The sequence below is a fragment of the Anomaloglossus baeobatrachus genome, chromosome 6, assembly GCF_048569485.1.
Source record: "Anomaloglossus baeobatrachus isolate aAnoBae1 chromosome 6, aAnoBae1.hap1, whole genome shotgun sequence".
Classification (NCBI taxonomy): Eukaryota; Metazoa; Chordata; class Amphibia; order Anura; family Aromobatidae; genus Anomaloglossus; species Anomaloglossus baeobatrachus.
The window spans coordinates 544,334,842-544,406,930 of NC_134358.1; the positions used below are offsets into that span (position 1 = coordinate 544,334,842).

General features: G+C 48.6%; 1 long non-coding RNA gene across 1 annotated transcript; it reads left to right on the forward strand.

Annotated features, from left to right (window-relative positions):
• The first annotated feature begins 11,695 nt into the window (after window positions 1–11,695).
• Window positions 11,696–38,619, forward strand: LOC142244584 (uncharacterized). The gene is made up of 3 exons (XR_012724594.1): window positions 11,696–11,965; window positions 28,169–28,303; window positions 33,474–38,619. It is a non-coding gene; the product is annotated as an uncharacterized LOC142244584 (long non-coding RNA).
• The last annotated feature ends 33,470 nt before the right edge of the window (window positions 38,620–72,089 follow it).

Consider the following 72,089-nt stretch of genomic DNA (forward strand, 5'->3'; position numbering starts at 1 on the left):
ATGATGCACACCAGGGGGTGGGCCAGGCGGTTGGCTCCGCCCACCAAGGAGCTCACAACTCTGGAGGCAGGAAGAAACCAGGCAGATAGAGAGAGATGAGTCCAGGAGGAGGAAGTGGAAGGAGTAACAGCAGATTAGCCCAGGCAGGGCAAGAGTGCAGTTCTGTCAGGGAGGAGGAAGTGGAAGGAGTGAAGTGAAGCCCAGGCAGGGCAAGTGTGAGGAGTTAAGAAAGTGAGAGTAGAGAAGTGGAAAAGGAGGAAAAGCAAGTAAAGTAACAGAAGAGAAAGACAGCCTGAAGGGTCCAGCTTTGTGAGGGCCAGAACAGCAAGGTCAGCAACGGCGGTGACTGTCTGGAGGGGGACCGTTTGGAAGTTCCTGGAAGGACCCCGTTGGCTGTGTGCCCGGTGGTCTGGAGCAGTGTTCCGAAGGACAGTCAGCACCAGGGCAGGGGCCTCTCGGACCCCGGCAAGGCTAGGAGTCGCCAGATTTGCCAAATCCGTCAGTGACGGGGACGCAGATCCCCCAACAACCAAGTCCCGATTGAAGGCAACAGCCCAACCCATATTGGAGAGACACTGCCACCGCCACGGCACAAGTTTCTCAGGGCCAGCGCCTGCGGGCAAAGTGTAGAGCTCCTCCGGCCCAGATTGCAGCCGGGGAGCGGGTAACCGGAGGGAATCCACCGCTACCATCAGTCAACACAGGTGCAAGGAAGAGAGACATCACCGTCACCTACCGGGAGTGCAGGTGCAGCCGTCTGTGGGACCGTCCTACCAGCCGTTGGTTTACCGTACAAACTGTGTCCGTGTGTCAGGCTGAGTGAGTACCATAGTGCCGCAAGGCACAGCGCTGCCCCCGCGTCCCTGCGCCCTCCAGGTCCTACACTCTACATCTCATCACCGGGCCCCGGGATCACCAGCCCCTACCCACGGAGGGGCAACACAACACCTGGCTGCTCCGCATCACCATCCCCGGGACCCCCATACTGAGCAGCGGTGGTGCAATCACCACAACCGTGGGTGGCGTCACGAACTATAACAATTCCCACACCCAACAAACACCCCCTTTCACTCACGGGCGAGGAGTGTCGCTCGAGAAACCCCGGGATCCGGCCCACAGCTCGAGCCACCAGGAGCAGCTGCCGGACCCGAGCAGAAGGGGTGAGCGCGGTGTGCCGACACCCTCCTCCCCGCCCGCGACAACTTGGCGTCACGAACAGGATCCTACCGCTCTGCCGTCAGGTAGAGGTGCGCCTTGTTACCGCCGGAGGCATCCGGCAGAAAAATTTCAGAAGCCGCCATCTTTGGCGCGAAAAGTTCCCGCTCGAGCGTCTTCTCGAGCAGTAGAAGCGCGAAGGCCAAAACTCCGCCCCGAGAGAGGAGGGGCCGGAAAGAGCTAAGGGGGACGCGATGGCGGCTGGACGCATGTAGCTGCGGCTATAAAAGCAGGGACGCCAGGACTCTGCAGCGACATTGGGTTCCTGGAAGACCTCGTTATCGAGATGCAAAACCCTGCTCACAACGAGGAAGCCCCCGCGCCTGGCACGGCGACGTGGTTGAGGGACCGGACCGTCCCGCTGAGTAACCGTCTTCAGGCTCATATGCAACTCCTCCTGGAGGAGTGGGAGACCGACATGGCGGACGTGGTGGCTGCTATGTGGAGACGCGAGGCAGAAGAGGATTTGGAGGAGTGGGTAAGCGACCCACGCCCCTGTATTCCTGAGGGATCGGCCGTTGGAGCTGAGGGGCCCGGCCGGCTTCCGCTCACCCTGCCTCTCTCCCTGCTACCCGTAATAGCTGCTGCCGCACCGCCATTAGGCCCGCTACCTGCCCAACCGGTAGCGATACCCTGCCCAGCCGCTTCGGCGGACCAGCCGGCTGCAGACGTCCAAGACGGTCCTGAAGTGTACCAAGGGGAACCGCTGGAACCGCGACCCCTTAACAACATGGTGCCGGAAGTCCCAGTAGAGACTGTGCCAGACCCTGAGCCCGAGACCGTGGCCTGGATGAAGGCCCGGGTGATGCAGTTCCACCAGCGTCAACAGGATCAGATCTTTCGGATGATGGAGCAGTGGACCAACGAGGTGGAGGAGCTCCTTACAACTGCCCCGAGGTATGGAGGGGGAATGGATGTAGCAGAGCCGACTGGTGACCCACGTCCCTATGTCCTACCAGGACCGGCCGCTGCGGCTGAGGGGCCCGGTCTAGTCTCGGCCTATGCATCACCCTTGCCGTTACTTATGAGGCGCCTTAATGTCAGCTCGCCTAATCTGCTGCTCCGTGCTACCGAGAAGGGGCTGCAGTTCTGGATGTTGGAGGCCAGGAGGCTGCGACAGCTGGCGGCAACCCGCCTGACGCAGAAACAAGAGATGACGACTCCTGCCCCAGCTCCGGGTCCCCCTGTTGCAGTTGAAGGAGCAAGTGAGCGTTCCCACTATGTAGGAGCCCCAGTGGTCGTCCATGCCCCGTGTACCGGTGGAAATGGGTACCGGGTGCCCCTGTCACCGCAGGCATGTCAGTGCATGTTGGATATGCTGGTGGAGGGGGATGGAGCTGCGTTAGCTGAATATCCGGAGTAGGGCAGCGGATGCCCGTTGCACCGTCCCCGTTGGGACCACCACTGAGTTAAGTTGTTGAAAAGTTTTGAAAGATGCAGATGATAAAAATGAAAATTACCGAACAGTTACCTGATTTGCTTCTGTGATTGCAACCGGCTGGAGCCGGCACCGTTGTCCCCGTGGGGACCGTTTAAAGTTTTGCATGGGAACTATCCATGGACAAGCCCGTGAACTTGCAGGGCACCACAAACGTTAAGTGGCTTGTAAATATGTTGGGTACCGTTACCGTTTCCGCAATGCCGCCTCCGGAGAGGCAGGTTGGAGGGAGGGCCCTGAGCAGAGCAGGCTAGGGCCCAGCCACCAAAGGAACCGGTGGCCCGCTCGGGTGACTTGTGCTGGACTGTGGGTCAAGGGGTGCTGCCTGGGTTTTAGGGGCAGCATCAGGGCCAGGTTGCTTGGGTGGGAGAGAGCGGAAACCGTGACCGTATACCGTTGCAACGTTTAAGTAAATGTGCCTCCCGTCTTGGGAAGAGTTTTGATTAAAAATGTATTTATGGTTTGTTTAACCCTGTTATCCCCTTTTTACAGGAAAATAAAACCGGTGTAGGACGGCAGCCCGCGGACGGTCTGCATTTTGCTAAGGGGGAATGTGTCGCCCTGGGCAAGCCAGGGGACACAGGTCACAACACCACCACACCCCACACTCCAGGTAGGCACATCACAGCTAACCTACAAATCCTTGTTGCCTTCCTCCAGGAGTCTGATGATGCACACCAGGGGGTGGGCCAGGCGGTTGGCTCCGCCCACCAAGGAGCTCACAACTCTGGAGGCAGGAAGAAACCAGGCAGATAGAGAGAGATGAGTCCAGGAGGAGGAAGTGGAAGGAGTAACAGCAGATTAGCCCAGGCAGGGCAAGAGTGCAGTTCTGTCAGGGAGGAGGAAGTGGAAGGAGTGAAGTGAAGCCCAGGCAGGGCAAGCGTGAGGAGTTAAGAAAGTGAGAGTAGAGAAGTGGAAAAGGAGGAAAAGCAAGTAAAGTGACAGAAGAGAAAGACAGCCTGAAGGGTCCAGCTTTGTGAGGGCCAGAACAGCAAGGTCAGCAACGGCGGTGACTGTCTGGAGGGGGACCGTTTGGAAGTTCCTGGAAGGACCCCGTTGGCTGTGTGCCCGGTGGTCTGGAGCAGTGTTCCGAAGGACAGTCAGCACCAGGGCAGGGGCCTCTCGGACCCCGGCAAGGCTAGGAGTCGCCAGATTTGCCAAATCCGTCAGTGACGGGGACGCAGATCCCCCAACAACCAAGTCCCGATTGAAGGCAACAGCCCAACCCATATTGTAGAGACACCGCCAACCGCCACGGCACAAGTTTCTCAGGGCCAGCGCCTGCGGGCAAAGTGTAGAGCTCCTCCGGCCCAGATTGCAGCCGGGGAGCGGGTAACCGGAGGGAATCCACCGCTACCATCAGTCAACACAGGTGCAAGGAAGAGAGACATCACCGTCACCTACCGGGAGTGCAGGTGCAGCCGTCTGTGGGACCGTCCTACCAGCCGTTGGTTTACCGTACAAACTGTGTCCGTGTGTCAGGCTGAGTGAGTACCATAGTGCCGCAAGGCACAGCGCTGCCCCCGCGTCCCTGCGCCCTCCAGGCCCTACACTCTACATCTCATCACCGGGCCCCGGGATCACCAGCCCCTACCCACGGAGGGGCAACACAACACCTGGCTGCTCCGCATCACCATCCCCGGGACCCCCATACTGAGCAGCGGTGGTGCAATCACCACAACCGTGGGTGGCGTCACGAACTATAACAATTCCCACACCCAACAAACACCCCCTTTCACTCACGGGCGAGGAGTGTCGCTCGAGAAACCCCGGGATCCGGCCCACAGCTCGAGCCACCAGGAGCAGCTGCCGGACCCGAGCAGAAGGGGTGAGCGCGGTGTGCCGACACCCTCCTCCCCGCCCGCGACACTACATCTCCCATGCTGCGCACCACATCGTGCTCCATCCCCCATGCTGCGCAATCCCCATCGTGCTCCATCCCCCATGCTATAATAGTTCTCCTATTATACTCAGAGAGGAGTATAATAGGAGGACTATAATAGGAGGAGTAGTCCTGGGGGGAGAGGAGTATAATGCCGACTCCCTGCACATGTGTACCGGGAGCCGGTGAACGCTGGTAACTATGATACACATCGGGTAACTAAGGGACCTTAGTTACCCGATGTGTATAATGGTTACCAGCGTTCACCGGCTCCGTCACGATCCCAGCATCGCAAGGGTATGTGTGGCGCTTCTGGGATCGTGACGGAGCCGGTGTACACTGGTAACTATGATACACATCGGGTAACTAAGGGACCTTAGTTACCCGATGTGTATAATGGTTACCAGCGTTCACCGGCTCCGTCACGATCCCAGCATCGCAAGGGTATGTGTGGCGCTTCTGGGATCGTGACGGAGCCGGTGTACACTGGTAACTATGATACACATCGGGTAACTAAGGGACCTTAGTTACCCGATGTGTATAATGGTTACCAGCGTTCACCGGCTCCGTCACGATCCCAGCAGCGCAAGGTTATGTCTGGCGATGCGTGCAGAGGGCCGGGGCGAGCGGCCAAACCATGCGGGGGGTGGGGCCAGGCCGAGGCGAGCGACCAATCCGTGGGGGGGGCGGGGCCAGGCCGAGCTAGCGGCCAATCAGACCGTTGTCACCGTAAGGACACAATTTTGGAGCAAGACAGACAGACAGACAGAATAAGGCAATTATATATATACTAGAAGGTGGCCCGATTCTACGCATCGGGTATTCTAGAATTTACGTATTGTGTAGTTCATGTATGATTTTTGTTATATATATAGATGTTGTTGTGTGTAGTTACCAAGTGTTTGTGTAGGGCGCTGTACATGTTCTGAGTGTCGCGGGGGGTGAGAGCGGTGTTGTATGTGTGTTGCGTGTGTTGCGTTGTTTGTGGAGCGCTGTGTGTCTGTAGCGTTGTGTGTGTGTGTGTGTTGTGCGGTTTGTGTGGGTGTGGTGTGTTTTGGGGGGAGGTATGTTTTGAGCAATGTGTGTGTTGTGCAGTATGTGCGTATATTTGTGTGTGCAGCGTTGTCTGTGTGTGTGGGTGTCTGTGTAGGGCGTTGTTTGTGATTCCTAGTGTGTGTGTGTTGTGCAGTGCGCGTGTGTGTGTGTGTTGGGGGGAGGTGTGCACCTCCCATCGTGCTCCATCCCCCATGCTGCGCACCCCCCATCGTGCTGCATCCCCCATGCTGCGCACTCCCAAACGTGCTCCATCCGCCATGCTGCGCACTCCCAAACGTGGTCCATCCGCCATGCTGCGCACTCCCAAACGTGCTCCATCCGCCATACTGCGCACTCCCCATCGTGCTGCATCCCCCATGCTGCGCACTCCCAAACGTGCTCCATCCGCCATGCTGCGCACTCCCCATCGTGCTCTATCCGCCATGCTGCACACTCCCAAACGTGCTCCATCCGCCATGCTGCGCACTCCCAAACGTGCTCCATCCACCATGCTGCGCACCCCCTATCATGCTCCATCCGCCATGCTGCGCACTCCCAAACGTGCTCCACCCGCCATGCTGCGCACTCCCAAACGTGCTCCATCCGCCATGCTGCGCACTCCCAAACGTGCTCCATCCGCCATGCTGCGCACTCCCAAACGTGGTCCATCCGCCATGCTGCGCACTCCCAAACGTGCTCCATCCGCCATGCTGCGCACTCCCAAACGTGCTCCATCCGCCATACTGCGCACTCCCCATCGTGCACCATCCGGCATGCTGCGCACTCCCAAACGTGCTCCATCCGCCATGCTGCGCACTCCCAAACGTGCTCCATCCGCCATGCTGCGCACTTCCAAACGTGCTCCATCCGCCATGCTGCGCACTCCCAAACGTGCTCCATCCGCCATGCTGCGCGCTCCCAAACGTGGTCCATCCGCCATGCTGCGCACTCCCAAACGTGCTCCATCCGCCATGCTGTGCACTCCGAAACGTGCTCCATCCGCCATACTGCGCACTCCCAAACGTGCTCCATCCGCCATACTGCGCACTCCCCCATCGTGCTCTATCCGCCATGCTGCACACTCCCAAACGTGCTCCATCCGCCATGCTGCGCACTCCCAAACGTGCTCCATCCGCCATGCTGCGCACCCCCTATCATGCTCCATCCGCCATGCTGCGCACTCCCAAACGTGCTCCACCCGCCATGCTGCGCACTCCCAAACGTGCTCCATCCGCCATGCTGCGCACCTCCCAAACGTGCTCCATCCGCCATGCTGCGCACACTCCCAAACGTGGTCCATCCGCCATGCTGCGCACTCCCAACGTGCTCCATCCGCCATGCTGCGCACTCCCAAACGTGCTCCATCCGCCATACTGCGCACTCCCCATCGTGCACCATCCGGCATGCTGCGCACTCCCAAACGTGCTCCATCCGCCATGCTGCGCACTCCCAAACGTGCTCCATCCGCCATGCTGCGCACTTCCAAACGTGCTCCATCCGCCATGCTGCGCACTCCCAAACGTGCTCCAATCCGCCATGCTGCGCGCTCCCAAACGTGGTCCATCCGCCATGCTGCGCACTCCCAAACGTGCTCCATCCGCCATGCTGCGCACTTCCGAAACGTGCTCCATCCGCCATACTGCGCACTCCCAAACGTGCTCCATCCGCCATACTGCGCACTCCCCATCGTGCACCATCCGGCATGCTGCGCACTCCCAAACATGCTCCATCCGTCATGCTGCGCACTCCCAAACGTGCTCCATCCGTCATGCTGCGCACTCCCAAACGTGCTCCATCCGCCATGCTGCGCACTCCCAAACGTGCTCCATCCGCCATGCTGCGCACCCCCCATCATGCTCCATCCGCTTAGGAGTGCGCAGCATGCCGGATGGTGCACGATGGGGAGTGCGCAGTATGGCGGATGGAGCACGTTTTGGGAAGTGCGCAGCATGGCGGATGGAGCACGTTTGGGAGTGCGCAGCATGGCGGATGGAGCACGTTTGGGAGTGCGCAGCATGGCGGATGGACCACGTTTGGGAGTGCGCAGCATGGCGGATGGACCACGTTTGGGAGTGCGCAGCATGGGGGATGCAGCACGATGGGGATGTGCGCAGTATGGCGGATGGAGCACGTTTGCTCAGCCTCTCTCCTTCCAGCCTCCCTCAGCATCAGCCCCCCCCTCCCAGCCTTCCCCAAGATCAGCCTCTCTGCTCCCAGCCTCCTCCAGCACGCCGTGCTCCTCTGCCGACACTCACCCACACCGATCGCATCCACTCACCCACACAACCGATCGCATCCACTCACCCACACAACCGATCGCATCCACTCACACACACAACCGATCGCATCCACTCACACACACACCCGATCGCATACACTCACACACACACCCGATCGCATACACTCACACACACACCCGATCGCATACACTCACACACCACACCCGATCGCATCCACTCACACACACACACCCGATCGCATACACTCACACACACACACCCGATCGCATACACTCACACACACCCGATCGCATCCACTCACACACACACACCCGATCGCATACACTCACACACACACCCGATCGCATACACTCACACACACCCGATCGCATACACTCACAACACATAGACACTGACGATATTGCACATACGCGCTGATACTCACAACATCCGGGGATATCACATGCTTCTGGCCATGTGATCCTCCGTCAGGTCCTGGAAGCTCACAGCACAATATCGCCGCCGAGAAGCAAGCGATATCCCAGGATGTTGTGAGTATGTGGATGCGATGTGATGTGTGTATGTGAGTGAGTGTGATCTGATTTGTGTGTGTGTGTGTGTGCTGTTATGTTATGTATGTTCTGCAGCTGCAGGACCTTGATGTGTGGATGCGATGTGATGTGTGTGTGAGTGTGAGCCGGTGTACACTGGTAACTATGATACACATCGGGTAACTAAGGGACCTTAGTTACCCGATGTGTATAATGGTTACCAGCTTTCACGGCCTCCGTTAAGATCCCAGCATCGCAAGGTTATGTCTGGCGCTGCCGGATCCTGACGGAGCCGGTGTAGAAGCAAGCGATATCCCAGCATGTTGTGAGTGTGTGGATGTGATGTGTGAGAGTGAGTGTGAGAGTGAGTGTGATCTGATGTGTGTGTACTCACCTGGGAATCGGAGCTCCGTGTCAGTTGGGCCACAGCGAGCGTGCATTGCGTGAGGGGGCGGGGCCTGCAGAGAGCCGGGGCGAGAGGCCAATCCGTGTGGGGGGGCGGGGCCATGGCGAGCCCAGCGGCCAATCAGCTTTGTGTCACCGTAAGGACACAATTTCGGAGCATGACAGACAGACAGACAGATAGACAGACAGACAGACAGACAGACAGACAGAATAAGGCAATTATAAGGCAATTATATATATACTAGAAGGTGGCCCGATTCTACGCATCGGGTATTCTAGAATTTACGTATTGTGTAGTTCATGTATGATTTTTGTTATATATATAGATGTTGTTGTGTGTAGTTACCAAGTGTTTGTGTAGGGCGCTGTACATGTTCTGAGTGTCGCGGGGGGTGAGAGCGGTGTTGTATGTGTGTTGCGTGTGTTGCGTTGTTTGTGGAGCGCTGTGTGTCTGTAGCGTTGTGTGTGTGTGTGTGTTGTGCGGTTTGTGTGGGTGTGGTGTGTTTTGGGGGGAGGTATGTTTTGAGCAATGTGTGTGTTGTGCAGTATGTGCGTATATTTGTGTGTGCAGCGTTGTCTGTGTGTGTGGGTGTCTGTGTAGGGCGTTGTTTGTGATTCCTAGTGTGTGTGTGTTGTGCAGTGCGCGTGTGTGTGTGTGTTGGGGGGAGGTGTGCACCTCCCATCGTGCTCCATCCCCCATGCTGCGCACCCCCCATCGTGCTGCATCCCCCATGCTGCGCACTCCCAAACGTGCTCCATCCGCCATGCTGCGCACTCCCAAACGTGGTCCATCCGCCATGCTGCGCACTCCCAAACGTGCTCCATCCGCCATACTGCGCACTCCCCATCGTGCTGCATCCCCCATGCTGCGCACTCCCAAACGTGCTCCATCCGCCATGCTGCGCACTCCCCATCGTGCTCTATCCGCCATGCTGCACACTCCCAAACGTGCTCCATCCGCCATGCTGCGCACTCCCAAACGTGCTCCATCCACCATGCTGCGCACCCCCTATCATGCTCCATCCGCCATGCTGCGCACTCCCAAACGTGCTCCACCCGCCATGCTGCGCACTCCCAAACGTGCTCCATCCGCCATGCTGCGCACTCCCAAACGTGCTCCATCCGCCATGCTGCGCACTCCCAAACGTGGTCCATCCGCCATGCTGCGCACTCCCAAACGTGCTCCATCCGCCATGCTGCGCACTCCCAAACGTGCTCCATCCGCCATACTGCGCACTCCCCATCGTGCACCATCCGGCATGCTGCGCACTCCCAAACGTGCTCCATCCGCCATGCTGCGCACTCCCAAACGTGCTCCATCCGCCATGCTGCGCACTTCCAAACGTGCTCCATCCGCCATGCTGCGCACTCCCAAACGTGCTCCATCCGCCATGCTGCGCGCTCCCAAACGTGGTCCATCCGCCATGCTGCGCACTCCCAAACGTGCTCCATCCGCCATGCTGTGCACTCCGAAACGTGCTCCATCCGCCATACTGCGCACTCCCAAACGTGCTCCATCCGCCATACTGCGCACTCCCCATCGTGCTCTATCCGCCATGCTGCACACTCCCAAACGTGCTCCATCCGCCATGCTGCGCACTCCCAAACGTGCTCCATCCGCCATGCTGCGCACCCCCTATCATGCTCCATCCGCCATGCTGCGCACTCCCAAACGTGCTCCACCCGCCATGCTGCGCACTCCCAAACGTGCTCCATCCGCCATGCTGCGCACTCCCAAACGTGCTCCATCCGCCATGCTGCGCACTCCCAAACGTGGTCCATCCGCCATGCTGCGCACTCCCAAACGTGCTCCATCCGCCATGCTGCGCACTCCCAAACGTGCTCCATCCGCCATACTGCGCACTCCCCATCGTGCACCATCCGGCATGCTGCGCACTCCCAAACGTGCTCCATCCGCCATGCTGCGCACTCCCAAACGTGCTCCATCCGCCATGCTGCGCACTTCCAAACGTGCTCCATCCGCCATGCTGCGCACTCCCAAACGTGCTCCATCCGCCATGCTGCGCGCTCCCAAACGTGGTCCATCCGCCATGCTGCGCACTCCCAAACGTGCTCCATCCGCCATGCTGCGCACTCCGAAACGTGCTCCATCCGCCATACTGCGCACTCCCAAACGTGCTCCATCCGCCATACTGCGCACTCCCCATCGTGCACCATCCGGCATGCTGCGCACTCCCAAACATGCTCCATCCGTCATGCTGCGCACTCCCAAACGTGCTCCATCCGTCATGCTGCGCACTCCCAAACGTGCTCCATCCGCCATGCTGCGCACTCCCAAACGTGCTCCATCCGCCATGCTGCGCACCCCCCATCATGCTCCATCCGCTTAGGAGTGCGCAGCATGCCGGATGGTGCACGATGGGGAGTGCGCAGTATGGCGGATGGAGCACGTTTGGGAGTGCGCAGCATGGCGGATGGAGCACGTTTGGGAGTGCGCAGCATGGCGGATGGAGCACGTTTGGGAGTGCGCAGCATGGCGGATGGACCACGTTTGGGAGTGCGCAGCATGGCGGATGGACCACGTTTGGGAGTGCGCAGCATGGCGGATGGACCACGTTTGGGAGTGCGCAGCATGGGGGATGCAGCACGATGGGGAGTGCGCAGTATGGCGGATGGAGCACGTTTGCTCAGCCTCTCTCCTTCCAGCCTCCCTCAGCATCAGCCCCCCCCTCCCAGCCTTCCCCAAGATCAGCCTCTCTGCTCCCAGCCTCCTCCAGCACGCCGTGCTCCTCTGCCGACACTCACCCACACCCGATCGCATCCACTCACCCACACAACCGATCGCATCCACTCACCCACACAACCGATCGCATCCACTCACACACACAACCGATCGCATCCACTCACACACACACCCGATCGCATACACTCACACACACACCCGATCGCATACACTCACACACACACCCGATCGCATCCACTCACACACACCCGATCGCATCCACTCACACACACACCCGATCGCATACACTCACACACACACCCGATCGCATACACTCACACACACCCGATCGCATACACTCACACACACCCGATCGCATACACTCACACACATAGACACTGACGATATTGCACATACGCGCTGATACTCACAACATCCGGGGATATCACATGCTTCTGGCCATGTGATCCTCCGTCAGGTCCTGGAAGCTCACAGCACAATATCGCCGCCGAGAAGCAAGCGATATCCCAGGATGTTGTGAGTATTTGGATGCGATGTGATGTGTGTATGTGAGTGAGTGTGATCTGATTTGTGTGTGTGTGCTGTTATGTTATGTATGTTCTGCAGCTGCAGGACCTTGATGTGTGGATGCGATGTGATGTGTGTGTGAGTGTGAGCCGGTGTACACTGGTAACTATGATACACATCGGGTAACTAAGGGACCTTAGTTACCCGATGTGTATAATGGTTACCAGCTTTCACGGCCTCCGTTAAGATCCCAGCATCGCAAGGTTATGTCTGGCGCTGCCGGGATCCTGACGGAGCCGGTGTAGAAGCAAGCGATATCCCAGCATGTTGTGATGTGTGGATGTGATGTGTGAGAGTGATCTGATGTGTGTGTACTCACCTGGGAATCGGAGCTCCGTGTCAGTTGGGCCACAGCGAGCGTGCATTGCGTGAGGGGGCGGGGCCTGCAGAGAGCCGGGGCGAGAGGCCAATCCGTGTGGGGGGGCGGGGCCATGGCGAGCCCAGCGGCCAATCAGCTTTGTGTCACCGTAAGGACACAATTTCGGAGCATGACAGACAGACAGACAGATAGACAGACAGACAGACAGACAGACAGACAGACAGAATAAGGCAATTATATATATAGACTAGAAGGTGGCCCGATTCTACGCATCGGGTATTCTAGAATTTACGTATTGTGTAGTTCATGTATGATTTTTGTTATATATATGTGCGGTATGTGCGTATATTTGTGTGTGCAGCGTTGTCTGTGTGTGGGTGTCTGTGTAGGGCAGTTGTTTGTGGTTTCCAGTGTGTGTGTGTGGTGTGTTGTGCAGTGCGCGCGCCGCGCGTGTGTGTGTGTTGGGGGGAGGTGTGCACTCTCCATCGTGCTCCATCCCCTATGCTGCGCACCCCTCATCGTGCTACATCTCCCATCCTGCGCACTCCCAAACGTGCTCCATCCGCCATGCTGCGCACTCCCAAACGTGCTCCATCCGCCATGCTGCGCACTCCCCATCGTGCTCCAGTCCCCATGCTGCGCACTCCCCATCGTGCTCCATCCGCCACGCTGCGCACTCCCCATCGTGCTCCATCTCCCATGCTGCGCACTCCTAAACGTGCTCCATCCGCCATGCTGCGCACTCCCAAATGTGCTCCATCCACCATGCTGCGCACTCCCAAACGTGCTCCATCCGCCATACTCCACACTCCCCATCGTGCTCCATGCCCCATGCAGCGCACTCCCCATCGTGCTCTATTCCCTATGCTGCGCACCCCCCATCGTGCTCCATCATCTATGCTGCGCACTCCCAAACGTGCTCCATCCGCCATGCCGCGCACTCCCAAACGTGCTCCATCCGCCATGCTGCGCACTCCTAAACGTGCTCCATCCGCCATGCTGGGCACTCCTCATCGTGCTCCATCCCCCATGCAGTGCACTCCCTATCGTGCTCCATCCCCTATGCTGCGCACCCCCCATCGTGCTCCATCTCCTATGCTGCGCACTCTCAAACGTGCTCCATCCGCCATGCTGCGCACTCCCAAACGTGGTCCATCCGCCATGCTGCGCACTCCCAAACATGCTCCATCCGCCATACTCCGCACTCGCCATCGTGCTGCATCCGCCATGCTGCGCACTCCCAAACGTGCTCCATCCGCCATGCTGCGCACTCCTAAACGTGCTCCATCCGCCATGCTGCGCACTCCCAAACGTACTCCATCCGCCATGCTGCGCACTCCCAAACGTGCTCCATCCGCCATGCTGCGCATTACCAAACGTGCTCCATCCGCCATGCTGCGCCAGCATCAGCCTCTCTACCCGCATCATCAGCCTCTCTGCCCGCAGCATCAGCCTCTCTCCTCCCAGCATCAGCGTCTCTGTCCCTAGCATCAGGCTCTCTCCTTCCAGCCTCCCTCAGCATCAGCCTCCCTTTCCCAGCCTTCCCAAGGATCAGCCTCTCTCCTCCCAGCCTCCTTCCTCCCAGCCTCCCTCTCCCAGCCTCCCTCAGCATCAGCCTTCCTGTCCCAGTCTCTCCCAGCATCAGCCTCCCCAAGCATCAGCCTCCACCAGCATCAGCCTCTGTTCTTCCAGCCTCCTCCAGCATCAGCTTCCCTAAGCATCAGCCTCCCTCGTCCCAGCCTCCCTCAGCATCAGCCTCTCTCCTTCCAGCCTCCCTCAGCATCAGCCTCCTTTCCCCAGCCTTCCCTAGGATCAGCCTCTCTCCTCCCAGCCTCCTTCTTCCCAGCTTTCCCATCCCAGCCTCCTTCAGCATCAGCATTTCCCTCTTCCCCATTATCAGCCTCTCTGCTCCCAGCCTCCTCCAGCACGCCCTGCTCCTCTGCCGACACTCACACACCCGATCGCATGCACTCACACACACACCCGATCGCATCCACTCACACACACACCCGATCGCATCCACTCACACACACACCCGATCGCATCCACTCACACACACACCCGATCGCATCCACTCACACACACACCCGATCGCATCCACTCACACACACACCCGATCGCATCCACTCACACACACCCGATCGCATCCACTCACACACACAGACACTGACGATATCGCACTTACGCGCTCATACTCACAACATCCGGGGATATCACATGCTTCTGGCCATGTGATCCTCCGTCAGGTCCTGGAAGATCACAACAGCACATTTTCGCCGCCGAGAAGCAAGCGATATCCCAGGATGTCGTGAGTATGTGGATGCGATGTGAGGTGTGTGTGAGGTGTGTATGAGAGTGAGTGTGAGTGTGATCTGATGTGTGTGTATGTTTGTGTGTGTGCGTGTGGACCTTCCGGCGCAGCAGGACCTTGATGGGCTTGTAACCATGCGAGCATGGTTACCAACGTATCCACACCACTCCCACCACTGCCGTGGGAGCGGGGGCCGGGGGAGGGGGAGGGAGTACAGTACTCACCTCCGTGACAGCGCTTGTAACCATGCGAGTATCCACACCACCCCTTTGGGAGCGGGGGCCGGGGGGGGGGGGGGGGGGGGGGTTGGGGGGGGGATAGGGAGTACCGTACTCACCTCCGTGACAGCCGTGTCAGTTAGAGAAATGCGCGGGGGGAGGGAGGGGGTGGGGCCAGAGCTAACGTGCATTGCGTGAGGGGGGCGGGGGCGTGGCGTGGCTGAATTGCCAATGCCTGCAGGGTGCCGGGGCGAGAGGCCAATCTGTGGGGGGGGCGGAGCCTGGGCGAGCGGCTGGCCAATCCGTGTGGGGGCGCAGCCTGGGTGAGCGGCCAATCCGTGTGGGGGGGCGGGGCCATGGCGAGCCCAGCGGCCAATCAGCTTTGTGTCACCGTAAGGACACAATTTTGGAGCATGACAGACAGACAGACAGATAGACAGACAGACAGACAGACAGACAGACAGAATAAGGCAATTATATATATAGACTAGAAGGTGGCCCGATTCTACGCATCGGGTATTCTAGAATTTACGTATTGTGTAGTTCATGTATGATTTTTGTTATATATATGTGCGGTATGTGCGTATATTTGTGTGTGCAGCGTTGTCTGTGTGTGGGTGTCTGTGTAGGGCAGTTGTTTGTGGTTTCCAGTGTGTGTGTGTGGTGTGTTGTGCAGTGCGCGCGCGCGCGTGTGTGTGTGTTGGGGGGAGGTGTGCACTCTCCATCGTGCTCCATCCCCTATGCTGCGCACCCCTCATCGTGCTACATCTCCCATCCTGCGCACTCCCAAACGTGCTCCATCCGCCATGCTGCGCACTCCCAAACGTGCTCCATCCGCCATGCTGCGCACTGCCCATCGTGCTCCATTCCCTATGCTGCGCACTCCCCATCGTGCTCCATCCGCCACGCTGCGCACTCCCCATCGTGCTCCATCTCCTATGCTGCGCACTCCTAAACGTGCTCCATCCGCCATGCTGCGCACTCCCAAATGTGCTCCATCCACCATGCTGCGCACTCCCAAACGTGCTCCATCCGCCATACTCCACACTCCCCATCGTGCTCCATGCCCCATGCAGCGTACTCCTCATCGTGCTCTATCCCCTATGCTGCGCACCCCCCATCGTGCTCCATCATCCATGCTGCGCACTCCCAAACGTGCTCCATCCGCCATGCCGCGCACTCCCAAACGTGCTCCATCCGCCATGCTGCGCACTTCCAAACGTGCTCCATCCGCCATGCTGGGCACTCCCCATCGTGCTCCATCCCTCATGCAGTGCACTCCCTATCGTGCTCCATCCCCTATGCTGCGCACCCCCCATCGTGCTCCATCTCCCATGCTGCGCACTCTCAAACGTGCTCCATCCGCCATGCTGCGCACTCCCAAACGTGGTCCATCCGCCATGCTGCGCACTCCCAAACATGCTCCATCCGCCATACTCCGCACTCGCCATCGTGCTGCATCCGCCATGCTGCGCACTCCCAAACGTGCTCCATCCGCCATGCTGCGCACTCCCAAACGTGCTCCATCCGCCATGCTGCGCACTCCCAAACGTACTCCATCCGCCATGCTGCGCACTCCCAAACGTGCTCCATCCGCCATGCTGCGCATTACCAAACGTGCTCCATCCGCCATGCTGCGCCAGCATCAGCCTCTCTACCCGCATCATCAGCCTCTCTGCCCGCAGCATCAGCCTCTCTCCTCCCAGCATCAGCGTCTCTGTCTCTAGCATCAGGCTTTTTCCTTCCAGCCTCCCTCAGCATCAGCCTCCCTTTCCCAGCCTTCCCAAGGATCAGCCTCTCTCTTCCCAGCCTCCTTCCTCCCAGCCTCCCTCTCCCAGCCTCCCTCAGCATCAGCCTTCCTCTCCCAGTCTCCCCCAGCATCAGCCTCCCAAAGCATCAGCCTCCACCAGCATCAGCCTCTGTTCTTCCAGCCTCCTCCAGCATCAGCTTCCCTAAGCATCAGCCTCCCTCGTCCCAGCCTCCCTCAGCATCAGCCTCTCTCCTTCCAGCCTCCCTCAGCATCAGCCTCCTCTCCCCAGCCTTCCCTAGGATCAGCCTCTCTCCTCCCAGCCTCCTTCTTCCCAGCCTTCCCATCCCAGCCTCCTTCAGCATCAGCATTTCCCTCTTCTCCATGATCAGCCTCTCTGCTCCCAGCCTTCTCCAGCACGCCCTGCTCCTCTGCCGACACTCACACACCCGATCGCATGCACTCACACACACACCCGATCGCATCCACTCACACACACACCCGATCGCATTCACTCACACACACACCCGATCGCATCCACTCACACACACAGCCGATCGCATCCACTCACACACACACCCGATCGCATCCACTCACACACACCCGATCGCATCCACTCACACACACCCGATCGCATCCACTCACACACACCCGATCGCATCCACTCACACACACCCGATCGCATACACTCACACACACAGACACTGACGATATCGCACTTACGCGCTCATACTCACAACATCCGGGGATATCACATGCTTCTGGCCATGTGATCCTCCGTCAGGTCCTGGAAGATCACAACCGCACATTTTCGCCGCCGAGAAGCAAGCGATATCCCAGGATGTCGTGAGTATGTGGATGCGATGTGAGGTGTGTGTGAGGTGTGTATGAGAGTGAGTGTGAGTGTGATCTGATGTGTGTGTATGTTTGTGTGTGTGCGTGTGGACCTTCCGGCGCAGCAGGACCTTGATGGGCTTGTAACCATGCGAGCATGGTTACCAACGTATCCACACCACTCCCACCACTGCCGTGGGAGCGGGGGCCGGGGGAGGGGGAGGGAGTACAGTACTCACCTCCGTGACAGCGCTTGTAACCATGCGAGTATCCACACCACCCCTTTGGGAGCGGGGGCCGGGGGGGGGGGGGGGTTGGGGGGGATAGGGAGTACCGTACTCACCTCCGTGACAGCCGTGTCAGTTAGAGAAATGCGCGGGGGGAGGGAGGGGGTGGGGCCAGAGCTAACGTGCATTGCGTGAGGGGGGCGGGGCGTGGCGTGGCTGAATTGCCAATGCCTGCAGGGTGCCGGGGCGAGAGGCCAATCTGTGGGGGGGGCGGAGCCTGGGCGAGCGGCTGGCCAATCCGTGTGGGGGCGCAGCCTGGGCGAGCGGCCAATCCGTGTGGGGGGGCGGGGCCATGGCGAGCCCAGCGGCCAATCAGCTTTGTGTCACCGTAAGGACACAATTTTGGAGCATGACAGACAGACAGACAGATAGACAGACAGACAGACAGACAGACAGAATAAGGCAATTATATATATAGATAGATATATATTATATATATATGTATATATATATATATATATATATAGTATATAAATAAATATATATATATACTGTATAATATAGGCATAGTTGTCATTTTTACATCCATAAAAGTCTGACCCATGATAGTTTTAATGTTTTTTTCAATACAGTGCCTTGCGGAAGTATTCACCCCCCTTGTTGTTTTTTTTTACCCTTTTCCTACATTTCAGGCTTCAAACATAAAGATAAAAATGTTAATGTTCTGGTGAAGCATCAACAAGTGGGACACAATTGTGAAGTTGAACGATATTTATTGCTTATTTTAAACTTTTTTTTAAAAGATAAACTGAAAATTGGGGCGTGCAATATTATTCATCCCCTGTAAGTTAATACTCTGTAGCGCCCCCTTTTGCTGCGGTTACAGCTGCAGTCGCTCGGGGTATGTGTCTATCAGTTTTGCACATCGAGAGACTGAAATTCTCGCCCATTCTTCCTTTGTACACAGCTGGAGCTGAGTGAGGTTGGATGGAGAGCGTTTGTGAACAGCAGTTTTCAGCTCTTTCCACAGATACTCGATTGGATTCAGGTCTGGACTGTAACTTGGCCATTCTAACACCTGGATGCGTTTATTTGTGAACCACTCCATTGTAGATTTTCCTTTATGTTTGCGATCATTGTCTTGTTGGAAGACAAATCTCCGTCCCAGTCTCAGGTCTTTTGCAGACTCCAACAGGTTTTCTTCAACCTGGTCCTGTATTTGGCTCCATCCATCTTCTCATCAATTTTAACCATCTTCCCTGTCCCTGCTGAAGAAAAGCAGGCCCAAACCATAATGCTGCCACCACCATGTTTGACAGTGGGGATGGTGTGTTCATGGTGATGAGCTGTGTTGCTTTTACACCAAACATATTGTTTGGCATTGTGCCCAAATAGTTTGATTTTGGTTCCATCTGACGAGAGCCCCTTCTTCCACATGTTTGGTGTCTCCCAGGTGGCTTGTGGCAAACTTTAAACAACACTTTTTATGGATATCTTTGAGAAATGGCTTTCTTCTTGCCACTCTTTCATAAAGGCCAGATTTGTGCAGTGTACGACTGATTGTTGTCCTATGGACAGACTCTCCCACCTCAGCTGTAGATCTCTGCAGATCATCCAGAGCGATCATGGGCCTCTTGGCTGCATCTCTTGTTTGAGATGAAAGTTTGGATGGACGGCCGGGTCTTGGTAGATTTGCAGTAGTATGATATTGTGAAGCCCACTGCGCCGCTCACCTGCATCAGTCGCCTCCGGACCTCAGGGACTTCACGTGCTGGGAATCTTCTGGCGACAGATCAGTCAGGTTGACTTCTATGGGAATCGTGACGCCACTCTCGGTATTGCGGTCAATGGGTGACCGCCACTGCAGTTTGGGGAGCGCCTGGGGCTGATGGTAGATGCAGTTAGATGATATGGCCTCCCGAGAGTGAGGCTGGCATCGGGGCTCAGGTGTAGGTGTGTAGTACTACAGGTCGTAGAGTAATTCACACACAGTCCAAGAATGTCTTTCAGGGTTTTTACTCACTTTTTCTGCTGGCACAGTGAGACAACCGGGGCAATGCTGTGATCAACCAGGGTGGAACCAGGTATCTTCAGGCTGACATAGGGGTAGCTGCTGACTCGCCTTCCTAGCCCTTCTTGTTTTGAGGTGACCCCGACTTGGAGTACTCCGGGATCACCCAGGGAAGTTGCTTCTGCCTCTTCTCCCCTTTCTGGCCCGTTTGCGTGGACCAAATAATTCTGGCTGCTTGCCTTCTGTTACTTATGGGCCCCCTTGTTGCTGCGATAATGCGGACTCTGTGTTGTTTGGTGAGGTGCATACAGTACCCTCACCAGCAGGTTTATCAGGCCGAATAAATGGGTTCCTGCTCTGGGGACCTGTTTCCCCGAGCGGGCCTGGTCTACCGGTGGTCTCCTTACTCAGCCATTTCCTCACTACGTCTCTAGGTGGTTTTCAGGCGGCACTACTGGGTAGCCGTTCTCCCCCGCCAGCAGCCACTACAGGTGCAGGGTCTGGCTAGTGTCCTGCTCTTCAGCCCTACACTCCAGACTCTGCTGCTCCACTCCTACTCCTCTGACTGCCACTGCACAACTCCTGTCTCCAGTCTCCACCACCCACCACTAGCTGAGACATGGGGGCTCCGTCCCCACCTGGGTCTGCCCAGGGGTCCCCTCTAAGCTGTGTGTGTGTTCCTGGTTACTTCGAGTTTGTGTGTCCACACATTAGTCAGCCTTTGGGATTACCTGTTTGTACCCACCCAGATGTGGGTGCAGTACTCAGTGGCGCCTGACCAGGTCAGGGGCGCCACAATACTCCATCCATTTCAATATGATCGCTTGCACAGTGCTTCTTGGGATGTTTAAAGTTGTGGAAATCTTTTTGTAACCAAATCCGGCTTTAAACTTCTCCACAACAGTATCACGGACCTTTCTGTTGTGTTCCTTGGTCTTCATGATGCTCTCTGTGCTTTATACAGAACACAGACTATCACAGAGCAGGGGCATTTATACGGAGACTTGATTACACACAGGGGATTATATTTATCATCATCAGTCATTTAGGACAACATTGGATCATTCAGAGATCCTCAATGAGCTTCTGGAGAGAGTTTGCTGCACTGAAAGTAAAGGGGATGAATAATATTGCACTCCCCGATTTTCAGTTATTTATTTTTTAAAAAAGTGTAAAATAAGCAATAAATTTTGTTCAACTTCACAATTGTGTCTCACTTGTTGTTGTTTCTTCTCCATAAAATTACAATTTTTATCTTTATGTTGGAAGCCTGAAATGTGGGAAAAGCTTGAAAAATTCAAAGGGGCCAAATACTTTTGCAAGGCACTGTATATACAATAAACAAAAAAAAATAATCATTAATCCAAAATTGACTTTTTTTTTGGGGGGGGGGGGGAGACCACATCTCACAAAGATGCAACATAAAATGATAAAAATTTTGTATATGCTCCAAAATAGTACCAATAAAAACTACACTTCACCATTAAAAAAAAAAAAAAAAATCAAAACTTCATACTGCTCCTTCAACAGAAATCTAAAAAAAAAAGTCACAGGTCTTGGAAAAATGTAAAATTAAGATAAAAACTAAACAAGTTTGGTATCATCATAATCATACTGACCTGAAGAATTGTGTTACCAGATCATTTTTACATTAACAGGTCAGCGGCTAATGCACCATTTTACTTCAATGGGATTTTATCCCATTTTTCCACACATTATATCATATGGTAAAGTGAATGGTTTCACTGAACAATGAAGATTTTGCTTCGTGAACACCTTTGGGTGCATCTTATGTAATGGCCGCAGCATTGAGCCTGAGGCTCTGATGAGAGTTGTAGTCAGTCACTACCCAGCGCCTGTGAATAGCCGTACTTTCCTGCTATTAACAGTTGCCAAAGCTGCATTCGGGGATCGTGGACTACGCTGGATCTTCATGAGAACCTTTTTGATAATAAATTGCTGAACGAAGGGTAGTGTGGGGAAGTTTTTAATCGAATAAAGTATTTTTTTATTTATATTATTTAAAAAAAATAATGATAACAATTAAATAATATTAATAATAATAAATTAAGAACATAATAATAATAATAATACTAATAGTAATAATAATGCACACAACAATAATACTATTAAAATATTTTTAAAGCACCACTCCAGCTCAATCATTACTAGAAATAACCATTATAAATAAGTAATATAAGTAATAACTTAAAAATACATTAATAATTATAACAATAATGATAGTAATCACCATTTTTTTAAATAATAATAATAATTAGTGATTATAAAAATAACAATAAATATAAATATTAATGATAGTCACAATAAAAACTAAAATGATGTATTTTTTTTAAAAAATAATAATAATTAAAATAATACTAATAATAATCAATTAAAAAATAATAATAACAAAACAATAAAAACATAATAATAATAATAATAATAATAATAATAATAATAATAATAATAATAATAAAAAACAATAATAATAAAATAATAATACAATCTTTAAAGCACCGCTCCAGCTCGCTCATTACTAGAAATAACCATTATAAATAAATAATATAAGTAATAACTTAAAAATACATTAATAATTATAACAATAATGATAGTGATCACCTTTTTATAAATAATAATAATTAGTAATTATAAAAAATAACAATAAACATAAATATTAATGATAGTCACAATAAAAACTAAAATGATGTATTTTTTAAAAAAAATAATAATAATTAAAATAATACTAATAATAATCAATTAAAAAAATAATAATAACAAAACAATAAAAACATAATAATAACAATAATAATAATAATAGTAATAATAATATAAAACAATAATAATAATAATAATAATAATACAATTTTTAAAGCACCGCTCCAGCTTGCTTGTTACTAGATATAACCATTATAAATAAATAATAATAGTAATAAGTAATAAATTAAAAAAATAAATTAATAGTAATAACAAAATTAATAGTAATCACCTTTTAAAAAAAATAAATAAAAGGGTCATTAAAAGATTAAAATACAAAATAAACATTAATAATAATGATAGTTAGAATAACAATTACAATTATTATTAAATATTATTTTTAAAAATAATAATACCAATTTAAATCATCCTGATAATAATACTAATTATTATTAATAATAATAACAATAATAATAATACACACAATAATACAATTAAAATAATTGTTAAGGCACCACTCCAGCTTTTTTTTTCCCCATCACTGTAGTGGCACCTTAACTCTAATTCCCCTGCCCCCGTTATATATTCACCGCTGGCGGCTTCATCTTTTACTTAGTCTGCTCCGGTCCCACGGCACCATCTTGTGCCCTTATCTTCTATCTGGCCAGAAATCAGAAATTACATCACAAGCTCTCAATACAAGTCTATCAGAGCCTCATTTTGGCTCCCATAGACTTGTACTGAGTTGTGACCTCCAGTGTGCTCCATGAAACAGTGCAGCTACTGGCAGGTCACAAATTGCCAGAGTCAGATGGAGTGGCGACGATAGGTGAAGATGTCAGAAGGTGAATATAAGATTTAAAGTACCAATCCAGCGGTGCATTAAAATAAATAACGCTGGAGTGGTGCTATAATGTAAAAGCAGTAGTAGCCATGGTTCTCTGGGGCCCTTTCCATGTTTAGTTATTGGTCCGTACTAAGTGCATGAATATATTAATAAATGATTTTCGAGCACACCCATCCCATTCTATCCCTGTATGTTCTGATTTCCGCCGTCGCTGCTCATCGCGTTCTCTTCCAGGATCCCTCGTCACAGCAGAGCGATGGCAGCTCCGGCTCCGCCTCTAATCAGCGCTTATTCATGTTTCTCTTCAGACTTGATACAAGTCATTTTTCCCTGTCTGGCTTTCCTATAATAATTCACTTTATAATCAATCAATCTAATATTATAATTACTCTGTCACAGTGATGGAGCTCGTCTCACTGCCAGGGTATATTATATAGGGAAAAAACAGAGCTGAATAAATAATTGGACAATTATAAGACAGGAAATAGAAACATAGAAAACGGTAAATAAAGCCAAAAATACGAACAATGGCAAAGTACATCAAATAGCAAAAATATAATATTAAACATATAATTAAAGACACATCACTTCTCGCTCAGGATCCTACAGTGAAGGATTTCTACTACCTGGAAAGCAGAGGGGGAGATTTACTTAAATAAAGGGGTATTCCCATCTGCAAGATCCTATCCCAATATGTACTAGGTGTAATAATAATAATAATAATATTAGCAAATACCTCCAATTAGAAATGTAGTATAGTTCTCCTGATTAGCCATGTCTCTTACCTCATGTGCAGGGCATTACAGTAGCTTAGGTATTCATGGTTGTGACCACAAGCAACTAGTTCTCACTATAATCAAGGCCGTAAGCATGGATACCTAAGCTACTGTAATGCCCTGCACATGAGGTAAGAGTCATAGAAATGTAGACTAGTTCTCCTGATTAGCCATGTCTCTTACCTCATGTGCATGACCTTAACTATCTATGGTTATGACCACACATATAGTCACAGTTAGTTGTTAGAGTTGAAAACCATGGTTACCTAAAGTTCTGCAATGCCCTGCACATGAGGTAAGAGACATGGCTAATCAGAACTATACTATATTTCTATCTCTCTTACCTCATGTGCAGGGCATTGCAGTAGCTTAGTTATCCATGGGTTATGACCACGAGCAACTAACTGTCACAATATGCAAGGCCATAAGCATGGATACTTAAGCTACTGTAATGTCCTGCGCATGAGGTAAGAGACATAGGAATGTAGTATAGTTCTCCTGATTAGCTATGTCTCTTACCTCGTGTGCAGGACATTGCAGGATTTTAGGTATCCAAGGTTTGACCACTTGCAACTAACTATGTGATCATATGCATAGTCATAACCATGGATACTTAAGGTCCTGCAATGCCCTGCACATGAGGTAAGAGATGTCTATATCAGGAGAACTATACTACATTTCTAATTGGAGGTATTTGCTAATATTATTATTAATAGTATTATAATAATTGTATTATGGATAATCACAGCAAGGTGAAATTCTAAAATTCTGGCAACTCGTCATAGATGTGGTATATTTTATTATGTGAGACTGCGGCATAAAAAAAATCAGTTTAAAGGGGTATTCCCATCTCCAAGATCCTATCCCAATATGTAGTAGGTGTAACAATAATATTAGCAAATACCTCCAATTAGAAATGTAATATAGTTCTCCTGATATAGCCATGTCTCTTACCTCATGTGCAGGGCATTGCAGAACCTTAAGTATCCATGGTTATGACTATGCATATAGTCATAGTTAGTTGCATGTGATCAAATCATAGATACCTAAGGTCCTCCGATGCCCTGCACATGAGGTAAGAGACATAGCTAATCAGGAGAACTATACTACATTTCTATGTCTCTTACCTCATGTGCAGGGCATTACAGTAGCTTAGGTATCCATGCGTACGGCCTTGCATATAGTGACAGTTAGTTGCTCATGGTCGTAACCAAGGATAGCTAAGCTACAATGCCCTGCACATGAGGTAAGAGACATGTCTATATCAGGAGAACTATACTACATTTCTAATTGGAGGTATCTGCTAATATTCTTATTATTACACCTACTACATATTATGAGAGGCTCTTGGAGATGGGAATACCCCTTTAAACCGATCTTTTATGCCACAGTTTAGCATAATAAAATATACCACATCTATTACAAGTTGCCAGAATTAAGAATTTCACCTTGCTATGATCATTGATCAACCAATTTCTGCCGTTTTGATTTGTGGGGCACCGGTTGGTCATTTCTTTACCAGTTTTTATGTCATAAAATTCGAAAAAAGTCCTCCTAAAAAGTAAAAGTCTACAGTTTTTATTTCTGCCACCAGAGGGTGCTCACTATATATGAATCTCTATGCAGTGAGCTCCCCCTAGTGGTGACAAAATGAATTGTATAATTTCAAATCAAATTAACAACTCAGGGGCGGGTTTCTAGTTGCAGTACCCGCCCCCGATTACTCTACACATATCCACCTATATATCCTAGTTTCAAAAAATGGACATATACTTCAATCTAACATTTTTTATCATCCGCCTGACAAATTTATTCCTCAGTCTTATTTCCGGCGCTCGGCTCTATTAGACCAAACCTTAAAAAACAAGTTTCAGGACACTCCAAAGGACAAAAAACATGGAATAAATTGCAGTCTCTAATGGCTGAAAGATACAAGCCGGGTAATTTCTAGGAACTTATGGAAGATGAAAGAAGCCGTTCTGTGATAAAGTGCCCTGATAAAAATGAATTTGCTTTTTGTACAATGCAAAATAGCTCTGTGAACAGCAAAAAAGGGGAAAAAAAAAAGCAAGCGCTCCTTGTTTGTATTCTGATGGCGATCGCGAGGATTTGTGTGAGATTATTCTAAAACTTGTTTTTAATTTTGCAGAAAAATAAAAGATGGTGAGAGGAGAGGTAGAAAGAAGCAAGAAATAAATAAAAACTGAATAAATATTGATTAATGAAAACAAAAAAAATATATTATTTAATAAAAACTAAATAAATATTAATGAATAAAAACAAAATAAATATTAATAAATAAAAACTAAATAAGTAAAAAAATATTAATGAATAAAAACAAAATAAATATTAATGAATAAAAACAAAATAAATAAAAATGAAATAAATATTACTGAATACAAACAAAATAAATATTAATAAATAAAAACTAAATAAAAACGAAATAAATATTATTTAATCAAAACTAAATAAATATTAATGAATAAAAACAAAATAAATATTAATAAATAAAAACGAAATAAATAAAAACTAAATAAATATTACTGAATACAAACAAAATAAATAATTAATAATAAAAAAATATTTAATAAAACTGAAATAAATATTAATGATTACAAACAAAATAAATATTAATAAATAAAAACTAAATAAATATTATTTAATAAAAATGAAATAAATATTAATTAATAAAAATAATATAAATTTAAAAAAAATAATTAATATAAACTTAATCAATATTAATTAACAAAAAATAATAAATATTAACTAATAAAAACTTTATATTACTACAAACATAATAAATATTAAAGTGCAATTTTAGATTATATAAATATTATTGTTTATAATAATAACACTGGGGAACAAATGAAAAAAAATGTTTTCGTGCAAGCATTAGACTTGATCCTAGGTATATTCAGTCCTCTGAATCAGAATATGTCATTAATTTTTTTGTAATAGCTCTACTTTTTGAGATAATATGTAGGCAACTGTACATTAATTATATAAAATCAAAAAAGGTATGTGACAAATACTTGTATACTTATTAAATGCAATGGACATTTAAATGAGTATTAACCCCTTAACAACAGAAGTCTGTACTGGTACCTCCTAAGCCATCAAGGTGTAATCACATGTGACTGTTGCGGGCAGCCGGTGGCGATCCCCACACGTCTGCTGATTTGTACAGCAGACATTTGTGCTTTGCAGGCACAGGTGGATCCACGATCCACCCACGCCTGTTAACCCCTTAAATTGCTCTGTCAAAATGTGACAGCATGATTTAAATGCCTGCCGTGGTAAATGCGCACTTACCCGGGCTCCATCGGCGGCGCTGTGACATGATCACTATGAGTCAATGGTTGCCATGGTAGCACAGGGTCATGATATGACTTCTGTGCTATTATAACTTAGTTCCTGTTTCACCTGGCCGAGTGCTGCCTGTTACAAGACAGGAGCATTTCTCGTGATCTCAGCTGTGTAACTGTGATCAACAGAAATGAATGTGTGATCAGACTGCTGATCCTTATAATACCTTAGGGGGACTAATAAAATAATAAAAAAGGGAAAATAAAAAGCTTTAAAAGATTAAAAAAATAAATAAACTTAAAAGTTCAAAATCCCCCCCTTTCTCCCCACTGAAAATTAAAGGGTTTAAAAAAAATAAAAAATACACACACATTTGGTATGGCCGCGTTCAGAAATTCCCGCTCTATCAAAATATAAAATTAATCAGATCGGTAAGCAGAGGCAAATTTTGGGCAAAATGCAATAACAGGCGATCAAAATGTAGCATCTGTGCAAAAATAGTATCGTTAAAAACATCAGCTCGAGATGCAAAAAATAAGCCATTACTGTCCCCATCTCCTGAAATTTGAGAACGCTACGGGTCGCAGAAAATGGTGCAAAAAGACACTCCTTTTGGACAAACATCTGCTTTTTTTTTTAACCCCTTAGATAAAAGAAAACCTATACATGTTTGGTGTCTACAAACTTGTACTGACCTAACGCATCACACTCACACATCAGTTTTACCATATAGTAAACACAGTGAGTAAAATATCCCAAAAACAATCGTGCAATCACACTTTTTTGCAATTTTTCACCACTTGAAATTTTTTTTCTATTTTACAGTAAACTATATTTTAAAACTCATGGTTGCATTTAAAAGTACAGGTTGCCCTGCAAAAAACAAGCCCTCCTATGGCAAGATTGATGGATAAATGAAAAAGTTACAGCTCTCGGAAGAAGAGGAGGAAAAAACGAAAAATGGAAAATCGCTCGGGGGTGAAGGGGAAGTATCTTAGTAAGTGAACAGTGTATCAATCACAACTGTATATGCATGTTTAATTTCTATTATGTGATTTAAATTCTTTATAAATAAATCTACATGTATGAATTTGCTTTAATAACCAAGAAGGCAAAAATCATAATGTTTAGTAGACTTCCGTCTTAGGGTTCGATCGATCATATGGATATACATAAGGTAGATCACATCTCATTAACTAGAGCTGATGGAAGAACAATAAGGGCAGATTAAAGAATCGTAGACACACACTGACCTAAAAACACGTTAAATAACTCAGGCATCAATTTTCTAATTTTCTTCTTCCCCAGCGTAATCTGTCCTATTTTGCTGGATTCACATGTAGCAAATTCTCACTTATTTGGATCCAGTGGAATCTTGGAATTTTTGAAATTTTAAACTAATTTGATTCATTTGGAAACAATTAACTCTTCCTTAGTTATTAAGGATACAATAATATTTTTTTTTTCCTAAAAGTCAGAGAGAGCCATAGAAAATAAAATAAATCAGTATTCATACATGATTGAAAAATGGTCTATTTCGTGAGCACGCTGTAATACTTCATCTACCCTGTGGGGGCACTGTGGAGAAGTTTAAAGGGGTTGTCCAGCTTTGGGCCATTTTTTTTTTCTTTTTTAGTTAAGTCCATGTATTTGGAGCTTAAAATAAATTTTTTCATCATTTGGTTTTTAGAGACTATTTATTTCTTTGCACATTCGACCTTGACATTGTCTGTGACCATAAATCAGATAAGAAGAGATTAGAAAAAGTCAGTTGAAAAGTTACAGACTCTCCTGTCAGAGCTCCCTGATGCTGTAATCTAAAAAAAAGACTGATGGTACATCCTACTTTTCTAATGTGAACAGGTGCAAACTGAACATGAAACATAGTAACAAAAAGGCGACAGTTGCACTCTGTAGAGCTAAGATATCTGTAACTTTGTATATGGGAATATAGACATGCATTATTGCTATGAAAAACATGTAAACAATGAGATACTTAGCACACAAAATGGCCAGTTTTATGTGAGCCCAACAGCCAATGGCAAGGCGACCTCTTTTTGTTGGGTACCTACCTATTCTAATGCCTCTAATGCCTCTCTTTGGGTTAAAAACATCCAATTTAACGTCCACTACAAAATACAATTGTCTCCTTTTTGTTACTAGAGCTCACTGATGGAATCTCAGTTAACTCATTCTGCAGCCAGCAAGAGGCAGTAAAAGGAAAACGGTGCAAAATTTTTAATGAAACCCAATTATAAAAAATATTTTTTAACACCAAACACCCTAATAGTGAACAACCTTTTTAAGCCTCAATACTGGATTGCTTCACAGATTCCAGCTAATCATTAAAGTGCACCAATGACCAGGATTTTCCTATATAACCTAAAGCCAGTGCTATACTGGTGCTATAAGGCCATGTGCGCACTAGAAAGTGACTTTTTCTTAAGGAAAATCCGAATCCCCTGAAAGAATCCCGCACCCGCGGTAAAAAACGCACCAAAACCGCAACTAAATCCGTATGCAGTTTGGTGCAGTTTGGTGCGAATTTGATGTGGATTTGACGTGGATTTTCCACTTCCATTTGCATTATCTATGGCAAAAAACGCAGGTACCTGCGGAAAGGAAGTGACATGCTCATTAATTCTGCAGCGGAAAATCCGAGGGTAAATCTGCAGGTATAAAAAAAATGCAGTGTGTGCACAGCATTTTTTAAAACCCATAGGTTTTGCTGGGGAATGACTGCAGCAATGTTAAACACATTTTCTGCAGCAACTCCGCGGTAAATCCACAGCGTGCGCACATAGCCTAGTGCTGATTCTATACATACCTTTAGTTGTCAGCTCGGATGTATACTGTAGGTTTTGAAACACAAGCAAGTAAAGATTGTAAAATAAGCAGCTTTTGGAATGACAGCAGGTGCTGATCAGATGATTGCTGGGGGGGGGTATTCATAGGGATTCCTGCCCCCCTGCCTGGCTATCCTCCCCATGTTAATTATGCTAATTCTATTATAGAATCGTTTTACTAAGTGACTAGAAGGACCTGTGCTGATGTCATACCCATGTGATCAGAAGGGGCGGGGCCTCAGCCAACAGAAAGATAACGTTGCTTCCTGATATCAGCTATGTTGGCTGAGGCCTCGCCCCTTCTGGTCACATGGGTATGACATCACAGGTCAGGACATCTAGTCACTTAGTAAAATGATTATATAATAGAATTAGAATAAATAACAGGGGGAGGATAGACAGGCAGGGGGGCAGGAATCATTATTCATACCCACCCCAGCTATCAGCTGCTGTCAATCCAAAAGCTGCTCATTTTACATACTTTACTTGCTTGTGTTTCAAAACCTATACATCCGAGCTGACAACTAAAGGTATGTATAGAATCAGCCTGATAGTGCCAGTATAGCACTAGCTTTAGGTTATATAGGAAAATCCTGGTGATTGGTGCGCTTTAAAGTTCCAAACAGCAATCAGCCTATTGTGGATGAAACTTTGTAACAAAAAAGTGGTCAAACCATTAAAAATGCTGTTGTAAATAAGGGTAAAACAATTATAATACTTGTCCATAAAAACATACATATTTTATTCGTCTTTCTCCTAAATATTATATGCTATGACTTTCCATTGTAGACAAAATTAAATAATATGAACTAATTATTTATACAAAATAGAGATGATAACATGATATAAAAGATGTAAGTTTTGTAAGTCAAAGTCTTCTGACTTTATATATAGGCGCTGAGTAATTGTCAGCATTACATAATATAGCAGCAGTCCCTCTACACAATATAACAGGGTGACTAATAATCACAATTAGCTGCCTCTTAATTAATCCTTCGCGGCGAATGAACATAATAAACAGTAAAGAATCAGTCAATTAAAAATAAGGTATTTTTAGAAAGTGACAAAAAAAAGGTAAGTGAGGGAAAAATCATTAACTATAGGTGTGCTAAGTGCACATACATTCATTTAGGGTGTAGGGTTTCTGTAAAAAGAGAAAGTTACATTACTTTGTCCAAATAAAATGGATAAAATAAACTGTAAAAGTAACAAAAAAGAACTTGCAAATGAAGCGATAATGATGTTTTTCAATCCACATCTCCACCTATTGGTTACCAGTGGTACTGCTATTCTCTGCTTTACTGCTCTATCTATATACGGTATATACTCTGAGGTTCCCCATGGAGCCTGGTAATTTTTTGCTTTACAGGAGAGCGCAGTCAGATTGCATTCTGCTAAAATCGGATGCTTCTACTTTTCCGGACGGCCTTGTTGTAGAACTTTCAGCACTAAGCATGATAAGGATGGGTGAAGGGGATTTCGGCAGCAAAGATATCCACAGTATCCGTTGAGGCGTTGAATGTGCACCTGTAAAATGCACAGAATGTGACCGGTAGGACTCAACCCAAGTGTGACTTACAGGACGGCTCTGGCTGGAGATTGCGCTATTGGAGTGCCGCGAAGCATGAACACAGCATTGTATCTTTTTCCAGTGTTAACCAATAACTTTGCCTAAATTTCCTAAAATGTTACAGCATCAACATATTTATATCCCATCAAATTCTCCTCCAAAACTCAAGGTAACACCCCATGTTTCTCCACTTGTCTACTTTTCACTACCTCATTTCCTGACAGATTCTTCTTTTGGTGTCTTCACCAAGTTTTCTAAGGCTAGTTTCATACTTGCGTTGAACGGCATCCGTTGCATTGCATTGTGTGACGGATGCAACGGATGTGTTGCATATAGTGGCACAACAGATGCAACGGATACTGCAAAACAACGGAATCCGTTTTGATTTTTTTTTTCTTACAGTTTTACCGGCTGCAGACTATATCGCTCCCAGCAGCCGGTTGCCGGGTGATCAGCTGATCGCTCCCAGCAGCCAGTCGCCGGGTGATCAGCTGATCGCTCCCAGCAGCCAGTCGCCGGGTGATCAGCTGATCGCTCCCAGCAGCCAGTCGCCGGGTGATCAGCTGATCGCTCCCAGCAGCCAGTCGCCGGGTGATCAGCTGATCGCTCACAGCAGCCAGTCGCCGGGTGATCAGCTGATCGCTCACAGCAGCCAGTCGCCGGGTGATCAGCTGATCGCTCACAGCAGCCAGTCGCCGGGTGATCAGCTGATCGCTCCCAGCAGCCAGTCGCCGGGTGATCAGCTGATCGCTCCCAGCAGCCAGTCGCCGGGTGATCAGCTGATCGCTCACAGCAGCCAGTCGCCGGGTGATCAGCTGATCGCTCACAGCAGCCAGTCGCCGGGTGATCAGCTGATCGCTCACAGCAGCCAGTCGCCGGGTGATCAGCTGATCGCTCACAGCAGCCAGTCGCCGGGTGATCAGCTGATCGCTCACAGCAGCCAGTCGCCGGGTGATCAGCTGATCGCTCACAGCAGCCAGTCGCCGGGTGATCAGCTGATCGCTCCCAGCAGCCGGTCGCCGGGTTATCAGCTGATCGCTCCCAGCAGCCGGTTGCCGGGTGATCAGCTGATCGCTCACAGCAGCCGATTGCCGGGTGATCAGCTGATCGCTCGGCCGCCGATAATGTGTGCGGGGGGCGGAGTGCGGACTGGGTGGAGTCGAGCGGGGCCATGGCGCTGAGGACAGGTGAGTGCGCATGTGTGTGTGTGTGTATACATGCGGAGTGGAGTGCGGGAGGGGGCGGAGCCAAACGGGGAAGTGTCGGGCTCCCTGCACAAGTAGCCAGGGTAAATATCGGGTATAACTAGGCAAAGCACTTTGCTTGGTTACCCGATATTTACCTTGGTTACGGGTGCAGGGAGCCAGAGAGAGCATGCGCAGTGAAATCCTAAGGATTCCGCTGCTCAAAAAAAGATACATGCTGCGCTCCTCCCGCTGGGCGGAAGCAACGGAGCGTTGCCCAGCGGAAGCAACGCAGGTCCTTTTGGCACAATCCGTCATCCATACAAGTCTATGGGAAACAGCGGAATCCATTAATGGATTCCAATGTTTTCCAAAAGGGCGGATTGTGACGGAAGGAAAAAAACGCAAGTGTGAAAGTACCGTCACTCATATATATATATATATATATATATATATATATATATAACAACCTTCACGATCATAGTGACCCCCTCCCCACCACTTACAATCCAAATATTTCTCAATCTCAGTTGCAATGCCTCATTTCCACTGCCTTTAATCTTGCAGGATGGTGCCTGAGGAGAATCTGATAAGCATGGAGTGGGAAGATATACGTTGCCAGCTGCGAGACTTCCGTGAGTTGGACTGTGAGAGAACCCAGACTTTTGCCAGGTTAAGAAAGAAAGACGTCTCCCGGAGGAGCTCAGTCGTCAACTGCCAGAAGAGGAAAAAAGTTCCCTCTTGCCTCATCTGGAGAAGTGCGCACCAACGAACCCTGCTGTCCCCACAGAGAGACGGATTTTCACAACGATGCCGCAAGTCTGGATTTGTGCACCTTGGTTAGGGCATAGTGTAGGTGGCAGTAGTTAGAGTATGGTAGCCACGTGGCCCCAGTAGTGGAGGTCACTCAGACTGTTGCGTAGTACAACTAAGTGTATTTTTGATGATCTGTACTGTTCACACTTTGCTTTGCAATTCCTCATGTACTGCCCCGCGGTCGGCCGCAGCCGAGCCGCTCGGATCCGGGCTCGTTTGGTGGGTGGCTCGAGTGCCTCCGGACCCGGGGGTCACGTCGCTCTGAAAGGGGTTTGGCGCTACGTGTAGGGACTTCGGTGGGGAGATTCACAGCCGGGGCCGTGGAGTCTTTAGGGATTAAAGTTCGTGACGCCACCCACGGGTTGTAGTGAATGTGGACACCACCACTGCCATTAACTAGGCTTCCGGGGACGGTGTTATGCAGCCTGGTGTTGAGTCGACCCCTCCGTGGGTTTCTTCTCCGTTTCTCCTGCACCTTTTTAGTAGACTTTGACTGCCTATGCTTCGGCAATGGTAGTCCGCTCCCCGGCTTGATGTGTGTCGGGGAACCCGTTTGCCCGCAGGCGCTGGCCCGTAGGATCTCTCTGCCTGGGCAGTGGCTTTCTATCCCCCTCGGTGGGCTGTTGCCATCTTTCGGGTCTTGGGACGGGAAAGGACCTAAGGTCCAGACCTCAATCAGTAAATTCGACGTGGTCCAGTGGCTTCTGGACCTCATTCTGGGTCTGAGTACCCCTCCTGTCGATCCGGTTTCCAGTTGGCTCCCCGGTTCGGTTCCGGCGGGCCACTATCCTTTCCCGGTCCCTTACGGTTCCACCAGCCGTCTTCCCGGCTCCTGCAGGCGGCAACCACCGTCTGCCTCCTTGCCAGAGGTGACTGGGCTCTAACCCAGACACCTGGTGTCAAACTGTGGCAGACCTGGACACAGGTCTGCATTTGAACTTCACTCCACTTCACTGTCAACACTCAACTCCAACTGCACTGTTTTCCTGCCTCATGGCCTGTGAACTCCTCGGTGGGCGTGGCCAACCGCTTGGCTCCGCCCCCTGTGTGAACATCAAACCCGGAGGGAGGTGACAAGGGTTTTGTAGTTTGGCTGCTGTCACCTTATTAGGGGCTGGTGTTTGTGCAGGGGGTCTACCTGTGACTACCTGGCTAGTCCAGGGCGTCCCATTCATAGCCCCTTCTCAAAGCCTCGAAGCAGTTGCGTGTCCCTGCCTGTAAATACGCGTCTTTCTCATATCTTTCTACTGGAGCTTTATCATGGACCTTAGACACAGATGGATTTTTTTATTATGTATTGAATACATTTTTTGTTTATACTATGATTAGGACGAGTCTGCTGGAATTCTCCTTTTCCTGAGCATTCCAGAATACTGTAGATAAGAGCCCAGGCCGCTCTGTAAAACATAAAAAATACCTTTAGGATAAGTTCACACCGGGCATCTTTTGGTGCGTTTTTGGTGCGTTTTTGAGGTCACAAAGATACACCAACATGCAGCATTTCCTTCCTCCAGCAAAGTCTGAGATTTCTATTTTGCTGTCCACACTGGGCATCTTTTTTTGTCTGCATCTTGGCTGCGTTTTTGAAGATGCAGCATGTCAATTATTTTTGTATTTTTCCTGCCTTTTTGAGCCCTTCCAGTCAATAGATTTAGCTGAAAAAACACATTGGGTAAAATGCGGTAAAAACTTGGCAAAAACGCAACAAAAACGCATGGCTTTTTGATGCGTTTTTGCCGTGGGTGCATTTTTCGGGGCCAAAAATGCTGCATTTTTGTGGTTAGCAAAGATGCACTGTGTGAACATAGCCTTGTACTACTCACCTAGGAGGCGGTCTGGTCCGATGGGTGTTACTGCGTCATTCACAGACAGGTCTCCATTGTGCTCCTGAGGGCAAAACAAAGTACTGTAATGTGCAGGCATGAGGAATAGTCAAAGCAAGGCAGATAAAAGTGCGCATGCGCAGGAGCATAATGGAGGCTTCTGTCTGAATGATGCAAGATGCGTCACGCACACAGGGCTGGGCAGGAGGACGGCAATCGCACAAGATGGAGCAAGTGTCGTAGCGAGATCAGCAACACCCATCGGACCGGACCACCCCCTAGGCGAGTATAATAAAGGTCTTTTTTTATTTTATACAGAGCTGCCTCGGATCTTATATACAGTATTCTAGAATGCTATAGATAAGGGATCACTGGTGGTGGCCACAGCTTATAAGGGAAAAACCGATGATAGGTTCCCTTTAAGTTCACCTCAAAAGGTTAGAGGGCATTTTAGGATCATCTGGAAATTAAACCCAAAAGCCAAACATCCCTAACGTTTTGTGGGTAGCGTATATACTGTCACCTGAACCCATTAGGGCACTACAAGGTACTGCATCCTGTCAAAGATGCAGGGCCTACCTCCAGGGACCTGGAAGACCAGTGCCGGTAACAGCAAAACACATTAAAATCCCAGTTCTTCTCCATCCACAGACTGGTGACAGACTAGAGTTGGACCCAATGGATGGCCACCGAGTGGTGGAGCCGATCCAGTCCACTAGACGACAACCAGGTGGGAGGGGATGGACAGTTAGACAGTCAGTAAGTGGAAGTGAGAGAGAACGGACGTAACTGCTCTGACACGGGAGTGTGTGACAGTGACCTGAGGGCCCAGGCGTGTGGTTGTCGGTGGAGTACGGTGAAGTACTCCCGGAACCATAGCGCCGACGGGGTACAGAGCCCTAGGTCAGCAAACACTCGAGGCAGACCTGATAAAATCTGCACAGTGAAGGGACCATCCTGGACCTCACTGATCTTATAAGTCTGGGGGCACCAGCAGTAGTGGGAGAACCAGGGACTGGAATGGAACACCGACCCTACAGGGTTCACACTGCCCACCGTACAGACCAGAGACCGAGAGACTAACAGGAGGGGACCCCCAGACGCTCCAAGCCACGGGGACCCACCAACTTGAGAAAGGTGCAGGGAAAAGAAGCCACCAGGTCACCAACCGGCACTGGGACTAAGGAAACAAGAGGTGAGGACCAACCTTCCTCCGGGTACCAGTTACCAACCACTATGAGTAAAGAGAACCAGTTACACAGCAACCCCTTATGTGGCCTACCTTCTTTCCGCACCTAACTCTATCATCTACCCCCCCCCCCGGCCCTATTGCGGAGGGCCCAACATCCAGGCTACTGTCAACATCAGCCCCAGCGGTGAGACTGTGCATCAGCGGTTCAATCACCATAACTGCAGCCCGCAAGTGGCGTCACGATTAGTGATGAGCGAGTATGCTTGTTACTACTCGGTACTCGCACGAGTATCACTGTACTCGGGCTACTCGGCGGGGACCGAGTAATTTCGCGATACTCGTGCTGTACTCGTGGTCTTCATGTTGGCGCTCTTTTTAGAGCCAGCCCTCATGCAGGGATTGGCTGGCAGACCGCAATGCCACAGCCCTGTTACTTGTGGAATTGCAGTGATTGGCCGGCCCTCACAGAATGACCGTGCCTTTAGCCCGACACTTCCCCGCTCGGCTACGGCCCCTCCCGCACTCCACTCCGCGTGTATATATATATATGCACGCTTACACACACACGCACGTTTTTTTTTTTAATTTACAGTTTTATGGTTTCTACATGCTGCCGGTGGTCATTTCACAAAAATACTCGGGTCTCCCATAGGATAACATTGGGCTCGGTGCTCGGGCCGAGTACACGAGTATCTTGGGATGCTCGGCCCGAGCCTCAAGCACCCGAGCTTTTTAGTACTCGCTCATCACTAGTCACGATGTAAACTTTATTAAACATTCCCCTCTACATAACCCCTTTTAAAGTGATCCCAGGGTCATGGAACCGGACAGCGGCCACCCAGTGACACATCCCAGTAGCACACCGCCTGAGACCGAGTACCCCATAGCCCTGGGGCGAGTCAGTTGCTCATTGTGGATTTCTCATGTCCTTAGCAAAGAATTCACCAATATGGCGCTTGTGTGGATCTCTAATCTGCCCATAGATGTAAAGTCTTCTTCATTACTTTCATAAGAAACTTTCTATTTAACGGAGTTCGAGCCGTATTAGTCATAAAATGACATGAGTTATATGAATTCGAGTGCAGAATCTCTCTCACGGCACAAAAAAGCTGTAAACTCAATTGTTTGTAATAATTGTATCAGGAATTAATCTCGGCGAGATGAGATTATTATTTTTTTTTTCCACTGGAAAATAGAAGGTCGGAGACATATTAATATAAACCCCATAAATTATGTCACATTATTTATAACAGTTTGGAAGTCATTTAAGTTCTAAGCAGGAATAAATTGTAAGTTCATCGGACACTTTGATCTCCAGAAAATGCATAAAATGAACACAGCAGGAAATTTTGGTCAAGCAGAGGATAAAAATGATAGTGAAGGAAATTCAGATGACGGCATTTTATTATACAACAGAACTTTAAAGAATATGTTTCTGCAATAACTTTCTATTGGTCCAAACGAAAACCATCTCACCTGATGTATCATTTTTAGCGAATGCTTGTATTCCTCATGAAATACCAATTTTTTGAGGGGGGAGGAGGGTCCCCAAAACCTTAAATTTTGCAGATGGTCGAATAGTGAAATATTCGGGATTGGATTATTTGAGCCGAATAACTTCTATTATTGGTGTATTTGTCATGAATAACGAACCCAAGTCAATGTGAAACTTGAATAATTTTCTGAAGAACCTGGAAAGGCTGTAAAAATGCTGAAATGGATGGAAAAGTGTTGAAACTGAATGGGAACATCATGGGGAACATCATGGGGAACATCATGGGGAACATGCCTGGATGCAATCCTGACTCACATTTGGTCTCTGGGAATAATATTGCCAGAGTGTTTCTTGGTTTTAGCAGGACAGTGAGACTTACTGAGTTCCCCATGCCTGTCACACTACTTCTGGATCCACTCATTAGATCTCATACATAAGCACTGCTCCTCGCCCACCCTCTCTGTGATTGGAGGCAGTCAGACTGCAATTGTAGCACCCCTGAAGCCATCAGAGAGCTACAAGGTTCTGCATCCTCACCGGGATGCAGGATCTACCCCCTAGGGCCCCAGAAGACCAGTGTCGGTCACACACAAACACTTCACAAAATCCCAGTTTTCCCCAACATTCCCCTATAAAATGGTACAAAGCTAGAGTCGGACCAATGGATGGCCGCCTAGAGGTGGAGCTAGTCCGGTCCAATAGTTGACCAGGTGGGAGGGGCAGATTGTGGACAGTCAGAGAAGAAAGTGGACAGTAGTCGATGGAAAAAGGCAGTGAAGGCGGACATGAGGAGATGCACTGATTTGGAATGAGCAGTAACCTGATGCCCAGGAGGGTAGTTGCTGGTGGAGTACGGTGGAGTACTCCCAGAACTACGCACCACAGGTACAGGTGCAGGACCCTAGGTCAGACATAAGCTCCAGGAAGGCCTGATAACACCTGCACAGTAAGGGGACCATCAAGTACCTTGCAGACATTAAAAATCCGAGACTCAGTTGCAAAGAGAGAACCAGGGACAGGACCAGGGACTCCAACTCCAGTGGGTTCACGCTATCGTCATACTGACAGCAGTGGAAGACCACCAGACGGGGACCTCTAGTTGCTCTACGCCACGGGGTCCCACCAACCATAGACAGGTGCAGGGGAAGAAGGTACCAGATTACTACACTGGCACTGGGACAAAGGGGACCTGAAGGTGAAACCAGCCAGCCTCGGGTGACCAGGTACCACCAGAAAGTGAGTAAAGAACCAGTTACACTGAACTGCTTGTGTGGCGCCCCTGAGGCTTCCGTCGCCACAGAGACATTGCACCTCAGCCAGAGGTGTGATGTCCCATCCTAGGTAAGGACAAGGGTACATACCGGTCCACAGGCAAATTCACACTACACCTATTCTTAGGCATATTTTGGGACCGGAGATAGTGGCAGCTACCCCCATGACTCTGACTCAGGGGGCCATAAGACCCATCTCTTCTCCCATAGGGTGGGGCCTAGCAACAAGGAGAGTGGGAGGAGCCAACCAGAAAGTTGAGTGTAGGAACAGGAAGTTCAAAGCAGTCTGTGAGGAGAGTTCAAGGAGAGAGGAGTTTGAGTAGTGCAGTCCTGCGAGCTGGGGCCTGGGGCTAAGATAGCTCAGCCCAGAAAAGCAGGATCTGCAGAGAGGCACAGAGAGAAGATTCTAGGGGAGAACTGGTCAGAACTGGTTCGCCTCAGAAGAACCCACTGAAAATTAGACATCGGAATCTGTGGTTGCCGGGGTGTTAGATCCCCCAGTAACCAAACCCGAAGGGCAGGAGGACTGTAGGTCTCCTGGCCCCCAAAACAACCCGAAGGTACAGCTGCATTACCGGGGCCCGGTGTGGACTCCAGCAGAGAAGCATCAGAGAGGGCCTGCGCAGCCTACCATACAGGAACGGGACATACCACAAGTCCCAGCAGAGAAAGGGCTTCCGTTAAACCAATGTTGCGGGGTCCTGTAAAAGAGGAGAAAGAGTAAAGAGAAGGCCTCGATACTCACCTGGCCAAGGAGATAACCCCAACTGCTTCCAGGCCGACCGGATTGCCATTACCACTGTAACGGTCTCCCAGGACTGCACCGTTTGTCGCAGAGTAAAAGAAGGTAAAGAGACTGCTGTTTGTGTCTGTTCCTTTTACTGCCCTGTAGGCCCTGCACCGCATCATTCACAAAACCCCCATAGACTTTACCAAACACTGACGGTTGATCCGGGGTACCCGCTCCACCTGTGGGGAGCAGAACCATCCCAGCCGCCATTACATTAGCCCCGGAGGCCCTATCAAGCAGCGGCGGCTCCATAACCTCAATCCACAGGTGACGTCACGAATCTTCCATAAACTTTACTGTAATCATCACCCCCACAGCCGCCATATTAATTGACCCCGCCAGGGTCACGGAGTCGGGCCCTGCCACCGCTGACTACCCCCGGACTAGTCCGGCCCGGCACCGGGTGTCCCAGAGCCCTGGGGTGGGCGAGTCAACCTTAGCGTCACGAACAGGATTTCGTGCCTGGACCCACCGGGCACTGTGCGCCTGAAGGAACTGTGTGAAAAGACTGTGATTAACTGTGTTTTACTGTGGTGAAAGCAGCCATCGGGTCACCCAGAGCCCTGGGGTGGGCGAGTCACTTGTGTGGACTACGTTCTCCCGACACCCGTCACATCACCTACCCTCTGGGGCCCGGCCCTGCTTGCGGAGGGCCTAGCATCCAGGCTGCCATTAACACCAGCCCCAGTAGTGGACATTGTGCAGCGGAGGCTCCATCTACATAGTCGCAACACCGCAAGTGGCGTCACGTGTGAACACTATTCTAATCCCCTGTAAATATTCCAACACCGCTCGGGACTGAGTACCCCATAACCCTGGGCGACACATAATCGTGCTGATATCTCAGATTTGCTGCTCTTATACTAGCTGTCTAGGTCCCTGAGTGGGTCCCTCATATATTGATATCCAGCACAGATAAAGGATACAGCTACAGGCTGCAGCTCACAGCCATGCTTATTTATTTTTACACTCTATTAGGGGAACCAAACAGCTACTGTAAGAGCAGCCAATCAGAGATGCCGGCACGCTGGCAGTCTGCAGCCAATCACAGACGCCGGCAGAGAGTGTGGGTGGGGGAAGCAGTGCATATGTATGAGAGCTAATGAGCGGACCCGGAAGTAGTATGACAGTCACAGTGAATCTCAGTCAATATTTTTTTTTTCACTGCACCTCCCAGAGTAATGTCAGTAAACAAAGATGGCTATGGCGTTGCAGTGATTGGAAGGCAATCCCAGCATGCTTAGTGGCTGAAAATCAGGTGCCAAACATGCTGGGAGTGGTCTCGAATCTCACGAGGTGAATACCAAAATACTCGGTGAGTAACGGATATCGTGAATAGCTTAATATTTGTGCAAGTAATAAATAGTGCCAAGCAAATTCACTCATCACTACTAAATTACACCATTCGTCTCATATGCCTCATTCTGAACAAATTGACAACTGGGTGTTGCCAGAAGGGGGTGTGTCTTTACACACTTTGAATCTGTCCAATCACAGGTGACTGTTAAAGACATACTTCTCTGGTCAGTGAAATGGTAACACCCAGTTGTCAGTTTATTCAGAGAATTCTAGAAGGAATAACAGAGAAATGCTACAAAGCAGAGTTCTAAAGACAAGATAATAAGAGCTGGTAGCTGCTCCTTACGGATTGAAAAAACTTTACAAATATCCTTATTAAAAATTGTTTTATATATACAGGTCCTATGTAGAGTTCTGTGTCTGCTAAAGTTATTATATTAATTTGCTAATGATAAAATAAGTCTTAGATCTGCAGACGTGCTGAAAGATGTGTTGACCGTACTCAAAGAGACCGCGACTTTTTGACTTTCTAAGAAACCATGATTCTTGCTTATTTGCTGCAATTTACTATTGCATGTGTATCACTTTGTAAAAATGTCCGAGGTTTGAACTGCTCGGTATAAGAAATGCTGCCCCTGGACTTCCCTTAGAGCCATATTGACCTGACACGTTCAGTGTGTTGTCTGTGTCCTCTCCAGCAGTGCCTACTGAAGGGTTGACCCTTTGCGGAGAAGATCAGGATGTTCTAAAATGTCCTTATAGTTACTGATTGCAAATAAACCCTGTGTAGGCTAATCATGCAGATATGTATTCTCTCTGTGCTTGATATATTACTAACATGAAGCGTGAGGTTTGGAAAAATTACAAAGCTTCATCAAACGGACATTTGAATTTTTGCGAAAGGGATAGAGTAGACCACAGAAGGACACAATTGTTTTTTATTGAAAGCTGAGCCTGGAACGTGATGATGGTTTAGGTTCACTAGAGGATGACTGTTTGTGGACAATGTTATGTTAAGGACTAATGATTGATTGATTAAATGATTGATTAATTGAGTAAAGTTTTTGTTTGAGCCCAAATTTTATTTTTTTAAATGGTCTTCAGGTTGTTCTCGAGCCATGGTGACTTGATGGAGGAATGCTCTGTAGAAAGCTCGATCTTGTGTAGCATAGATAAATCCACCAGGGTTTTCTATGCTATTTTATCGAATGTATCAAGCCATCAGGTTGCTGGTCTTCCTCTTCACCTTGTTCCTTCTATTCTTGTGACCATGATGTTCTTCTCAGTGATTGCTCTCTTCATATGATGTGTCCAAAGTTGTAGCTTGGTGATCTTAGCTTTGAGTGACATGTCTGGCTTGATTTGTTCCAAAATTGATTTGTTTGTTCTTTTTGCTATCCAGGGTATTGATAATATTCTTCTCCAGCACCACATTTCAAAGGCATTTATTCTTCTTCTGTCCTGTTTCTTTATCGTCCAGGTTTTGCATCTATATGTTCCTGCAGAAAAGACCAGACTATGTACGAGAAGAGAGCACACTATGTACGAGCTGACACCAGACTATGTAGAAGCCATGTCTTTGTCACCAGTGAAATGTTCCTTGATTTGAGGACCTTGTCCAGTGACTTCATTGTTGATTTGACCATAGCTATTCTCCTATTGACCTCCGGTGTCATTTCTGCATCTTGAATGATCATTGATCCGAGTAGGTTCAAGTCTTTTACAACTTCCAGTGCATCACTGTCCATCTTTAATGTGTCTCGGTCTCACGTACCAGTAGTCAGTATCTTTGTCTTCTTTATATTGAGTAGGAATCCCACATTTGTGCTTTCCATCTTGACACTGTAATAAGTCCTTGATTCCATCTATGTTTGTGGCTATCAATGTATCATCTGCGTATTTAAGATTGATTGATAATGGGCACAACTATAGTTTTTCCAATACCTGAGACAATAACACACAATCTCGTCATCAAGACTAAAGGGCCCATTACACGCTACGATATATCTAGCGATATGTCGTCGGGGTCATGTCGTAAGTGACGCACATCCGGCCTCGTTTGACATATGATGTGACAGCTACGAGCGACTGTGAACGAGCAAAAATACTCACCTTATCGTTGCTCGTTGACACGTCGCTCATTTTCAAAAAAATCGATCGTCCTTCTGCTCGTCGGTTGTTCATCGTTCCCAAGGCAGCACACATCGCTTTGTGTGACACCCCGGGAACGATGAACAGATCTTACCTGCGTCCCGCCGGCAATGTGGAAGGAAGGAGGTGGGCGGGATGTTATGTTCCGCTCATCTCCGCCCCTCCGCTTCTATTGGCCGGCCACTGTATGACGTTGCTGTGATGCCGAACGTCCCTCCCCCTTCAGGAACAGGATGTTTGCCGCCCACAGCGAGGTGGTTCGGGAGGTAAGTGCGTGTGACAGGGGGTTAACGACTTTGTGCGACACAGGCAACAAATTGCCCGTAACTCATGAACGATGGGGGCGGGTGCGATCGCACATGCGAACACACGATAAATCGAGGCGTGTAAAGCCGCCTTAAAGCCTCAAAGTTGAGAAAAAGTAAGTGCGCAAATTCTGTCTGTGGCTGCACTGTTTCTTTAAGAACACAGTGGGCAGCCATAGGAAGGGGATTTTACTAAACAACTTTTATTTTAAAAATTGCTGCAAAGTGTCCCTAATAGCAGATTAAAGGTCAAGACTTTCTAGCAAAAGTTGGGTCTGAACTCCCAAATTATGGGATCTTGGCAAATGGAGCAAGATCATCTTCAGGCTCCTTTCACTGTGAAAGTGCAAGATCTCCAGCTTTCAACTAAAAGAGCTCAATGGGTTTTTGGATCGATACCTCTCTGTATGTCAGAATTCCAAAACCCACACGTTCAGGCATGATTGGCCAGCTATTAGGGACACTTCTCAGAACTTTTTATATTAAGTGTTATTTATAGTCAAATCATCAGTTTGTGGCTACCCAATATTTTCTTAAATAAAAAGGGCAGCCACAGACTTGTGATGTGTACTCTTTAAAGGGAACCTGCCATGTAATTTTTTTTTCATATATTAAACTGCCCCCAATGTATTTTAAATGATCTAATGTGAATCACTAACATGGTTTTAAAAACAAAAATTTCAGTGTAGTTATATGCTAAGGCAGACCTGGGCAAGGGGCGGCCCGCGGGCCACATCCGGCCCACCTACTCTCTGTGACTGGCCCGCCTGGCTCCGGGCGTCCTTGCTGGCCGGTCACTGATGAGGGCAATCTGACATGTTGTCCGGAGCTCCAGGCTCCGGGCGGCCCGTGGTCAGATTGCCCTCATCACACGCTGAGTGCCGGCAGAGAACAGAGGACAGATACTGCAGCACCGCACAGTGCAGCAGCGGAACGCAGGAATCTGTCCTCTGTTTCCTGCCGGCACTTTCTCTGTGACACACACGCGCGCGCCCTGATGTCGTCAGTACGGCGCTAGTGTGTGTCATTTGAAAAGTTCCCGCCCCGGCAGGAGAAGATGCAGCAGCCGGAGCCCGTACGGAGAGAGGAAGCAGCTCAGCGGGGAGCCGTACAAGAGAAGAAGGATGTCAGCGGGAGCCCGTACGGAGGTGCCTGAGGAGGGAAAGGTGAGTGGTGACTAGTAACCTGAGGGGACAATGGGGGGAATGGAGGGAGGGGGGGTAACTGGTGAGTAATATTTGGGTGTAGTGATGTAGTATATGGCAATGTAGTTTTACAGGTGTAGTAAATAGGGGTCTAGTGATGTATATGTGGATGTAGTGATGTATATTACAAGTGTATATAGGGGTGTGACTCGCCCACCCCAGGGCTATGGGACACCCGGTGCCGGGCCGGACTAGTCCGGGGGTAGTCAGTGGTGGCGGGGCCCGACTCCGTGGCCCTGGTGGGTGTCAGTTTAAATATGGCTGGTGACTTGGGGTTTGAATAAAGTTTGTGTTCGTGACGCCACCTGTGGTATGCGGCTATTAAGCCGCCGCTGCTGTGTAAGGCCTCCGGGGTGATGATATGGCAGCAATGATGGTACTGCTCCCCACAGGTGGAGCAATGCCCCGGGGCACAGTTGGTGCTCGTGAGAGTCTATGGTGTAGTGAAAGTCTAAGCAGACGGAATAACAGAGGCAACTCCAAGGGTGCAGTTTCAAGTTCTTTACTCACACATCCTGGTAGGAGCTCACTGGTGCCCTCAGACGACTGGAACCCACTGTCAGGGACTTCCGCCGTTTCTGGGTGATTCTTGGAGTAAAAACCGGTACCCTTCTCTCTAAGGTGTCTCTGTCTTCAGCTGTCTTCCTAAGCCTAGCTCTTTTAGGATGAACCTGCTCGGCCTCCACTACAGCCTCCAGGCTGGGGAGTCACCTGTCGGATGATTATCCCCTTTCTAGAGGTTCTGCTGTGGGCTGTGGCCCGGGGAGTTTACAACTTTCCCTGGGCCTCGGTTTTTACTGTTTGGAGATGATTTTGCACTCCTCCGGTTTCTAGGGACCGTCCCCTGTTGCAGCTTGATCCTTCCACCGATGTTCCTGTGGAACAGGCCACCACAGCTCTACAGCTATCCGTGGCCCTGGAATCCCTTCTTTTCTCTGCTTGGTGTTACCTGGACCCTCTGAGTCCCAGGATCTTCACCAGGAAGCGTCTCTTTCTTCTTCTTAGCTCCTGCCTGACTAGAGCTGTCTTTCCTTCTCTCCTCCTTGCCTGCCTCCTGCAGACCTCCTCCTCCTTCCCCACTCTCTCTCAGACTTCTTTTGCTTTCTCTGTGCGGACACTCTGAGCTCACAGAGCTCCTTTCTCTTTCACAGCTACATGCTGGCTCCTCACTCTCTCACTCTCTGAGGTAAACTGAAACTAACTTGACCTTCCTTTCTCTATCTGCTCTCTCGTGGCTCCTCCCACCTCCCCAGTTGCTAAGCTGTACCCTATAGGAGCAGGGATGGGTCTTACGGCCCCTCCCAGCATGCAGCATGGGAGGGTTACTGCCACTATCCCTGGTCCCAGTGTGTACCTAACAATGGGTGTTGTGTAGATTTGCCAGGGGACCGGCGTTCACTCCTTTCCTCACCCAGAATGGGACATCACACCGCTGGATGGGGTGCAATGTCCTGTGGCGACGGAAGCCTCAGGGGCGCCACACTCCCCCACAGCGAATCCCAGCACGTCCTCGGGCTGAAAAACAACAGAAAATGTGGAGAGAAACTGCAAAAACATTTTTGGTATGCATACATAAAACAATAAAACTTTTCTTCCCTTTATGGGAGGCACAGATACTTAAACGTTGCAAAAACTTTCTTATAAAGAAACTCTACATGTGCACTTCCAGTCCATTGCACGGTTTGGGCACTTCCCCCATAATTCTGGTAGGGGGCACAACAGGTGCAACTATTTACATCTTGGCTACAACAAGTCCAGTAACCTGGCAGTTCGTTCAGCTTTCTTAAGCTACAAAGGGAAAAGACAAAACCAGCCACTAAGTCCAGTGGCCTGGTTACACAGGACACATTACATTCACATTCACCGGGGACCACATTCCAGTTCCGTGGCCCGGTACATATAAACATGGGGTGACTTCTTCAAAAAGCACAAGGGACAGTAAGACAGGAAAGGGTGTTATCTTCAAAAAGCACATTAGGGCAAAACAAAAGGGACGTCTTCACAAAGGATGAGGGGCTGACAGGGGCTATATACAGTTCAGCATCTTCTTACTTCTTTACATGTAGGGATTCTTCTCCGGCTCCCCACCTGGCAGCAGGTAGACAGCGGTCAGCACAGTCTGCGTCTGCTGGTCTTGGCGGGCCGCGCCTGGCATGGCGGCGGCCTGTATTGGAGTCGCTGCTGTGACCGATTCTTGATGGGCCGCACCTGGCGTGGCTGCGGCATGGGCTTGGTGGGCCGCATCTGCGGCGTGGATTAACGTCGCCGCTGCGGTGGGATCTTGCTTGTCCGAGCGGGGTATCGCTGCTGGGGCCTGAGCTGGACGGGCCGGGCTTGGCGTTGCTGCTGCGGTGTGGATAGGCGTCGCTCCGGCGGCGAAATCTTGGCGGGCCGCACCTGGCGTGGCTGCGGCCTGGATCGGCGTCGCCGTGCCGGGCGTCACTCCAGGGACCGCGGGCATGGCAGCGGGGGTTGGGGCACTCGCGCCAGCAGGGGCAGCATGGGACTCACCCAGATCAAGGCCGGAGATGCTCTGCAGCAGGATCGGCATCGTTGGTGTGGACTCTGGATGGACGTGGGCATCACCCCCACGCAGGCCTCGCTGCACAGACTTCTGCAGACTCCTCATGGCCAGCACCATCTCCTTCCCCCACACGGCTGTCTCCCGTCCGCTCTGCTTCTTCATCCCGTCAGCCATCCTTCCGACCTCAGCCTCCAGCTCAGCGGCGGTCACAGGCCTGATCCAGGTGAGCTCCCCCTGGCCTCCGCTTACAGGAGCCATTTTCTCTCTCCTCCGCTCTGCATAGCGGGCACTGCTTCGCGCTCTTTCTGGGCAAGACCAAGGGGGCGGGGCTTCTCTTCGCGCCCTTTCTTCTGGCACGCCCCACTTCTTCCCGCTCTCTGTAGCGCTAATGGCGGCAGTTTTCACAGTGAAACACACAGTCTTTTAAGCACAATTCTTCAGGCGCACAGTACCCGGTGGGACCGGGCACGAAATCCTGTTCGTAACGCCAAATTGACTCGCCCACCCCAGGGCTATGGGACACCCGGTGCCGGGCCGGACTAGTCCGGAGGTAGTCAGTGGTGGCGGGGCCCGACTCCGTGGCTCTGGTGGGTGTCAATACAATATGGCTTCAGTGTTGGGGGTGATTAAAGTTTATATTTGTTGTGACGCCACCTGTGGTCTGCGGCTATTAAGCCGCCGCTGCTGTGTAAGGCCTCCGGGGTGATGATTAGAGTTGAGCGCGGTTCGCGGTTCGAGGTTCTCCAGTTCTAGGCTCGAGTGATTTTGGGGGCTGTTCGAGATCGAACTAGAACTCGAGCTTTTTGCAAAAGCTCGATAGTTCTAGATACGTTCGAGAACGGTTCTAGCAGCAAAAAGCAGGGCTTTTTACAGCTACAGTGTGCAGGAGCCATCGCTGGCAGCCTGCCAGAAGCTGGTAACCAAGATAAACATCGGGTATACAACCAAAGCGCTTTGGTTAGTAACCCGATGTTTATCCTAGTTACGTGCAGGAAGCCCACACTTCCCCGCTCAGCTCGCTCCACCCCCTCCTGCCCGCAGCATGTACACACGTACACACACACACACACACACACACACACATGGTCCCGCTCGGCTTACCTGCGGTGATGAAGTCCCGCCATCCCGACCTCAGCGCTGTCACTGTCCTCCATGTCCGCCGCCTGTCACATCACCTCTCGCTTCCGACCCGAGACTGACTAGCGGTGACGTCACGGGCCTCTCGCGATACTTGGTGTGAAGGCGGCGGTCATTGAACTCAGTGACAGGGGCTGTCAGTGTGCTGGTGATCAGCGCAGGTAATGTACCTCGCTGACAGCAGCACTTGTCATCCCCTGCAGTGACCTGGGCTGACCCATTGATGTTAGCTCAGGTCACTGCACTGCTCTCCCAGCCAATGGGGAACATCCTGCTCTTCATTGACTGGGACAGTGTGGATCGTCATGGCAACCCCTTGGATTACACCAGACCTGGATTTGTTTTTCATTCTAATAAATTGGTTAAAGAGGGTATGTATTGGGGAGTGTTTTTTCAAATAAAAATGTGTTTGTCGTCTATTTTTTTTTATTACTGACTGGGTTGGTGATGTCGGGTATCTGATAGACGCCTGACCTCACCAACCCCAGGGCTTGATGCCAGGTGACATTACACATCTGATATTAACCCCATATATTACCCCGTTTGCCACCGCACCAGGGCGCGGGATGAGCTGGGGCGAAGCACTAGGATTGGCGCATCTAATGGATGCGCCACTTCTGGGGCGGCTGCGTCCTGCTATTTTTAGGCTGGGGAGAGTCCAATAACCATGGACTTCCCTAGTCTGAGAATATCAGGCCCCAGCTGTCTGCTTTACCTTGGCTGGTGATCCAATTTTGGGGGACCCCTACGTGTGCCCTCAGTTTTGGATTACCAGCCAAGGTGAGCATGCCAGCTGTGGTCTGCAGGCTGCAGCCATCTGCTTTACCCTAGCTGGCTACAAAACTAGGGGGAACCCTACGTCATTTTTTTTTTCATTTTTTTGGCTAAATACAAAGCTAAGCACCCCTTAGTGCCACATGAAAGGCACCAAAGGGTGCTCCACTTTTTCTCCACTTTTTCTCCATTTTTTCTCCACTTTTTCTACATTTTTTCTCCACTTTCTACATTTTTTTCTCCATTTTTTCTCCACTTTTTCTCCACTTTTTCTCCATTTTTTTCTCCACTTTTTCTCCACTTTTTCTCCACTTTTTCTCCATTTTTTTCTCCACTTTTTCTCCACTTTTTCTCCACTTTTTCTCCACTTTTTCTCCACTTATTCTCCACTTATTCTCCACTTATTCTCCACTTTTTCTCCACTTTTTCTCCATTTTTTTCTCCATTTTTTCTCCACTTTTTCTCCACTTTTTCTCCACTTTTTCATCATTTTTTTCTCCATTTTTTCTCCACTTATTCTCCATTTTTTCTCCACTTATTCTCCACTTTTTCTCCACTTTTTCTCCATTTTTTTCTCCACTTTTTCTCCACTTTTTCTCCACTTTTTCTCTATTTTTTTCTCCACTTTTTCTCCACTTTTTCTCCACTTTTTCTCCACTTATTCTCCACTTTTGTGCCACTTTTTCTCCACTTTTTCTCCATTTTTTTCTCCATTTTTTCTCCACTTGTTCTCCACTTTTTCTCCACTTTTTCTCCACTTTTTCTCCACTTTTTCTCCATTTTTTTCTCCATTTTTTCTCCACTTTTTCTCCACTTTTTCTCCACTTTTTCATCATTTTTTTCTCCATTTTTTCTCCACTTATTCTCCATTTTTTCTCCACTTATTCTCCACTTTTTCTCCACTTTTTCTCCATTTTTTTCTCCACTTTTTCTCCACTTTTTCTCCACTTTTTCTCTATTTTTTTCTCCACTTTTTCTCCACTTTTTCTCCACTTTTTCTCCACTTATTCTCCACTTTTGTGCCACTTTTTCTCCACTTTTTCTCCATTTTTTTCTCCATTTTTTCTCCACTTGTTCTCCACTTTTTCTCCACTTTTTCTCCACTTTTTCTCCACTTTTTCTCCATTTTTTTCTCCATTTTTTCTCCACTTTTTCTCCACTTTTTCTCCACTTTTTCTCCACTTTTTCTCCATTTTTTTCTCCACTTTTTCTCCACTTTTTCTCCATTTTTTTCTCCACTTTTTCTCCACTTTTTCTCCATTTTTTTCTCCACTTTTTCTCCACTTTTTCTCCATTTTTTCTTCACTTTTTCTCCACTTTTTCTCCACTTTTTCTCCATTTTTTCTCCACTTTTTCTCCACTTTTTCTCCACTTTTTCTCCGTTCTTTTTCTATGGTCAGTCTACCCATTAGCTCTGCCATGCATAGTGTAGCTCTACACCTACTGCACATGTTACTTTATGATTGACATCTCTTTCGTACCAGAGCTGTCTAAGCCTACTCTGACCCCATATTTGTCATTACTATATTGTCCTTGTACTGTATTATGACATTTGTATCATGTGTTTCATTTCTTGCTGTGTTGCAATTTTTTTGCTGCATCCCAATTGTACCTCTACATTGTTCGAGTTTATGTTATTGTTCTCTCACTCTTATGTGATACTGATTATTGTCATTTTTCATGATTACATGCAGATAAGTCCAATCTGATGAAGGCTCAGGCCGAAACGTCATTTGTAACTTGTTTTGGACAAAAACATATATGCTTATGAAAAAAAAAAAATTTCTTACTACGGACCAATAAAGAGTGATTTTGCATTACTATCCGTTGTGACTTACTGACTTAGTCTGGGAGATTTAGAGTGCCGAGGTTACTCACTAATTTTATCTATTATTACCTCTGAGCACCTATATACCAGTGAGCAGAGCTTCCTCTACAGTAGTTCTCCTGATTAGGCATGCCCTTACCTCATGAGCAGGGCATTGCAGCTTTGGTAGCAACCATTACGACATGGACTCTGCTGCTGTGGACCCGAGAAGAGTGAGTGCAGATTCATTGCACCCACACTCCTCACATGAAGGGTACGCACTCCTAGAAAATGGGGGATACATTCCCTGAGTGTCTCCCCCCCATATTCTAGACGGTCCAGAGTCGTCGTGGGACCCCTTTATTTTTTTTCTTACAATAAATTGGTGAAAGAGGAAATGTTTTGGGGACTGTTTTTTCAAATAAATTTCTTTTGTCGATTTTTTTTTTTTGTTAGTACTGACAGTTTATGATGTTGGGTATCTAATAGACACCATGACATCACAAACTGCTGGGCTTGATCTCAGGTTACTTTACAGCTAGTATCAACCCGATTTATTACCCCGTTTGCCACTGCACCAGGGCACGGGATGAGCTGGGGTGAAGCGCCAGGATTGGCGCATCTAGTGGATGCGCCACGTCTGGGGTGCCTGCGGCCTGCTATTTTTAGGCTGTGAAGGCCCAATAACTATGGACCTTCCCACCCTGAGAATACCAGACCACAGCTGTCCGCTTTACCTTGGCTGGTGATCCAATTTGGGGGGGACCCTACTTTTATTGTGTAATTATTAATATTTATAAAATAATTATAAAAAAGAGCCTGAGGGGACCTCCACATTGGATCCCCAACCACGGTAAAGCTGCCAGCTGTGGTTTTCAGGCTACAGCCGTCTGCTTTACCCTAGCTGGCTATCAAAAATGGGGGGACCCAACGTCATTTTTTTTTTAACTATTTTTTAAATAGAAAAAATTAATGGGCTTCCCTGTATTTTGATTGCCAACCAAGGTAACGGCAGGCAGATGGGGGTGGCAACCCATAGCTGTCTGCTTTATCTGCGCTGAGAATCAAAAATACCGCGGAGCGCTACGTCATTTTTTTAAAGATTTATTTTTACAGCACTGTGATGTCCAGCAATCAAAATACAGGGAAGCCCATTTTATATTTAGTTATTTAAATAAATAATTAAAAAAAATATATATGGGCTCCCGCTGCATTTTTTGTATTGCTAGCTAAGGGTAATCCAAGCAGCTACTGGCTGCTAACCCCCACTGCTTGGTGTTACCTTCACTGGCAATGGAAAATCCAGGGAAGCATTTTTTATTTTTTTTGCCAAAAAACTACAAAAAAAGGACGTGAGCTTCGCCATATTTTTGTATGCTAGCCAGGTATAGCAGGCAGGTGCTGGAAGAGTTGGATACAGCGCCAGAAGATGGCGCTTCTATGAAAATGCCATTTTCTGAGGCGGCTGCAGACTGCAATTCGCAGCAGTGGGGCCCAGAAAGCTCAGGCCAACCTGTGCTGCGGATTCCAATCCCCAGCTGCCTAGTTGTACCTGGCTGGACACAAAAATGGGGCGAAGCCTACGTCATTTGTTTTCTAATTATTTCATGAAATTCATGAAATAATAAAAAATGGGCTTCCCTTTATTTTTGGTTCCCAGCCGGGTACAAATAGGCAACTGGGGGTTGGGGGCAGACATACCTGCCTGCTGTACCTGGCTAGCATACAAAAATATGGCGAAGCCCACATAATTTTTTCAGGGGGCAAAAAACTTCTGCATACAGTCCTGGATGGAGTATGCTGAGCCTTGTAGTTCTGCAGCTGCTGTCTGTCTGTATGGAGAAGAGCAGACAGTAGCTGCAGAACTACAAGGCTCAGCATACCCCATCCAGGACTGTATGCAGAATTTTTTTGCCCACCAAAAAAATGACGTGGGCTTCGCCATATTTTTGTATGCTAGCCAGGTACAGCAGGCAGCCACGGGCTGCCTCCAACCCCCAGTTGCCCATTTGTACCCGGCTGGGAACCAAAAATATAGGGAAGCCCGTTTTTTTTTTAATTATTTCACTTATTTCATGAAATAATTAAAAAACAAATGACGTGGGCTTCGCCCCATTTTTGTGTCCAGCCGGGTACAACTAGGCAGCTGGGAATTGGAATCCGCAGCACAGGTTAGCCCGAGGTTTCTGGGCGCCTCTGCTGCGGATTTCAGTCCGCAGCCGTCCCAGAAAATGGCGCTCTCATAGAAGCGCCATCATCTGGCGCTGTATCCAACTCTTCCAACAGCCCTGGAGCCGGGTGGCTTGTTGGGTAATCATGAGTTAATACTGGCTTTGTTTTACTAGCCAGTATTAAGCCAGAGATTCTTAATGTCAGGCACGTTTGACCCGGCCATTAAGAATCTCCAATAAAGGGTTAAAAAAAGACACCACACAGAGAAAAAATACTTTAATAGAAATAAATACACTGACACATTAGAGACTCCATCTTTATTACCCCCTGTCAGCCCTCCACGATCCTGCTCTTCTGTCTTCTTTCTTTCTAGTGTAGTAGTAGTGATGATTGTAGTGAGGATGAGGTGCACCAGCTCATCACTTGGGGCTGGGGAACCTCATCCTCACTACAATCCTCACTAGTGTAGTAGTAGTGACGATTGTAGTGAGGATGAGGTGCACCAGCTCATCACTTGGGGCTGGGGAACCTCATCCTCACTACAATCCTCACTACAATCGGGAAGCAGCGTGCAGCCTTCACTCCGTGAGTGATCAGTGCTGGCTGTCAGCGGTAACAGCGGTAACGCTGACAGACGCGTTACCATAGCAACGGTGCTCTCGGAGCCGCGGTTAGCGGTGACGTCACTGCTAAATGCGTTGCTATGGCAACGGTGATCTCCGTTAATGACCGGCTGTGTCAGCCGGTCCCTAACGGAACGGGGAGTCGACCGTGTGCTAGAGCATGTCGCCGGTACACGGCGATACACAAATGTGCACCGTGTACCGGAGAGATGCACTCGCAGGTCCTACATGACGCGTCATAGTCATGTGACCAGTCTGTAGCCAATGAGATAATAGCCACGTGACAGGTCACATGGCTATTTTGACGTCACGATAGGTCCTGCATCTCTGCTGGCAGTGCCGTCACCGGGAGGATTCAGCGATCATCGGATGGAATAGCGGCAGGAGACAGAGTGCAGAAGGGATCGCGAGGACCGGTAAGTGTTATGGCAATGTTTATTAACTGTTTGTGTACATTTATAATGCATTTTTATGTGTTTGTGATTGCCTCCCATTATAGCCTATTGGCTCGAGTTCGGTTCGTCGAACGTTCGACGAACCGAACTCGAACGGGACCCCCGTTCGGCGAACCGACCTCGAGCCGAACCGCGACCGGTTCGCTCATCTCTAGTGATGATATGGCAGCAATGATGGTACTGCTCCCCACAGGTGGAGCAATGCCCCGGGGCACAGTTGGTGCTCGTGAGAGTCTATGGTGTAGTGAAAGTCTAAGCAGACGGAATAACAGAGGCAACTCCAAGGGTGCAGTTTCAAGTTCTTTACTCACACATCCTGGTAGGAGCTCACTGGTGCCCTCAGACGACTGGTACCCACTGTCAGCGACCTCCGCCGTTTCTGGGTGATTCTTGGAGTAAAAACCGGTACCCTTCTCTCTAAGGTGTCTCTGTCTTCTGCTGTCTTCCTAAGCCTAGCTCTTTTAGGATGAACCTGCTCGGCATCCACTACAGCCTCCAGGCTGGGGAGTCACCTGTCAGATGATTATCCCCTTTCTAGAGGTTCTGCTGTGGGCTGTGGCCCGGGGAGTTTACAACTTTCCCTGGGCCTCGGTTTTTACTGTTTGGAGATGATTTTGCACTCCTCCGGTTTCTAGGGACCGTCCCCTGTTGCAGCTTGATCCTTCCACCGATGTTCCTGTGGAACAGGCCACCACAGCTCTACAGCTATCCGTGGCCCTGGAATCCCTTCTTTTCTCTGCTTGGTGTCACCTGGACCCTCTGAGTCCCAGGATCTTCACCAGGAAGCGTCTCTTTCTTCTTCTTAGCTCCTGCCTGACTAGAGCTGTCTTTCCTTCTCTCCTCCTTGCCTGCCTCCTGCAGACCTCCTCCTCCTTCCCCACTCTCTCTCAGACTTCTTTTGCTTTCTCTGTGCGGACACTCTGAGCTCACAGAGCTCCTTTCTCTTTCACAGCTACATGCTGGCTCCTCACTCTCTCACTCTCTGAGGTAAACTGAAACTAACTTGACCTTCCTTTCTCTATCTGCTCTCTCGTGGCTCCTCCCACCTCCCCAGTTGCTAAGCTGTACCCTATAGGAGCAGGGATGGGTCTTACGGCCCCTCCCAGCATGCAGCATGGGAGGGTTACTGCCACTATCCCTGGTCCCAGTGTGTACCTAACAATGGGTGTTGTGTAGATTTGCCAGGGGACCGGCGTTCACTCCTTTCCTCACCCAGAATGGGACATCACACCGCTGGATGGGGTGCAATGTCCTGTAGCGACAGAAGCCTCAGGGGCGCCACACTCCCCCACAGCGAATCCCAGCACGTCCTCGGGCTGAAAAACAACAGAAAATGTGGAGAGAAACTGCAAAAACATTTTTGGTATGCATACATAAAACAATAAAACTTTTTTTCCCTTTATGGGAGGCACAGATACTTAAACGTTGCAAAAACTTTCTTATAAAGAAACTCTACATGTGCACTTCCAGTCCATTGCACGGTTTGGGCACTTCCCCCATAATTCTGGTAGGGGGCACAACAGGTGCAACTATTTACATCTTGGCTACAACAAGTCCAGTAACCTGGCAGTTCGTTCAGCTTTCTTAAGCTACAAAGGGAAAAGACAAAACCAGCCACTAAGTCCAGTGGCCTGGTTACACAGGACACATTACATTCACATTCACCGGGGACCACATTCCAGTTCCGTGGCCCGGTACATATAAACATGGGGTGACTTCTTCAAAAAGCACAAGGGACAGTAAGACAGGAAAGGGTGTCATCTTCAAAAAGCACATTAGGGCAAAACAAAAGGGACGTCTTCACAAAGGATGAGGGGCTGACAGGGGCTCTATACAGTTCAGCATCTTCTTACTTCTTTACATGTAGGGATTCTTCTCCGGCTCCCCACCTGGCAGCAGGTAGACAGCGGTCAGCACAGTCTGCGTCTGCTGGTCTTGGCGGGCCGCGCCTGGCATGGCGGCGGCCTGTATTGGAGTCGCTGCTGTGACCGATTCTTGATGGGCCGCACCTGGCGTGGCTGCGGCATGGGCTTGGCGGGCCGCATCTGCGGCGTGGATTAACGTCGCCGCTGCGGTGGGATCTTGCTTGTCCGAGCGGGGTATCGCTGCTGGGGCCTGAGCTGGACAGGCCGGGCTTGGCGTCGCTGCTGCGGTGTGGATAGGCGTCGCTCCGGCGGCGAAATCTTGGCGGGCCGCACCTGGCGTGGCTGCGGCCTGGATCGGCGTCGCCGTGCTGGGCGTCACTCCAGGGACCGCGGGCATGGCAGCGGGGGTTGGGGCACTCGCGCCAGCAGGGGCAGCATGGGACTCACCCAGATCAAGGCCGGAGATGCTCTGCAGCAGGATCGGCATCGTTGGTGTGGACTCTGGATGGACGTGGGCATCACCCCCACGCAGGCCTCGCTGCACAGACTTCTGCAGACTCCTCATGGCCAGCACCATCTCCTTCCCCCACACGGCTGTCTCCCGTCCGCTCTGCTTCTTCATCCCGTCAGCCATCCTTCCGACCTCAGCCTCCAGCTCAGCGGCGGTTACAGGCCTGATCCAGGTGAGCTCCCCCTGGCCTCCGCTTACAGGAGCCATTTTCTCTCTCCTCCGCTCTGCATAGCGGGCACTGCTTCGCGCTCTTTCTGGGCAAGACCAAGGGGGCGGGGCTTCTCTTTGCGCCCTTTCTTCTGGCACGCCCCCCTTCTTCCCGCTCTCTGTAGCGCTAATGGCGGCAGTTTTCACAGTGAAACACACAGTCTTTTAAGCACAATTCTTCAGGCGCACAGTACCCGGTGGGACCGGGCACAAAATCCTGTTCGTGACGCCAAATTGACTCGCCCACCCCAGGGCTATGGGACACCCGGTGCCGGGCCGGACTAGTCCGGAGGTAGTCAGTGGTGGCGGGGCCCGACTCCGTGGCTCTGGTGGGTGTCAATACAATATGGCTTCAGTGTTGGGGGTGATTAAAGTTTATATTTGTTGTGACGCCACCTGTGGTCTGCGGCTATTAAGCCGCCGCTGCTGTGTAAGGCCTCCGGGGTGATGATATGGCAGCAATGATGGTACTGCTCCCCACAGGTGGAGCAATGCCCCGGGGCACAGTTGGTGCTCGTGAGAGTCTATGGTGTAGTGAAAGTCTAAGCAGACGGAATAACAGAGGCAACTCCAAGGGTGCAGTTTCAAGTTCTTTACTCACACATCCTGGTAGGAGCTCACTGGTGCCCTCAGACGACTGGAACCCACTGTCAGGGACCTCCGCCGTTTCTGGGTGATTCTTGGAGTAAAAACCGGTACCCTTCTCTCTAAGGTGTCTCTGTCTTCAGCTGTCTTCCTAAGCCTAGCTCTTTTAGGATGAACCTGCTCGGCCTCCACTACAGCCTCCAGGCTGGGGAGTCACCTGTCGGATGATTATCCCCTTTCTAGAGGTTCTGCTGTGGGCTGTGGCCCGGGGAGTTTACAACTTTCCCTGGGCCTCGGTTTTTACTGTTTGGAGATGATTTTGCACTCCTCCGGTTTCTAGGGACCGTCCCCTGTTGCAGCTTGATCCTTCCACCGATGTTCCTGTGGAACAGGCTACCACAGCTCTACAGCTATCCGTGGCCCTGGAATCCCTTCTTTTCTCTGCTTGGTGTCACCTGGACCCTCTGAGTCCCAGGATCTTCACCAGGAAGCGTCTCTTTCTTCTTCTTAGCTCCTGCCTGACTAGAGCTGTCTTTCCTTCTCTCCTCCTTGCCTGCCTCCTGCAGACCTCCTCCTCCTTCCCCACTCTCTCTCAGACTTCTTTTGCTTTCTCTGTGCGGACACTCTGAGCTCACAGAGCTCCTTTCTCTTTCACAGCTACATGCTGTCTCCTCACTCTCTCACTCTCTGAGGTAAACTGAAACTCACTTGACCTTCCTTTCTCTATCTGCTCTCTCGTGGCTCCTCCCACCTCCCCAGTTGCTAAGCTGTACTCTATAGGAGCAGGGATGGGTCTTACGGCCCCTCCCAGCATGCAGCATGGGAGGGTTACTGCCACTGTCCCTGGTCCCAGTGTGTACCTAACAATGGGTGTTGTGTAGATTTGCCAGGGGACCGGCGTTCACTCCTTTCCTCACCCAGAATGGGACATCACACCGCTGGATGGGGTGCAATGTCCTGTGGCGACGGAAGCCTCAGGGGCGCCACAGGTGCAGTGATGTATATTACAAGTGTATATAGGGGTGTAGTGATGTATATTACAAGTGTATATAGGGGTGTAGTGATGTATATTACAGGTGTATATGGGGGTGCAGTGATGTATATTACAGGTGTATATAGGGGTGTAGTGATGTATATTACAGGTGTATATGGGGGTGCAGTGATGTATATTACAGGTGTATATGGGGGTGTAGTGATGTATATTACAGGTGTATATGGGGGTGTAGTGATGTATATTACAGGTGTATATAGGGGTGTAGTGATGTATATTACAGGTGTATATGGGGGTGCAGTGATGTATATTACAGGTGTATATGGGGGTGTAGTGATGTATATTACAGGTATATATGGGGGTGAAGTGATGTATATTACAGGTGTATATAGGGGTGTAGTGATGTATATTACAGGTGTATATGGGGGTGTAGTGATGTATATTACAGGTATATATGGGGGTGAAGTGATGTATATTACAGGTGTATATACGGGTGTAGTGATATATATTACAGGTGTATATGGGGGTGTAGTGATGTATATTACAGGTGTATATAGGGGTGTAGTGATGTATATTACAGGTGTATATGGGGGTGCAGTGATGTATATTACAGGTGTATATGGGGGTGTAGTGATGTATATTACAGGTGTATATGGGGGTGCAGTGATGTATATTACAGGTGTATATGGGGGTGCAGGGATGTATATTACAGGTGTATATAGGGGTGTAGTGATGTATATTACAGGTATATATGGGGGTGAAGTGATGTATATTACAGGTGTATATGGGGGTGCAGTGATGTATATTACAGGTGTATATGGGGGTGCAGTGATGTATATTACAGGTGTATATGGGGGTGTAGTGATGTATATTACAGGTGTATATGGGGGTGTAGTGATGTATATTACAGGTGTATATGGGGGTGTAGTGATGTAGTATATGGGGATTGTTTGTGTATATATGTATATAGCGTGTGCGTGTGTGTATGTATGTGTGCGTGCGTGCAGAGAGAAAAGCCCGTAACTGCGAGTGGTACTGGAGTTACATCGGGTACCACGTGCTCTCTCCCCGCCCCCTGCAGCGCCATACCGCCATTACAGGGCCTGATTGCGTTTCTCCGGTACCTGTTTGCATACATGTGACAGGTACCGGAGAAAACACGAGTCTGTGAAATAAAAATATTTTCCATATTTACCTGCTTTCTTCAGCTCTGCTGCCTCCCGCTCCTGACCACTGGTCATTCATTGATTATTCACCGCACTCAGGACCTGGAAGCCGGAGCATCGCGATGACAGCACCGGGCACAGCACCGTTGAGGACATCACCGCAGGGACAGGTGAGTATTCTGCAAGCACAGTGACCTCCAGGAGGTCATCAGAATTTCCAATGAACTTTGATGACCATCTTGCGACACCCACGCTACAGCTTCATGGGTTCATCAGAGTTCATTGGGAACTGTGACGAGTCCCCGAGATGCTCCGGCTTCCAGGTTCTCAACATACACACACACCTATATACTCACCCAGCGATGCGGTCCCCAGCGCTGTCCCTGCTTCCAGCTGCTCACTGCAGGGAATATTCAGTGAGTATAATTACCAGCGATAAGGAGCGGGAGGCAGCAGAGCCAGAGACAGCAGCGCTGGAGAGAGGTAAATATAGAAAATCTTTTTATTAAAAAGACCCGTGTTTTCTCTGGTATTTGTCACACAGATCACATCAGTGTGCGATCCGTGTGACACCCGTGCTGCCAGAGAAAAAAAGGACATGTGTGCATGCAGGGCCACGAGGGGTCACACAGTCCGTAACTTACTGTTTGTATATGAAGGGATAGTATATATGCTATATACAGTATTGGGTAAAACTGAGTTAATTATATTAGTCCGGCCCTCTAAAACCATCCCAATTTCTCATGCGGCCCCATGGGAAAATTAATTGCCCACCCCTGTGCTAAGGTGAATGCAGGACATACCTTAGGTTTCAGTCACAGAGGCAGCGCTTTTGCTGGGTTCAGTCACTGTCACTCAAGTTCAGGCATAATTCTATTTTGAACTTAGTCATGCCCCACTACCACTTCCCCTTTGCTGAGCTCCACACATTACAGTGACATGGTGTTTACATCACCACAGGTTCTGTGCCACCATTTCTCTCCTGCGCGCCACTCTTTGCAGTCACATGATCATGCCATTACTATAGGTCCTGAACTACCACTTCTTTGCTGAGCTCCGCCCTGTGTGGTAACATAGTCGTGACATCACCACAGGTCCTGCACCACCACTTCTCTGCTGAGCTCCGCCCTTTGTGGTAAAGGTAGTGACATCACCGCAGGTCCTGCACCACCACTTCTCTGCTGAGCTCCGCCCTTTGTGGTAAAGGTAGTGACATCACCACACGTCCTGCACCACCACTTCTCTGCTGAGCTCCGCCCTTTGTGGTAAAGGTAGTGACATCACCGCAGGTCCTGCACCACCACTTCTCCTCTGCTGACCTTGGGATAACAGCAAAGAAGTGGTAGTGTAGGACCTGGGGTAATTAGAAAAAGTTTCCAGCACTTCTTAATCTCATAGTCTGAACTGGTGCATACTAAACATGACATAGGTGTCGCCCAAGGTTATGGGGTACTCGGTCCCGGGCGGTGTATAACTGGGAAATGTCACTTTGGTGGCCGTTGCCCGGTCCCGTACCCTGGGTGCTTTTTAAAAGGAAAATATTTACAAGGGATTTTAGAATAAAGTTTACACGTGACGCCACTTGCGGTTTTGCCGCTAAGTGGATGGAGCCGCCGCTGCACAGTCTTTGCTACTGGGGCTGGTGTTAGTGGCAGCCTGGATCTTAGGCCCTCTGCAAGCAGGGCCAGGTCCCAGAGGATAGGCGATGTAACGGCCGTTGAAAGAAGGTAGGCCACAATGGGGGTTTCAGTGTAACTGGTTCTTTTTACTCACTGCAAGCTGATACTGGTCACCCAAGGCCGGCTGGTTTCAAATGCAGATCCCCTTAGTCCCAGTGCCGGTTTAGTGACCTTGTGGCTTTTTTCCCCTCCACCCGTCTTTGGTTGATGGGTCCCCGTGGCGTGGAGCAGCTGGGGGTCCCCTCCTGGTTGTTTTCTACAGCAGTCCGCATGACGGTAACGTGAACTCTGTGGGGTTGGAGTCTCTGGTCCTGTCCCGGGTTCTCTTGTTGCTATTGAGTCCTGAACTTCAAGGTCAGTGAGGTCCTTGATGGTCTCCTCACTGCGCAGATTTTATAAAGTCTGCCTGGAGCGTTTGCCTGACCTAGGATTCTGTATCCCGTTGGTGCGTAGTCCACCGTACTCCACCGGCAACTAATCGCCTAGGCCCTTAGGTCACTGTTCACTCTGGTAAATCCGTTCACTTCTTCCTTCCGCTGTCACTCCTCACGGACTGTCTGTCTAACTGCTCACTGTCCACAGTCTGCGCCTCCCACCTGGTTGTCTAGTGTACTGGATTGGCTCCACCTCTAGGCAGCCATCCATTGGTCTAACCCTAGCCTGGTACCATTCTATGGGGGATGTTGGGGAAAAACAGGGATTATGTGGAGTGTTTGGATGTTACCGGCACTAGTCTTCTGGGTCCCTGGGGGTAGGCCCTGCATCCTGGTGAGGGATGCAGTACCTTGTAGCTCCCTGATGTCTTCAGGGGCGCTATACATACAATATTCAAAAATAGCAACTGCACTCAGCGTCTGTGATTGTCTGCTATATTAACAGTAAAATAAAACAACACATAGAAAAAAATATTTTATTAGAAATAAAACAGAAGACATTTAGGACTCTATCTTTATTATCCAAAAAAAACCTCTGGCATAGTCCAAAGGTGGGCGAGCATCTTCAGCTCTGCTACATCTGTGCGAAAGACAAAGACAGGTCTGCTCACACAGACTCAGCGGAGAGCTTTCAGAGCCTTCACCAGAGTGCACAGCTCAGGCTTGTGTATGACTCTTGTGAGTCTCGCATCGCTATCACCTGGCACGGCGCAGACTCTCCTGACAGGAGCACCTCAGCTGCATGGAACTATATGCAGCCGACCCGCTCCTGATGGGAGAGTGTGCGCCGTGCCAGGTGATACCGATGCAAGACTCACACAGTGATAAAGTTCAGTCGAGTCCATGGCTCATGGACTCGGGTGAACCCTGACGTCACTGCGAACATGGCCGAAAACTGCCGAGTGACAGCAGTGCAGTGAATACCCCCGGAAGTTAATGATCAGACCCGGAAGCAGAAGCGGCCGGGAGACAGTCTGCAGGACCTGTAAGTATAATCATAATGTTTTTTTTACTAATGTGCTTTTTTTTACAGCCCCTGGACTCAAACTGTAACACGAGCTTCCCAGGAAAACTCATATTTTGGACCGTGTGCACGAACGTTATGTGTTCGGTACAAACCCCGAACTTTGCAGTTCGGGTTCACCCATCACTAATTGTTACACATCACTAAATTTATAGACGTCAATGGTTTGATTTATTTGCCTGTGTGGATTGGATGAGTTGCCAACTATACTTTTTATTTTTTCCCTGAAAAGCTTATTAAATAAAATCACGGACAGACAATATTTTTATGGACATATTGGAAAACCATAATAAATCATTATGATTATAAGTGATCCATGTCTATGTCCTTTAATTCTGATATGATGACATCCGCTGCATTCATTGTGAAATGTAAAATGATGATTATCACAGTCAGAATAATTTTCATACTTTTCTTCAGCCTCAAAAAAATCACGGACGTCTTACATTTTTTTTTTTACGGACAAAGCAAAAAGTTCTGGATTTTTACAGACTGTCTGGGAATTTCTGGACAGTTGACAACCCAGATTCCCTGGCTCTCATTTTGCTGGATTTTTGCAAATAAAGTGCAAAAAAAAAATTAGATTTTACCAGTTTTTTTGTAATTTTTTTTTAAATTTAAGAAAAACTTATGCTATGCTTATGCTATGTGCGCACGCTGCGTTTTTTTGACGCTGCGTTTTTGTGCGTTTTTGGCCGCTAAAAACGCACAAAAACGCACCTGCGTCGAAAAAACGCATAAAAAAACGCATGCGTTTTTACCACGATTTGGTGCGTTTGTGGCTGCGTTTTCCTGCGTTTTTGATCTCTGCGTTTTGCTGCGTTTTTCCAATGCATTGCATGGGCGGAAAACGCAGAAAAACGCAGGAAAGAATTGACATGTCCATTTTTTTTTTCAAGCTCAAAAACGCAGCTTAAAAAAACAGTTGTATGCGGACAGCAAAAATGAAAACTCATAGACTTTGCTGGGGAAGCAAAGTCATGCAGTTTTGAGGCCAAAAACGTACCCGAAAAACGCGCAAAAACGCAGCGAAAAACGCACTGTGCGCACATAGCCTTAGTTTGCCTGAAAGTTATTTGCTAATCGCTAATATTTGTACACTTTTTTTATATATGTGTAAATGTAAAGGCCGCTTTACACGCAACGACATATCTAGCGATATATCGCCGGGGTCACGGATTCCGTGACGCTCATCCGGCATCGTTAGCAACGTCATTGCGTGTGACACTAACGAACGGCCGTTAACGATCAAAAATACTCACCTAATCATTGCTCGTTGACACGTCGTTCATTTTCAAAATATCGGTCACATTCCTGGATGCCGGTTGTTCGTCGTTCCTGAGGCAGCACACATCGCTCCGTGTGACACCTCGGGAACGATGAACACAGCTTACCTGTGTCCCGCCGGCAATGAGGAAGGAAGGAGGTGGGCGGGATATTACGTCCCTCTCATCTCCGTCCCTCCACTTCTATTGGCCAGCGGCTGTGTGACGTCGCTGTGACGCCGAACGTCCCTCCCCCTTCAGGAACAGGATGTTCGCCGCCCACATCGAAGTCGTTCCGGAGGTAAGTGCGTGTGACGGGGTTACCAACTTTGTGCGATACGGGCAACAAATTGCCCGTGATGCACAAACGATGGGGGCGGGTGCGATCGCATGATAAATCGACGCATGTAACGGGGCCTTTAGTTTGCCTGAAAGCTATTCGCTCAACGCTAATATTTGTACAATTTCTTTCCATATGTGTAAATGTGAGTCTACTCTGTAACAATTTTTATTGTTAAACTCTGCAAGTTTGTTTTAGAATTTCTAGTTTTCTCAACCCCTTGAATTCCTACAATAGGTTTCGTTCCAGTGCAAATTAATTCATGGAAATGCAAATAATTCATAGAAATTAGCACATCTATTTCCCAGTAATTGCAAGCAATTAAACTATGATGTGCCTGGCTTATGCTCAGAGAATTTTTATCTTTTATTTCACAAAGATTGGAAACCTCCAATGAAGATCTTAGCCGTAAGAGGAGCACAAAGCGAAAGGCAAGAGCGTTCCGTGGGATAAATGAAATTAGTGCATTCGACTGGGTTTCATGGAACTGATTATTATGAAACGCAGATGAAGCCAAGTTGAATTTTTTCTTTTTCTTTTTTTTTCTTTTGTGTGGCTGTTAGTCATCTGAGAAGAGGAAATTTTTTAATTGTCAGTTTTCCTATTCTTTATGGTGGGTTGTCAGAGTTGTGCTGTCTCCCCTGCTGCTCCTCCTCTCTTCTCTCTCATGCAAGCTCACATACAAGATGAGGTCATAAGAATTCAGCATAATCACTAGTGATAATCGAATCTCCCAAAATTTGTCTCAGGCAGATTTACTCAATTTCCCCAGGAGATTCGATTTTGTATGAATAAAATTGTCCCTAATCAAAAGTGACCTGATTGGTGTGAAAAAAAATATGTATTAAGCCTGCTTTACACCTTACGATATCACATACGATATCGTATGCGATCGTACCCGCCCCCATCGTATGTGCGGCACGTTCAATTTGTTGACCGTGTCGCACAAACGAATATTTCCCGTCACACGTACTTACCCGTCCATACGACCACGATGGGGGCGGCGAACATCCACTTCCTGGAGTGGGAGGGACGTTCGGCGTCACATCGACGTCACGCGGCAGCCGGCCAATAGAAGCGGAGGGGCGGAGATGAGTGGGACGTAAACATCCCGCCCACCTCCTTCCTTCCGCATTGCCGGCGGGAGCCGTGGGACGCAGGTAAGATCTGCTTATCGTTCCCGGGGTGTCACACACTGCGATGTGTGGTACCTCGGGAACATTGAACAACCCAGCGTGCAATTTTAAGGAAATGAATGACGTGTATGCGATGAACGGTTTTACGTTCAATCGCACGTAGCTGACACACACTACAACAACACTAACGATGCCGGATGTGCGTCACTTACGACGTGACCCCGCCGACACATTGTTAGATTTGTTGTAGCATCTAAAGCCTGCTTTAGGCTCCGAGTTTGCTCTATATCCTAAAACTTATAGTGTTGAAGGGAGGGTAGTTAATTAAAAAATAATCAAAGTCATTATACTCATTTGTCCTTGTGTCACAGGGGTACCACGACAAAGAGTGGTCCTGTGATGCTTCACACCATGGAGTAGTGATACTAGACACCAGGTGGCGCTGGATGGAATATTGGACACTATGTGGTGTGATATGAGTTTTGTCACTAGATGGTGCTGGAATCACTAGCATACAAAGTGAGCAGAGAGGAAGTCAGAAACCAGGAGGACACAACACACAGGCAGCAGGCAGAAACAAGGTAAATATACAGGCCGAGGGTCAGGATACCAAGAGAGTACATATGGGATAGAGGGAGCAGGCAGAGACAAGGTCAGGAGGAAGTCTGAGGTCAAAAGCCAGAATGTAACGACAAGGTCAAGAGGGGTGGGCAAAGCAGAGTCACTAACAGTCCAGGGTCGAGTAGCCAAGATCAGAACCAGACACAAACAAGAGCTGAAAGCACTAATTTCAGAACCAGGTAATATGACTGGCATTGTTCCGAGGGAGCTTGCTCCCAGATAAAGCAGAACAATTACCTGGAAAGAGGAGCATGTGAGCAAGGCCCTCCCAGCACCAGCGACAGACCCGGTGCAGAGATGCAACCCGTTCACAGGATTGCAAAACAGCCAAGCATCTCAAGGCAAAACGCTCTGCACTGAGAAGCATAACAGCACATCACGGCACACAAGATGCAGCGCAAATCTGAACCGTGACAAGTCCCTCTCACTTATTTGAGCAAACCTGCACCAAATGAATTTCGTGAGATTTCCTCATTTCTAATAAAAAAAAAACAACAAATGTCAATTTTTTGCAAAATTAACTTTTGTTAAGAAATAAAGATTTTCTCATTAGAGGGGTGGCCTCATTAGAACTTCATATAGTTAGTTCTTCCACTTCTCTTTTCCAGTAACCACCATGTCTTGGGGACTCAACTTGCCCATGCTTTACATGGATGGCCTCCTCAGGAGAAAGACATAACTTTGTATATCTCCACCTCGGCCAGATTATTATGCTAGCTTCAATACAGAATAAGTTGTCATGTGGGACAACCCTTTTAATGTGACCGCCCAGCATCTTGACTTAACAAACGTTAGGGTTCTTCCAAAGGTGGGGTTTGCAATTAGTAGAGTTAAAAAAAAATTGTAGGCCTTCATACTATTACAGCTTCTCTTCAACCCCACAAATTTAGGGAGTATTTGGGTAAAAGCTGACGAGTGACATCTTGTCATGCGATGTTCAGGTCCAGACTCATTAGGTGTCATGGCGGCGTCAGGCTCTGTTCACATTGCAGAGCCTGACAGGCAACTTGATTTCTCCTAGTTGTTCAGTCAGAGCTGGATGTCGACTGTTTCATGTGCTCTGTTCCTCAGTCCTGCAAGAGTTAATCCCTTCTGACCTGGGGAACTCTACTAGGAGCTCAGGTTGCTAATTACCAATCACAGCCGTATCTTCCCTATATAAGATCCTGGACTTTGTTAGGCCTAAAACACACTTCCGCATAAAAAGCGTCCATGTGACTTTTTTTGGGGCGTGACAGGAGCGGCTGTGTCTTCTGCAGCTCCGGTCACCTTCATGCAGCACAGGTGGAAGCGACGCTGGACCATCCTGGAGTACGCCGGACATGGAGGGCTTTTTAGGGCTGATTAAATTGGTGAACAAGGCAATTTGTTAGTGTTTTTTTTTCTAATAAAGGATTGTTCGGGTGTGTGTGTTTATTTACTGTAATTTACAGATTAATCATGGAAGGTATCTCGGGGAGACGCCTGACATGATTAATCTAGGACTTATTGGCAGCTATGGGCTTCCAATAACTCCTTATTACCCCGATTTGCCAACGCACCAGGGCAAATCGGGAAGAGCCGGGTACAGTCCCAGAACTGTCGCATCTAATGTATGCGGCCATTCTGGGCGGCTGCTGACTGATATTGTTAGGGTGGGGGGCTCCCCATAACGTGGGGCTCCCCATCCTGAGAATACCAGCCTTCAGCCGTATGGCTTTATCTGGCTGGTATTAAAATTGGGGGGGACCGCACGCCGTTTTTTTTAACTATTTATTTATTTATTTTCCTGCACAGTATAGACACGCCCACCAGCTGCTGTGATTGGGTGCAGTGAGACAGCTGTCACTCAGCGTGGGGGGCGTGTCTGACTGCAACCAATCTCAGGCATCTGTGAGTGGGGAAAGCAGGGAATATGAGATTGATTAATGAGCGGCCGGCATATTCAAAGTAATTGTTGCCGTGTATTCTCTGCACAGCTGTTCCTCGCCGCGCTGGTGATCGGGGAGCGGTATGAGCCGGGGGAAGAAAAAAACCGAGCGCCAATGTAAGTATGACTGAGAACAGCAAAAAAAAGGTAAGTATACAGACTTTAATTTAAAAAAAAACTAAAAATAAGATCGCTAGTGTAAAAACGCACACGCACAAAACGTGCTGAACACGGACATATTCCGTGTGCGGTACGTGCAGGCACAGACCCATAGACTAAAGCGGGTCCGTGCCTGCGTGCTGCTGGTCAAAAACGGACATGTCGTCCGTGTAGAAAAGCGCACACACGTACTTACCACACGGTCACACGTTCCGTGTGATTTTACGTGTGTGTGCCATCTACCATTGAATAACATGGGTCTCCGTGTGTACGTGTCTCCGGTACATGCAAATACGTACCGCACACGTACAAATTAAACGGATGTGTGTTGCGGGTCTTACACAGTGCTGATTATAGATTCAGCTTAGCTCCAACGATACCGGTCTTTGTGGTGATCCAGTTCATGGTGATCTGTAGATTTGATTTTGAGTGGAGTGGAAGTTCCCCTGTTGTGCGTTTACTTCCTTCCTTTATCTTTATGCCCCTGTACATGTATAGTCTCTCCTTTGTGTTTCAGTGCAGTGTGTACGAGTTTTCATTCTCTCTTGTCCGTTTAGTTTCTATGGGGTTTTGTTACTGTGTTTCCAGCCTGCCCTAAGGGTGGGGGAAAGGGGGAGTAAGATCACGGCTTAGACAGGATTTGGTCGGGTTCAGACCTGGCTACCATCAAGCCTACCTCTAAGAGAAGAGACAGCGCAGGGTCTCAAGTATGATAGCCAGCCCAGAAGCCTCTGTTCTGTCATTTCGTACCTCGTGACACATCTTGGCTGTACTGCTCAATTCACTTTCCTCTATTAACACTGTAGTGAATTGATGGTATGTAAGAGTCCCTATAGATACCGATGGAAATCAATGGAATTTATCATTTCACAATTTTTTCATAAAATACAGAAATATTGAAAATTTACCAAAATCTCTGGAAATTAAACCTTATATTACTATCTATAAATTCATTGTATCAAGAAAGTTGGATGACTTGAAATAATTAAAAAAGGGGGAAAAAGCAGTAGAAATAAATAAGAAATGCAGAGACTTTACCATTACCATTTATTCTTCTTATAAAAAATTCTAAGAACAAGCCTTTGATTTGCTTCTTGATCTCGGCAACTACTTTTACACCCTGGACGTCCTTGACAGTCAAAACAATTGGAATTTCATCTTTCACACTTGTGTTAACAATTGGAAAAGTCGAAAGCGCTTTTTAAGTGGAAACTTTTTGATTTGTCTTTGGCTCAAGGTCTTGGGTGAGATGTTCACATTGTGAATTTCCTGAACTTTTCTCTAAATTACATTACTAATACTATTGTTATTATTGTTATCATGAGCGATCCTATTAACAATTATATCAGTTATTATAAATATAAATGTAACCTTTTAGCAAATAATAAAAATTTCTGAAATATATTTTTTATCAGTAATTAGGTTTGCTATTTTAGTATTTTGTTGTTATATTATTAACGCTATAGTGCATAAATAAATCTGGCTGAAGCAAAGCATTGACTGGGATCGCTGGGGCCCACCACCACCATCCCCGGCCCCTGCGATCGCCCTGTCCCTGTCTTCAGCTCCTCTATGGAACACTTACCTTACCCACCGCATCCTCGCCACCTCCGTGGTTCTGCGTTGCCTGCAGCAGTGTGATGATGTTGCAGTATGATGACCTCATCACGCTGCTGCACGCTGGGCCGTGGGATGGTGCCTCACTGCACCACATGGCTAATTTGCATATAATGTGCCTGAAGCGCATCACATGCAAATTAGCCATGAAATTAGCCAGAAATTAGCTAAATTAGCCAGAAGGAAAAAAGTTGAAGGAAAGGAGATAATCGTAATTGAAAGGAAAATGAAAGAGAAGTGAAGGGAAAAGAAAAAAAGAGATGAAGGGATAATTGAAGGAAAGAGAAAAATTGAAAAGGAAAAAGAAACAGATAAAGGAAAAATGAAATGAAAGAGAAAAGGGAGATAGAATAATAAGAGGATGATAAGGAGAATGCAAATTAAGGGAAAGAAAAGAGAAAAGAGATAAGTGGAGAGAAAGGGAAAGTGAATAGAATGGGAATGGAAGGAATTTCTGAATTAATTGATCACTGTCCATAGGAATTATATTTTTACCAATTATCATTAAATAAAATTTTAGTGATTTTTTCACTAAGTAAAGGTGAGTAAAATAGATATCAGCTATAAAGAAAATCAAGTCTTAGAAACGGTCATTTTTTTGGGGGACTCAGGAGTAAGAAGTTGACTATTAGCACTTGTGAGAGCCAATCCTTCATATTATAGCGGTGTCGCCAATCGACTGAATGAAAATGTCATTTGAGCATATAAATAACAAATCGAGACTGACAAGTGTGAAAACCTCGAAATAAAAAAAACTCCATCCTGAATGAGGATGGAAGAAACTGTCTGATTTAATGACACCTCAACACAGGGCAAAGCTTAAGCATGGATAAGTTCCATTAAATCAATGGCCCAAAAGCATGGTAATTACTTTTTTCAAGAGATGGTAAATCAGTCAAGACAAGGGGAGTCCTTGAGTATTTTGTCTTTACAGAATGTTTGTAAAAGTGAAAACTGAAATGTCAGAACGGCAGAACGAGTTTCATATAAAAAGACCAAACATTATGGACCATGAATTTAGGAGTTTTCAAAAATAATAGAAACATGAAATTTTTTTAGAATGAAAAAAAACAACTGTCATGGTTCTGTTCCGCGGTGATCTTCTGTCCAGCAGAGCCGATGCTCTGCTTTGTATTGTGCTCCGGTGGACGGGTTGTTTCCCGGCCTCGGGTCCTGCGCTGGTGTTGGAAGGGGCCTGTTCACAAGCACCTCATTCTGTGTGATTGCTCTGCTTCATTACGTAGCAATCTCAATTGGAATGCCACCAGTCATAGTTCCTGCTCTGCAGTGAGTGTTCTGGCTCCCATAAGTGCTTTGTTCTGATCTTGTCTTTCTATCCTGGACCGTAGTGACCCTTCACCGCCCGTGCCTGTGACTCTGATGTTACCCCCTGGCTCCTGACCTCCGGCTTGTACCCTGACCTTGGCTCCGCTTTTGCCCTGTGTACCTTACATGACTTTCTGGCTCCTGACCTCAGGCTTGTATCCTGACCTAGGCTCCGCTTTCTTCCTGTGTACCTTACATGACTTCCTGGTTCCTGACCTCCGGCTCGTATCCTGACCTAGGCTCCGCTTTCTTCCTGTGTACCTTACATAACTTCCTGGCTCCTGACCTATGGCTTGTACTCTGACCTCAGCTCTGCTTTCTCCCTGTGTTCTGTACGTGACCTCCTGGCTCCTGACCTCTGGCTTCTTTGACTACCCCTCCACTAGGTGCATCTAGTGACACCTAGTAGTTGAATATCCCACCGATCTCTATAAATGCAGCCACATACAGTCCCAGGCCTTTCCCTAGGATTTGAACCAATGACTTTTCGCATCCCAGACGAGATATTA